General features: G+C 35.8%; 1 protein-coding gene and 1 pseudogene across 1 annotated transcript; one reads left to right on the forward strand and one right to left on the reverse strand.

Moving 5' to 3' along the window:
* The first annotated feature begins 5,965 nt into the window (after positions 1-5,965).
* Positions 5,966-40,247, forward strand: LOC107429100 (non-functional NADPH-dependent codeinone reductase 2-like; annotated as a pseudogene).
* A 7,761-nt stretch (positions 40,248-48,008) lies between these two features.
* Positions 48,009-49,989, reverse strand: LOC107429761 (caffeic acid 3-O-methyltransferase). Its single transcript, XM_016040507.4, has 4 exons — positions 49,488-49,989; positions 48,865-49,175; positions 48,593-48,657; positions 48,009-48,422 (listed from the first exon to the last, which is right to left on the reverse strand). The coding sequence occupies exons 1-4, from the start codon at positions 49,946-49,948 to the stop codon at positions 48,126-48,128; spliced, it is 1,134 nt and encodes a 377-aa protein (XP_015895993.3). The 5' UTR covers positions 49,949-49,989; the 3' UTR covers positions 48,009-48,125.
* Between the last annotated feature and the right edge of the window lie 22,100 nt (positions 49,990-72,089).

A 72,089-nucleotide genomic window follows, 5' to 3' on the forward strand; every position in this document is an offset into this window, starting at 1 on the left:
TTTGGTAAATCATAAGTCAATAACGTTGACAGGTTCACTAATTTTAGTTGATTCTGTAAGCTCTACAAAGATCAAAACAATAAAATTAGTAATAAATTATATTTAAACATTTATATATATATATATATATAAGTAACAATTGGATACAATATATGTAGATATATATATGATGGGAATGTAAAAAATATATATATTATGGTGATGGTGATGGACTGGTGGTGGTCGGCAACAAAGGTAAATGTTTAGTTTAGCATTACAACTTACAATTTGATTTAGGATTGTATATATATATATTAAAACTTACAATTTGATGTAAAAGAAAAAAAAAAAATATATATATATATATATATATTAAAAATCAATATATAAAAATGGAAAAAAATTTTAAAAACTAATATATAAAAATGAAAAAAATATTCTAAAATTAATATATAAAAATGAAAAAAATAAAAAATATATAATTTTTTAGTTATATAATATATTATTTGGATTGGATTGGATTGGATTGGATTTATATTTCCAATCCATAACCAATCCAATCCATACAATTTATAATATTTTGAACCCAATCCAATCCAATTGATATAAAAATCCAATCCAAACCGTTAAAAATGGATTGGATTGGGCGGATTGAACGGGTTGGATTGGATTTTGCCCACCCCTACTCATGCATGGTTGTAAAGTGTTCGTCGATACGAGTCCGTAGACTAGCGGCACGTCCGATTTGGACATGTGGTTTGATAGTTATGGACCTGTAGAATTTTTCAAACATCGTATTATTTTAATATTATTTTTAAACGCGTAACGATGTGCCACGTGTGACTTAATGAAGGTGACCATGTGTCACCATGTTGAAAAGCCACATGTCAACCATGTGTAATATCATATTATTTTATTATTATTTTAAATAATAATATGTATTATTAATATTATTTAATTAATTTTAAATTATTTCCTTTTATTTCTTTTATTTCTTTTATTTCTTTTTCTTTTCTTTTTTTTCTTTTTTTCTTTTCTTTTCCCCCACGTGGGAAAAAAGGCCAAGGGGGCCCGATCCTTCTCCTTCTTCTTCTTCTTCTTCTTCTTTCTTTCTTTCTTTCTTCCTTCCCACCGCTCGTCTCTCTCTCTCTCCCTGCTGCACATTTTCCGGCCACCGGAACCACTCACGTGCCGGCCGACGTGAAAGCCCGCAGCTGGGCGATACCGGCGGCCAAATCTCCTGCTGAATGGCTAGCGGACGCGCCGGGATCGGCCTCCAATGCCGGCGGCCGGTGTGTCGCTAGTTTGCCCATTTTCCGGCGGCCACCGGTCGTGCAACCGGTCCTTTCCCACTAATTTGGACCCTCTGATTCCGATTCTGAGCTCCAATTAACTCAACTCCCGTCGATTTGCAAGATACGAAGGGATTAAAATCGGCCGAATCTTTCCGGCCACCGCCGGTCGAATTGAACTCAATGGAGGTCGGTAATGTGATCCTCATCTCACAAGCTTTTCATAGACATATAATTTGTCAATTTTGAATAACGTTTGTGTTTGACCCGCCGGGTACTTGGTATTATTTACCCGAATAAGATATTAATTTATTTGACTGTGTGTGAATTGTGTTTTAGGAGCACGGGTGAGTCATGGAATTGATCCCATGGTGGATCTTAGGTTAATTGCGTGCTCCAGGTGAGTGACCCACCTTCAAATTAATTTCGGGAATTAAATTTGTGATTATTATGTGTGGTTTGAATATTTGGAATTTAATTTCTATGTGCCAAATATTTAATTGATTTATTGTGGAATTATTGGTGAATTTATTTTGATTAAAGAAAATATGCATTATATAAATTTATGCAAATGTGAAATTATTTTATGGTATTGAGGATTTTGAAATTCTTGTGGTTTTAACATTAAATCGGAAATGATTTGATTTTCAAATATTTCAAGGAAAATATTTATTTATGTTGGTGACTTCAATTTTTATAAAGTATGCCCATGGAATATTGTGAGATTTAATTATTATATTTCGAGAAATTATTTATGCTATTGGGAAAATGTGAACATTTGAATTGGTGGATTTGGGATTTGGTGGATTTGAAAATCATGGAATTTATGGTGTTGATTATAAAGAAACTGTGGAGAATTTCCGGGTTCAAGCGGATGGAATAAACCCGCTATGTTTATGCAAAATGTGAAATTTGATATATAAATTAAATATGTGGATTTTATGATTTTTAGATGCACCGTGCACATACTGGTGTTCTGTTTATATGTGACATGGATATTGTGCACACGGATGTTATTAATGCGCGGGAGGGTGTGAGTAGCGCGCAGGTGATATTATGAGGTTGTCCTGTGGTTGCCATCGGATGAGGGTAGGCCACCCCTCCATGGCTGGGACACCAGTTAGCAGCGGCGCAGTGGGACGCCACGCGACTGTATGCCGGTTTCTTTCTATAACCTCCTGTCTGGCGGTACTTTGGGATGCTGTGTACTGTTGGCGCCACTGGTATATAGTGGGTGCATCAATTGATTTTTAGAACTGTGATTTTAAAAATAAATATTTTGAAATTGTATTGGAATTAAAAATATAATTATTATCGTTTCTGGTATTTATTTGATGTCTTGGTTTTCGGGGAATACGAACAAAGGGTTTTGTGAAAAGGTTTTAAAAGGGAAATTTTTCCAACTGAGAGAATTGTAAGGGTTTTGAGAGAAATTATTATTTCCAATTAATTATTATCTATCTACTGTATTATTGTGGTATTATATTGTATAGTAGATAGGGTCACTCACTGAGATGATTAGCATATCATATTTTCAAATTCCGTTCCTCTAGGTACCAGGTTGTCGGTGTTCATTCGGAGTGGACTTGATCTTCATCGCTGTGTTAGTTCATGAAGTACCCTGTTCTTCTTTTATTGCAGTTGTAATACTTCTTTCACTCTTGTTGTATTCTATACTTAGTAGTACTTCATGAAGCTCTGTATACAGTATGGGACACTTATGTATTTATTATGCACTGGATTACTGTTATTATTTTTGAAGTGCTGAAATTTGTGGAATCAACTTGTAGTATTGTGGGAATAATAAGGGGGACATTATAGAAGTATGTTTTCAGTGCAGGAATTTGTGGTAAGTCCATCCCTTAGGGGAGGTTCTGCCGGATTTTCCATAGGAGGGTCCGGTAGGGTTTCCCTAGGATCAAGGCTTGTCTAGGGTTCCGGTGAGGAATTTTGGACGGGTCCTGACATTGGCCACTGGACGCGCCGCCGCCGGCGACGGTTGCCGGTGACTGCGGCGGGAAATCACTATTTCGGCGAGTACCCAGTTGCACCGCTGGTCCTTCCCCACTAATTCCGACCCCCTGAATCCAAATCCGGTGTCCTTTTCCTCCAATTCGCGATGGTTTGGGAGGATCGAAGAGTTGAATCCAGAAAGCTTTCCGGCAAGATTCCGGCCACCTCGGATCCGATCTCCAGGAGTAAGACCGGATTCGTAATCCTCGTCACTCAAGCTTCGATTCGGTATATTACTCGTCAATTTTGGTTAACGTTTGTGTTTAACCCTCGGGTACCGGGTATTATTTATCCGAATAAAATATTAATTTATTTGAGATGTGTAATGTTGTTGTTCTAGGAGCACGGGTGAGTCGTGGAATTAATCCCATGGAGGATCTTGGATTAATTGCGTGCTCCAGGTGAGTGACCCACCTTTAAAAATATTTTGGGATAATTAATTATATTTAATTGATGTTTAATTGATATTTGGAATTATGCTCATGTGGTGCAATTTAATTATAATTGTGGAAAATTATTATTTTATAAGTACGTATATGTTTGTTGGTGTTAAACGGAAATTTTGGGTTATTCAAAAACCCCGATTTTTATTATTGTGATTTAATTTTATTTATTACGCATTAGTAAGGTATTTTCAGTAATAAATTGTATGTGATTTTAATATTATTTTTGGGCATAATTGGTTTAAATATTTTAAGGAAAATATTTGTTTAATTGGTGGTTTAAATTTTATAAATTATGCCCGTGGAATATTATTTGTTGGACCTCGTGTTATGAGAAAAATTATTTTTATATTGTTATCGATGGTTTCGTACTGGGTATGTTAGAGGAAAATATGTGGGATGGTGAAATTGAAAACTAGTATATTTTCCACAGTGATTTTTGGAAAATCGATACGGTAAAAATTAATTTAATAATTATTTTAGATGCACTCATATAGTATTGGTGTTCCGGTGTATATGTGGTTAGCGCGCAAGTTATTATGTCTCCCGTGAGTTGCCATTGGACCGAGGGCAGACAAGTTTTATAGTGCACATAGCTGCCCCCCTCGTTGGCCGGGATGATGGTTTTAGCAGCGGTACTGTCGGGATGCCGAAGTGCCGTATGCAAGTTTTTCTCTTTAATCTCCTCGCCAGTCGGTGCTCGAGACCCTGGGTATCGGAGGGCATCACTGACATATGGTGTGATGCGTCAAGTATAAATTTTCAGATGGAAATTTCAAACCCCAAAGTGTTCAAAAATTATTTATTATATTTTATTACATTTTATTTATATTTGGGGTATTTATCTATTGTTTATTAAATTAATTGATCCCTTGGTTTTCGAGAAATACGAATAACGGGTTTTGTAAAAATGTTTTAAAAGGGGAACATTTCCAACGGAGTGAATAGTGAGGGTTTTGAGAGAAAATATTACTTCAGTTGTTATTATTATTTATTTATTTAATTGTTTGGTATTGATTAATTAAATCCCTTTATTTGTTATATTATCGATATTAAAAGTGTACAGTAAATAGGGTCACTCACTGAAATGATTAGCATCTCACGTTTTTAAATTCCATTCCCTTAGGTGCAAGGGGTGGTAGACGTTCTTCCGGAGCGAACCAATTCTTTGCCGCTATCGTAGTTCGAGAAGTTACTTTTGTCTTCATTTATTTCAATTGTATTATTTCTTTCATCCCTGTTGTATTCTATGCTTAATAGTACTTCATGAAGCTCTGTATACTGTCCTGGACACTTATGTATTAATTATGCACTGGATTACTGTTATTCATTTGAAGTGCTGTAAATTTGTGGAATCAATTTGTAGTATTGTGGGAGGAATAAGAGGATGAATATAGAAGTGTGTTTTCAGTGCAGGAAATTTGTGGTAAGTCCAACCCTTAGGGGAGGTTCTGTCGGATTTTCCATTGGAGGGTCCGGTAGGGTTTCCCTAGGATCAGGGCTTGTCTAGGGTTCCGGTAAGGAATTTTGGACGGGTCCTGACAGATGGAGTCTTTTTTCTAATATTTTACTGAAGTTCTAGAATAGTTTATACTAAAATTAAAAATACAGTATTTGGTTACATTTTATTATATTTTGCATATAAATTTAATTTTTGATAATTTATTTAATACAATAATAGAAATATATATATATATATATATAAATATATATATGTATATAAATTACAAGTTTATTATACAATTCTATACTAAGTGCCGTATAGTGATAATACATACAAGCCAATACAATTCACTTACGCAATACAACTAATACAATGCTGGCTAATACAATATAGCATACCAATGTACCCATATAGTTATGATATAATAATAATGCAATTCGTAAACCTCTCATGTACATACTAGCCCTTCAAAATTTTATAGTTAGTGAGGAACTTCTTCTATGAGACATAGAAATATTGTGCACCCATATTTTTAAAAGTAAAGAAGTCTTTACTTTAAAACTTTTAGATCGTACTTCCATGTTAGAATTTTGATCATTTGCACTGCATTTTGACTGGTTAATTTGCACTGCATCTTGATGTTGTAAAGCCAATGTTATTAGTATTGTATATATCTATGCACACATAAAATGTTATAGTTGGTTTTACATGCCTTGTTATATCTTATTATTGATAATAGAGCTTGTACGTCCACAATAGCTTGGACTTTCAAGTCAATGTGTGTGTGATTAATAATGTATTTGATTTGTGTACTTAGGTACTTTTGCAGGAACCTGGGATTGGAATATCTTGATCTGTATCTAATCCATTTTCGTGCAAGTTTAAAGCGGGAAGCAAATGAGGTACCATTTGGCAAAGAAGATATTATGGCTATGGACATGGAGTCTGTTTGGAAGGCCATGGAAAAGTATCAGAAGCTTGGTCTTACCAAGTCTATAGGAGTAAGTAACTTCACATGTAAGAAGCTTGAGGAATTGCTTGCCACTGCCTGAATCCCTCCTGCAGTCAACCAAGTATGTTTTATTTGCTTCATTAATTTATAATTTCTCAACCAAAAAAAAAAAAAAAAAGAAAGGAAAAAAAAGTAAGAAATCTTTATAACTAATTAGAAATAATTTTCATTATTTATTTTTATGATAATGGTTACTGTGAATTTTAACACTTTATAATAAATACACATTTTTTGGGATATATTATTATTATTATTATTATTATTATTATTATTATTATTATAGGTGGAAATGAATCCATATTGGCATCGGAGAAAGATAAGGGAGTACTGTGCAAAAAAGGGGATACATATTACTGCTTTCTCTCCTTTGGGAGGTAGAGGAACTCCCTGGCGAAGTAATCGAGTTTTGGAATGTAAAACATTGCAAGAGATTGCTGAAGCTTAGGGAAAGACAGTTGCCCAGGTAATTTAAATTAAATTACAGTTTAACAAATTTAATTATCAGTAATCACGAAATAAGTGTTTGTAATAAATTAGCTAGCACTTAACTAACAGTTATACACACACATTTTTTTTAAATTTTTTTATTAATGGGTAACATACATACACGCTAATACAATTTATTTCAACGGTAACTCCATAAAAAGCAAATGTGTATAGTTATATAATATAATTTTCTTGAATAAATTTATATGTTACCTGAATATTTATACAAGTTATTCTTAAAAGAGTACTAATCATAAGCTTCTATATTCTTCACACTCTCACACAGGTTTCAATTGCCCTCTGTTTTAAAGCGTTGAGCAAAGATGAAAGAGTTCCAGTGCTTCAGCAAGATCAGTCCCCTATTTACTCCCTACTTGTAAACCTATAAACATGTGTCACATCATCTTTAAATAGCTTTCCAACTAATAACCATTATAAAGCCAATGAATTTGTGCCACAACATCAACATTATCTTTTTTCCCTGCTGGTTTTGTGAAAAATAGAATATATGGAGAAAATTTGGTTGAATAGCTTTTCTATATTTTTCCAATGAATAATGTACATCATATATATTTATATATATATATAGGCATATGCGATAATCAATCAATCCTATTTCTAAGGTTAAGAAAACGTAATCCACCGATAATGAGACGTGATCAACACTAAATAGAGAAAGTCAGCTAAGGTCATTGATTACATATATTACAAGAATATTTCTTAATGAGAGTGAAAATCGTGAAGTCCCAACTTGCCATGTAGTGTCACAAATTGATCCTTTCCTAATTCTTTTTGTGAATGCATCTACTAGTTGGAAGCATGTAGGAATGTAGGAAGGATTAATCATACCAGCTTGCAATTTTTCTCTAACTATGTGACAATCTATTTCAATATGTTTCGTGATTAGTTGCAATATACAAAGCTGCTTGATTGTCACAGTTCAGCAGTATTGGAGCTATTTGTGGAACCTTTAAATCTTGTAAAATACAGTGCAACCAAGTTAGTTCCAAGTACGTGTTAGCCATAGCTTGATATTTGACCTTTGCTGAGGATTGATAAACATTAGTCTCTTTCTTGGATTTCCATGAAATGAGTGAATTCCCAAGGAAGATACAATATCCTATAACCGATCCTTTTGTGGCACGATAACCAACCCACTCTTAGTCACAAAAAGCTTTTAATGTTAGGTTGTTGTTTAAAGATAGCAATAGGCCTTGTCTAGGAGTGCCTTTTATACATTTCAGAATTCGTAAAGATACATCCCAATGAGGCTTTCGAGGTTCTTACATGAATTGATTCAATACTCAAAGTGAGTAGACTATATCCCGTCTTGTGATAGTGAGATAAATTAGTTTTCCAACCAATCTTCTATACTTAGTTGGATCATTCATTAATGCACCATTTGTGGGAGTGAATTTCAAGTTTTTTTCCATTGGGAATTTTTCTGGACGTGCACTTGTAAGTTTGGAATCTTACAAAACATCCAAAGCATACTTTCGCTGTGATATGAAGATACCTTTCTTGGAATGAGAAAATTCAATTCCCAAAAAATACTTCAAGTTTCCAAGATCCTTGATGTGAATGCTCTTGAGAAGAAATTCTTTAAGTCGCTTAATTTCTTGAATGTCATGCTTGTCAGAAGAATGTCATCAATATGAATGAGAACGACAGTTAATGAAGTACCTCTAGCTTTTGTAAAGAAAGAATGATCTACTTTTGATTGTTGATAGCCGACCTTCTGAATGGTGTCTGAAAAGGTAGAAAACCAATTTCTTGAGACCTGCTTGAGTCCATAAAGGGACTTCTTGAGATGACATACAACATTCTCCCTCTGTTGTCGAAGACCTGGTGGAGGCTCCATATATACTACTTCATGTAAGTTGCCATGAAGAAAAGCATTTTGAACATCTAATTGGTGTGTGAACCAAGTTTGACCAGCAGCAATAGTGAGAAGGCAACAGAGTGTAGTGAGTTTGGTTGTAGGAGAGAATGTTTCATGATAATCGATGCCCTCAACTTGATTATATCCTTTAGCAATGAGACGCGCTTTGTAGCATTTGATGGTCCCATCAGACTTGTATTTGATTTTGTAAACCCATATGTATCAAATTGTTTTGTGTCCCATAGGAAAAGAAACAAGACTCCATGTGTTATTTTGCTGCAATGCTTTCAATTCTCTATTCATGGCTTCTTGCCAATGTGGATCAAGATAGCTTGGGCATAAGAATTAGGCTCTATATGTCCTTTAATGTTAGCTAGAAAGGCACGATGGGTTGAAAAAATACGAGAATATGAAAGAAAGTGAGATAAAGAGGATACCAAGTACAAGATGTAGGATTTCATTTTGAAGCAGAATGATTGACTTAAGATGGTAGCACTAGTCTTTATGCCATGCTAGAGGTTTCTTAGGTCGGGTCGAATGTCTCACGGGAGGAATGGGAGTTGTGTGAAGATCTGAAGTTGTTGTAGTTGGTTCAGTTTGAGGTAAATGTAGAGTGGATTTAGCTGGGGTCGGTACTGATTCAGGTGTGCCAGGAGTTTGTTTTGGTGGTTCAATCTCAGTATGGGTTAACTCATTTTCTTGAATTTGGGAAGATTGGACTTTTTTTAAAGGCATATGGTTTGGACTATCAAAGTAAAGATTGGGTAACACAGTGTCTGGGTGAGATGGAGTTTAAATATTAGAGAAAGGAAATATGGTCTCACAAAACTTAAGGAAAGATGGTCTCATAAAACTTGACATCACGACTTACAAAGAACTGCTTAGTTTCCATGTCATAAAGTTTGTACCCTTTTTGGCCAGCAGGGAATCTAACAAATATGCAACGCTTGGCACGAGGGTATAAACAACCAAAAACCTTTAAATGATCAAATAATGGTGGATGATGGTACAACAACTCAAAAGGAGATTTATTTGATAATAACAGTGATGGCAATCGGTTGATTAATTAAACAGCAGTTAAAATGCATTCACCCCAAAAAGTAAGTGAATTGAGATTGAAAAAGCAATGCATGTGCAATAGTAAGAATATGGTAGTTTCACAACTCTATTTTGTTGCGGGGCGTAAACACAAGTGTGTTGGTACCCAATCCTATGGTATTGAAAGAAATTTCTCATGGATATAAATTCAAACCCATTGTCAACTTGAACAGCTTTAACATAAGCACAAAATTGTATATAGGCAAAATCAATGAAGGACTTGAGAATGCTTTGTGCTTCATAATTGTTTGGCATAAGAAATGTCCATGTGCATCATGTAAAATCATCAACAATACTAAGAAAAAGAGTGCCTCTGAGTGTGTGGGGACTTTATGTGGACCCCAAATATCACAATGCAACAAGTCAAATGGAGCATGAGTTGATATTGAACTTAAAGGAAATGGTAGTCTTGTTTTTTTAGCCATAGGACTAACAGTACAATTATTATCATAAGAAATATTATTGAAAGGCAATAAAGAAGAAACCAATTTGAGGCGGGATGATGATGGATACCCAAGATGCATGTGCCATAGATTTAAAGTATGAGAAACTTGGTTAGAGGGTGGTGTCCTTTGCAATGGGGACATGTAATAAAGACCTCCGCGCTGCTTACCCGAGCTAATAATTTTTCTCGTAGCCAAGTTTTGTAAGACACAGAAAGTTGGAAACAAGATCACACAACAATTCAAAGCAATGGTGAGTTTGCTTATAGACATGAGGTTTGACTGAAATGAGGGGACACATAAAAAATTGTCTAAGAATATGTTAGAATTAAAAGGCACTGTGCCTATTGAAGTGATTGGTGCTGAAGACTCAGTGGGTAAATTAACAGTAGGTATTAATGAGGGTTTTGTTTGAGTACAAAGTGTGGAATTAGAAATGATATGATTAATAGCTCCACTATCTAGAATCCAAGGTTTTGTGAATACAGAATTGATTGAAGCATTGGAAAAATTGAGCAGAGTGATGCGAATCCGTCCGAACCTGCTCAATCGACAACCCACTGGGGTGCCGACCTGATACGGATGAAGATCAGACCGATCACTAGTGCTCAAGCTAAGAAGTTTAAGGAAAATCTTTCTGCCTTTATCCAAGGATTAATTCATATTCAAAAGGGCTTGTCCATACCCGAAGATCCAAGACTTATCTTGAGCATGCAAGTGGTGGAGGCCGGTACGGACCCAGGTAGCGATTTTGGTGCAATTATAGAGGTCGGGAAGCATGAAATGGTTCCAATGTTTCATGGATTCAATACATATGTCTAATAGAACATGGAATCAATTCAAACCAGCTTCAAAGTTGTCCAAAAAGGGGTTGTACGGACAGTTAGTAAATTTGGCCTGTTTTCGCTGTATTTTGTGCTAGCTTTACTGTATTATGCTGAGTTGGCTTTTTCTCTTTTTTCCAAGCAAGGGTAATGTGTGGAACTTCATGATCAGCTTATTTGGATCATAAAAGCATATTGAAGCTGATTTGGAGCTCAAATTGGTTAAAGAATGGTCAAAGTCAACTTAGTCAAAAAGCTAGTATTTTAGTTTCCTAATTTGATTCTACTTTTTGTTTTAGGAAATTATCATTACTTTTTGGTTTTTATTTATTTATTTTCTGGAAAAATAAGTTTAGGAATGTTATTATTTTATTATTTTCATTGTAAATTAGTCAATTCCTAATTCAAAATAAAGGAATTGATTAATCCAAATTAGATTAGGAAAGGAGTGAAAATTTCGGCCACCATAGGAAACCACTTTGTATGGCCGGTTTTCCCTTTGTTTTTAGGGGTTTATTTCATGAATTTTTAGCCTATGTAAAGGATTATTTTTTAATAAGAAAAAGCTTGAATTTTATACAGAAAATTATTTATGAGATTGAATTCTCTTTGTTCTTTTGAACACCTAAAACACCATTAGTGAATAAGTGTTTTAGTTTGACTTATCAATAGGCCTTCCATTACCTATTGTGGCATCTTCATTATATACCAAGGTTTCTAATCACAGGTTGGTTAGGGGTCAAGGTGACCATTAGAACTTTAACATAATTAGATCCCGGCTAATATAATATGGGTTTACGAGCAGATCGTCCTAGGTTCGTATCATTTGGCATTAGAGTCGAATTTTGTTCAGGTTTGATCTATCTTTATTTGCTTTATTTGTTTTTGTGTTATTCTGCAATTTTAGCATTAGGTTAAGGTTGCTTCTATCATCATACATGTTCTGCATCTTAAAAAAAAAAAACAAAACAAAAATTCATTCCTAGTTAAATTAGGTTTTCCTTGACCTACCGTATTTTTGTTTCCTAGTTTGTTGGTTGTCTTTTATCATTGTTCTTGTTAATTTGGTTTTTGTTGATTTTTCTTTGCTGTTTTAGTCTTCAATATTTGCATTCATATATTCAAAAAAAAAAAGAAAAGAAAAAAAGAAAATTCGAACAGATATTTAAAAAAAAAAAACTGCACTTTTGTTTTTGTTGGAGGCCACGGGTTTGGTGGATTTTTGGTGTGGAATTGCAATTTTTGGTGTTGATCTTTGCTACTGCATTTGTTTTATGTTCTGTGAGTGAAAAACAAAAAAAAAAAAAAAAAAAAAAAGAAGAAGGAAAAGCCGAATTAAAAAAAAAATTTCGGTTTGTTGAATTTGGTGTTTGCTGGAAATTTCTTTGAACTGTTGAATTGTTGACTATTTGTTACATATGTGGAGTTGCTGGAGAATTATGTTTGCTGCTGGATATTTGAAATTTTGGGTGCTTAAATTATTGGATTAAAATTAGTTAAAGGATTTGATACAAAACCTTGAATTACAAGAACAACAACCAGCACTATTCTATATTTTTGTTCGATTTAATTCTTGTTTGAGTTTGAAATTCTTTTTCCTAAATTTTATTCTTGAATCCTTAATCTCTTACCATCTGGTCCAGTTCTTAAAAATTCCAAAATTTTCTCACTGTTTTGCCTTATTTTGCCTAGAAAAGCCGAAAACTAGGATTTGTTAATTCCTTCGGTATTGCTTACTTTTTGTTGATAAGTTTAATTAAAACATACTTGTGATCTAATTGCTGTTTGTGGGTGTTTTAATTAGAACTTTGAGATAATTCATTGAGTGAAAAAAGGCAAGGGTGTGTGAGCTTAAAAGTGGGTAAAAATCGAAATTAGTGTGAAAACATGAGTGTCGAGACCTTGATTGAGTGAAACATGTGAGGGAGTGACTTTTGGTGAGAATTTATTTTATTTTACATTATTTATAATAACATGGCAGATTCAAGGGTGAGGAGAGGAGATCCACCTTTAAGAATTAATGAAGAAGAGTCCTTAGGATTCCATGGCGGTTCCCGAGCTTCGGGGAGTGGTGAGCAAACGGACATGAGGGTTGTCTTGGAGCAACTACAGCGGATGAATACTCAATTTGACCATTTAAATCAAAGGATAGATAGGTTAGAAACATCCCAAGGAGGGCTGAAATATAAGGTTAGATGCTCATGGAGGTCGAGGTCGAGGAGGCCGAGGGTGACCAAGAGAGGAATTCAGGAGAAGTAACTATGGAGATGACTTGGATGAGGGGTTTTATGAAATTTTTGAACCTCAAGAAAGGCTAATCCATGGGAGACCAGCAAGGAATGAAGATGATGATCTAGGAAGTATGAAGGTAAACATTCCACCTTTCATGGGAAAAAGTGATCCGGAAGCATATTTGGAATGGGAGGAGAGAATGGAGATGATTTTTGATTGTCATAATTATTCAGAGGCCAAGAAGGTGAAGTTGGTAGCAATGGAGTTTTGTCATTATGCACTCCAATGGTGGATCAATGAGCAAAACACCCGACGGAGAGTTGATGATGACTTGATCACTACATGGCGACAAATGAAAAGTGCCATGAGGAAGCGGTTCGTACCATCACATTATCATAGGTTGCTGCATCAAAGGCTTCAATCCCTATCTCAAGGAAGTAGGTCCGTGGAGGATTATTACAAGGAGATGGAGATGCTCATGATGAGGTTGAGCGTGAATCAAGATAGTGAGGCAACCATGGCAAGATTCCTTGGTGGTTTGATTCGTGAGATAGCCAACCAACTAGAATTGCAACAATATGTGGAATTGGAAGAGATGTTGCATGTGGCTATTAAATTGAAGCATCAATTCAAGAGGAGGGGTGTAGGCTCACAGTTTGGAGGAGTTTCCAACAGTGGAAGATCAATTCCAAGTGGCTGGAGAAACAATCCAACCTATGAAAGCAAGCCAAAGCTGAAGGTGGGAGAAGAAAGCACCAATCGGCCAAGAAAGGAGCTTAAGGCCAAATCTGTCCAAGCACATAAAAATGAGGGTAAAATTTGATCCTAAACCTTCAAGAACAAGATAATTTATTTGTTTTAAGTGCCAAGGATGAGGACACATCGCAAGCCAATGCCCGAATAGAAGAATCATGGTGTTAAAAGGCAATGGTGAGCTAGAGTCGGAAAGTGAGGAAAGTGAGTGTGAAACCGAGCAAGAGGAGGAGGAAGAGCTTGAAGGTGAGGCCGAAACTTTGAATGCTTCCCATGCTGAATTAAGCTTGGTTTCTAGGAAAGTGCTGGCTGCATACAAAGATGAGGACGAAATTCAAAGAGAGAATATCTTCCACACCGGATGTGAAATTCAAGGTAAGATTTGTAGCATGATTATTGATAGTGAAAGTTGTACTAATATAATTAGTAACATTGTGGTTGATAAATTAGGCTTAAAAACTATTAAAAATCCAAAACCATATAGATTACAATGGCTAAATGATAGTGGCGAGATGAAAGTAAATAAATAAGGCAAAGTAAAATTTAGCATTGATAAATATGTGGATGTGGTTTTGTGTGATGTTGTGCCTATGCATGCGGGACATATTTTGCTTGGTAGGCCTTGGCAATTTGATAGAGATGCTATTCATTATGGTAGAGAGAATAGTATTGTTTTTAGATTTAAAGGTAAAAAGGTCAAGCTAGAAGAATTAACTTCTAAAGAGGTGTACAAAGATCAAATTCAAATACAACAAAGGAGGATGGACAATTCAAGGAAAGGACTAGTATGGCCCCCACGGCAACAACACCCATCCAAGGAGTCCAAGCTGTGCAAGACCAACCAGGTAAGTGTTCTAAAATCCAACTTGAGTGGAAAAACCAAGAGAAGGCTGAAATTGGAGTGGAAAAAAATGAGAAACCCGAGAGCTATAGCAAGAAACCCTGTGGGTGAGGAAAAGCGTGTTGTGGTCGAGAGAGAGAGAGGGAAAGAAAGGAAAGAAAAAAAGAATAAAAATATTTATTTGAGTTTTGGAGATGTAAATAAAGCTATCTTGAGTAAGAAACCATTGCTAGTCATGAATTTTAAAGATACTTATTTAAAGATGTTTTTGATGCATAGAACTTTATCTGCATTGTTGAAAGCTTTACTTAGCGGAAATTTGAAAATTTGTAAAAGATAATTTGCTAATATTAAGAAGTTTGATGAACTTATAATTTTAGTATTTGTTGTGATAGTGTTTGACCTAGGATATTGGTTTTCGTTTCAACCAAGAAAGGAGAGGATTCCCGAACAAAGAAAGTCCAAGCTTATGCCGCGAGGAGATGGAAATTTTCAAGTTTTGGAAAGGATTAATGAAAACGCCTACAAGCTTGATTTACCGGGTGAGTATAATATGAGTGCTACATTTAATGTTGCTGATTTGTCTCATTTTTCTGCAGGTGATGACTCTGATTTGAAGCCAAATCCTTTTCAAGATGAGGGGAATGATGCGAATTCGCCCGAACTCGCTCAACCAACAACCCGCTGGGGTGCCGACCTAATACGGATGAAGACCGGGCCGATCACTAGTGCTCAAGCTAAGAAGTTTAAGGATAATCTTGCTGCCTTTATCCAGAGAGTAATTCATATTCAAAAGGGCTTGTCCATACCCGAAGATCCAAGACCTATCTTGAGCATACAAGTGGTGGAAGCTAGTACAGACCCGGGTAAAGGTTTTGGTGCAATTATGGAGGCCGGGAAGCATGAAATGGTTCCAATGTTTCATGGATTCAATACATATGTCTAAGAGGACATGGAATCAAGTCAAACCAGCTTCAAAGTTGTCCAAAAAGGGGCTGTACGGACAGTTAGTCAATTTGGCCTGTTTTCACTGTATTTTGTGCTGACTTTACTGTATTACGCTGAGTTGGCTTTTTCTCTTTCTTCCAAGCAAGGAAAATGTGTGGGACTTCATGACCAGCTTATTTGGAATCATACAAAGCATAATTGAAGCTAATTTGGAGCTCAAATTGGTTAAAGAATGGTCAAAGTCAACTTAGTCAAAAAGCTAGTATTTTAGTTTCCTAATTGGTTCTACTTTTTGTTTTAGAAAATTATCATTACTTTTTTTTTTCTGGAAAAATAATTTTAGGAAAGTTATTATTTTATTATTTTCATTGTAAATTAATCAATTCCTAATTCAAAATAAAAAAATTAATTAATCCAAATTAGATTAGGAAAGGAGTGAGAATTTCGGCCACCATAGGAAACCACTTTGTATGGCTGGTTTTCCCTTTGTTTTTAAGGGTTTATTTTGTGACTTTGTAGCCTATTTAAAGGCTTATTTTTGAATAAGAAAAAGCTTGAATTTCATGCAGAAAATTATTTGTGAGATTGAATTCTCTTTATTCTTTTGAACACCTAAACACCATTAGTGAATGAGTGTTTTAGTTTGACTTATCAATAGGCCTTCCATCACCTATTGTGGCATCTTCATTATACACCATAGTTCCTAATTACAGGTTGGTTAGGGGTCAAGGTTACCATTAGAACTTGAACATAATTAGATCCGGACTAATATAATACGGGTTTAGGAGCAGGTTGTCCTAGGTTCATATCATTTGGCATCAGAGCTGAATTTTGTTCAGGTTTGATCTATCTTTATTTGCTTTATTTGTTTTTATGTTATTCCGAGAGCTTTCCGACGAGATTCCAGCCACCACGGATCCGACCTCCGGGAAGTAAGATCATATTCGTAATTCTCATTTCTCAAGCTTTTATTTGGTATATCATTAATAAATTTTGGTTGTCGTTTGTGTTCGCTCCCTGGATATCCATTTGGGAGTTACCCGATTAAAATATTAATATAATTAGTTTTGTGTATTGTGGATATTTTAGGTGCATGTGTGGGTAGTGGAGTTGATCCTGCAGAGGATCTCGATTGATACATGTGCTTGAGGTGAGTGACCCACCTTCAAAATTATTTTGGGATGTTAAAATATATATATTTTGTGTTAATTGGTTATTTGAAGAATACGTTTTATGTGTTGAATATTTAGTAAGTTTACATTTGGAATTTTGATGCCAAAATTGAATGAATTATAATTATTTGTGTGTTAAGAAGTATTTTGATTTCAAGAATTTTATGGATATGGGATTTTTTTAATAATTGTTAAATTTTATTGTTGGAATATTGTGTAATTAGAAATGTTTTCATGTGAATTTTAATATATGTTTAATATTTGAAGGAATTTCCATTTAATTTTACAATGCCAATTTATGATGGTTTTAATATATGTGTTGTTGCCAGAAATATATTTGAGATTTTAAAGGAATTATGGTTTAAGGTTTTTAATAAATTATTGTTGAGTTTGATGTTGATTTTATGACACATGATAAATGCATTTACATGATTTTAAGGATATATGAATATCATATGGTTTTATTGATTCAAGAAAAATATTGGTTTAAATTATGGTGCCTTCAAAATATATATTTATGAACTTGAAATATTATTTGATGGATTTTATGATATAGGAAAATTATACATATTATTGATGGATTTATGCTGGTGATATTAAAGAAAAATGTGGGATTGTGAATTTGAAAAGCGGTATAATTCCCACGGTGAATTTTGGAAAAATTTGGGTATTTTGATAATAAATTTGGTTATTTGTTTTAGACGCACTCATACCGTACTAGTGTTCTGTACTGTATATGTGGATGAGCACGCAAGTTGTAATGTCTCCAGTGAGTTGCCATTGAACCGAGGGCAGGCAAGTTTTTATATAGTGCACATAAGCAGCCCCCCTCCATGGCCGGGATGACGGTTTAAGCAGCGGCGCTGTTGGGACACCGAAGCAACCGTATACAAGTTTCTCTCTTTAACCTCCCGAAGGACGATGCTCGAGACGCTGGGTATCGTAGGGCATCACTGGTATATAGTCTGGTGCGTCAAGTATTATTTTTCAAATATAAATTTCAAATCCTAAAGTTTTAAAGTCGTATTTAAATTAAATTTATTTAATTTATTTTATCACCTATTTCCAATTAGTATTTTCTAAAATGTATTTATTCATATTTTATGTCAATTAATTTAAATCAATGTTTTTAAAATGCACCTTGCCATATTTTTATTATATAGATTGATTGAATATTTCAAAAATAATTTTATAATATTTTTACCATTTATTTTACATGGTTTGTCTGTAATTATTTAAATTCTGTTATTGACTCTGTTTATATTGAATTATTAAATCAAATTTTATGAATTATATATTGAATTTCACTTTTATGTTACATTTCTCTAATGCAAGTATTTTAAATTTATTTTATTGTATTTTATTCGTATTTGGATTATTTAATTATTTATTTATTTAATTATTCCTTGATTTTGGGGGCATAAAATTTTGGGTTTTGTGAAAATTTTTTGAAAGGGGAACCTTTCCAACGGAGTGAATGGTGAGAGTTTTGAGGAAAAATATTATTTTCAATTAATTATTATCTATTTATTTATTTATTCTTAATTAATCAAGTGTACTATGATTATTATTCCTATTATAATAGATAGGATCACTCATTGAGATGATTAGCATCTCATATGTTTAAATCTGTTTCCCTAGGTACAAGGATTTGTAGATATTCATCCTGAATGAGTTTGACCTTCGCTGCTGTCGTGTTTCGAGGAGTTCCCTTTCTTTTCATTTATTTCTATTTGTAATATTTCTTTCCATCCTTTGGTGTATAACTTTTATACTTAATTGTATCATGGTAAAACTCTATATACTGTCTTGGATGTTTATTATTAATTATACACTAATTTCGTGGTATTCATTTGAAGTGTTGCAGATTTGTGGAATTAAATTGTAGCAAGGTAGGAGGAACAAGGTGGTGTATATAGAAGTGTGTTTTTAGTGCAGGGAATTTGTGGTAAGTCCAACCCTTAGGGGAGGTTTTGCCAGATTTTCTATTGGAGGGTCTGGTAGGATTTCCTTGGGATCAGGGCTTGTCTAGGATTCCGATGAGGGATATTGGATGGGTTCTGACATAAAGTATGAGCAGGTTGTTGGAGTTGTTCTACGGAAAAACCATGTAATGACAGGATCCGACCTGGGAACCCTCCCAGGATCTCCCGGGTGGTCCCGTCTAGTGAAATGCCATCGAAAAATCTCTAGAGAATATCCAATGGAACCTCACCTTAAAACGTGGACAACCGAACTCAAGTATTAACAATAATACCACGTTATATAAATATAATCCACAACCGGCCTATTATACTATAGGTCCTAATTACACATGTACATAATAGGATCTCTACTGAGTCCAATATATAAATCAGAGCATTCTAAGAGTAGTTGCAAAGTTTAGAAGTACAAGTAAATAACAAATAAGTTTAGAAGGATAATGATAAATAAGGAAAGGATAAATATTGCTGCTGCCGTGGAAGGAACAAAGTGACAAGCTATGCTTGAGGTAGACTGCTACTAGCTACCTGGGCCAAGGGGAACGAATTTAAAACAAATAAAACATGAGATAAAGACATCTCAGCGAGTGGCATAGTATAATAGAAAAATAATGATTTATTTCTGAAAAATATTTCTCTCCGGACCTCTCGTTCCTCTCATTTGAAAAATTCTCCATTTAAAAATCATTTAACAAAACCCGAACTTATATCCCAATTTAATATCATAAAATCGATGCTCAAAAGTACAAAGTGAACAATCATTGTAATATTATAAAATGAAATGTCTTAATCAAAATATAAATATTGAGCATAAAATATTATAAACGTAGTTCCACAAAATAAATATCAAAGTGCAATAATAACCACAATATTTGAAAATCAACAATGTACTCAAAACATATATAATGTACCATTCGGTGTATCAAACTGTAAACCATGAGATATACCTACCTCACGAACCTCAATATATGAAAGGCATCGTGGAAATAAATAACCGTTGGGAAGTACCCAACCTCACGGTCCGTGGAAATGATAAACCGTTGGGTGAAACCAACCTCACGGCACTCTGGCACTAATAAACCATCGGATAAACTTGACCTCACGGTCCGTGGCAATAATAAACCGTTGGATAAAACCAACCTCACAGTACCATGGCAATAATAAACTGTCGGATAATCACAACCTCATAGTACGTGGCAATAATAAACTGTTGGGTGAAACCAATCTTACGGCACCTTGGCAATACTAAACTGTCGGTTAAACCTGACCTTATAGTCTGTGGCAATAATAAACCGTTGGGTGAAACCAACCTCATGGTACCATGGCAAATCCAGTGTGTTGTAATATAATACTAAATCGAAACTCTGGTACTGTCAGGACCCGTCCAGAATTCCTTCCCCGGAACCCTAGACAAGCCCTGATCCCAGGGAAATACCACCGAACCTTCCAACGGAAAATCCGGCAGCACCTCCCCTAAGGGTAGGACTAACCAAAAATTTACCTGCACTGAAAACACACTTCTAAAAACATCCCCTTATTCCTCCCACAATACTACAAATTGATTCCACAAATTTCAGCACTTCAAATAACAACAGCAGCAACCCAGTGCATAAATAAAACTACACGTCCAATACAGTATTCAAAACATTATACAGATAATGTGGAATTTATACAAGGACAGATAAAGAAATAATACAAGACAGACAGAAAAAAAGGGAAGAAAAACTTCTTGAACCTTCGGCAACGAACTGAGACGTTGGGCTCGCCCCGGACAATCAACGTCTCCAACCTGGACCTAGGGGAACGGAATTTAAGAGTGTGAGATGCTAATCATCTCAGTGAGTGACCCTATCTACTGTACACCTTTAATATTAATAATATAAAAATAAAGGAATTTAATTAATCAATACCGAACAATTACATAAATAAATAAATAAACAATTGAAATAATACTTTCTCTCAAAACCCTCACTATTCACTCCGTTGGAAATGTTCCCCTTTTAAAACATTTTCACAAAACCCGATATTCGTACTTCCCGAAAACCAAGGGACCAAATAATTTAACAACAACAAATAAATAAATATATAAATAAATACCCCAAATATAAATAAACTGCAATAAATTATAATAAATAATTTTAGAACACCTTTGGGGTTTAAAACATTATTTGCAATTTACACCTGATGCACCACACCATATACCGGTGATGCCTTCCGATACCCAGCGTCCTGAGCACCGACTGGCGGGGGGTTAAAGAGAAAAACCTACAACGGCACTTTGGCGTCCCGACAGTACCGCTGCTAAAACCATCTCCCGGCCAAGGAGGGGGGCGGCTGTGGCCAATAACAAACTTGCCTGCCCACGGTCCAATGGCAACAACGGGAGAAATAATAACCGCGCGCTAAACCACATAATACCTACGGCTACCACGTGTCCATACACCAGAACACCAATACTGTATGAGTGCGTCTAAAAATAAACATTATTAACCAACCGTACCGTTTTCCAAAATTACCGTGGGAAATACATTAAATTCTCACACTTACCATCCCACATATTTTTATTTAATAAACCGGTACGAAACATTGATAACCAACAAACCACAATTTTCTCAAAGTACGAGATGCAACTATAAAAATACCGCGGGCATAATTTATAAAATTTAAACAAATATTTTCGCAAAATATTTAACCCAATTATGCTCAGAAAATCAAATTTAAAACCACGTACAAATACTACCGAAATATACTTTGCTCATGCATAATAAATTAAACCACAATATAATTCATAATTAAATCACGCCACATGAGCATAATTTAAATACCAATTTAAATACCAATTAAACATAATTAATTGCCCAAAAATGATATAAAATCCAGACACAATCAATTACTGAAAATACTTGCTCATGTGTAATAAATATCATTTAATTACAATAAAATAATAATCGGGAATTTCTAATGACCTCAAAATTTCATTTAGCACCAATGGGTAAATATATATATAAAATAATATTTTTCCCGATTATATTTAAAATACGCCACATGAACACAATTTACAGATATCAATTTAACACAACATAAATATAATTAATTACCCCAAAAATATTTTTAAAGGTGGATCACTCACCTGGAGCACGCAATTAAACCATGATCCACCATGGGATCAATTTCACGACTCACCAGTGCTCCTAGAACAAAATTCACACACAGTCAAATAAATTAATATTTTAATCGGGTAAATAATACCCGGTACCCGGGGGGTCAAACACAAACGTTAACCAAAATAGGCGAATAATATACCGAATCGAAGCTCGTGGAACGAGGAGCGCATTACCGGTCTCCATCGACCCCAATTTTGCCGGAGGTGGCCGGAATTTGGCCGGAAAGCTTCGGTCGGTTTTAAATTCCTCGTATCTCGCAAACCGCTTCGAATTTTTGAGATTGGAGGCCATTTCTGGACTCAGAGGACCCAATATAGGGGGAGAGGAGGCTTAATTCGGACTGGGCTGGCCGGAAAACTCAAGAAATGAGGAGAGAGAAATTTTGCCGGCCGGCGGCTTCTTCGGCCCGATCGGCGCACGTCCGGCAGCCGATGACCGTGAAAATTGACGGCTGAGCTTGCCTCCTCCCTCCGCTCGTCACTGGCCGGCGCGTGAGGACTATGGGTGGCCGGAATTCAAAAAGACGGTGAGGCCAAGAGGGAGAAAGGAAGGGAAAGGAAGAAGAAGGAGGAAGAAGAAGAAGAAAGGGAAGGCTTCGGGGTGGCTGGGCAGGTGTTTTTCCACGTGGGGAAAAAGAAAAGAAAAAGAAAAAGAAAAAGAAAATAAAATAAAATAAAAAATATAAAAATAATTAAATAATTAAATAATAATGTTATTATTTAAAATGATAATAAAAATAATTTGATTTTAAACATGGTTGACATGTGGCATTTCACCATGGTGACACATGGTCACCTTCATTAAGTCACACGTGGCACATCGTTACGCGTTTTAAAAATAATATTAAAATAATACAGTATTTGAAAAACTCTACAGGTCCATAACTTTCAAACCACATGTCCAAATCGGACGTGCCGCTAGTCTACGGACTCGTATCGACGAATACTTTACAACCATGCATGAGTCAAAGCTCAACCTTGCATGAATAAAAAGTCAACTCCGGCACCCCTTGGACAGTTTGGATCTCAACTTGTTTTGCTCATAACTTTCAAACCGTAGCTCCATTTTCAACGTGCTACCAGTCTACGAACTCGTGCCAATGTGTACTTCGTAACGGTACCTCAGTCAACCTAGAATTCCAACCGGGTCAAAAAGTCAACTTTTGACCCCTTCGGTCAACGGTCAACAGTCAATCTCGGTCAACGTGCAAAAATTTCCGACATGATTCGGGATGGGGTGTTACAGGTACTATATGGTATACCAATTAAAAATAACCGATATAGTATCCTTAAAACAATATTGTAATATCTAAAATACTTTTCCAAACAATACTGTATCATAATTCATAATTTAATATTTAAATTCCACCACTTATTCAAATATTTCAAAAAATTTCATATCATAATTTTCTACTAAAATCGAAAATATCCCAATGAAATATATTCACCATAAACCAATTTTAAGTATATAAAATTTTAAAATACTTGAACATGTTTAAAATCATAAAGTTTACATTCTGCTTTCTCAAATCAATCATTTTCCAAAATGATTTAAAATCTCAATTCCAATATCAAAATATGTAATTAACATAATTCACAAGTTCACTATGAATTCATCAAAGTTAGAAACCATTAAAAGTCTTATTAAAATCCTCATAAAATGATAACACATATAAGTGAAAGTAGATAATATATATGCATAAAGCAACCATTTCAATCAATTTGTATATACGTAAAATATCCAAACCACATATATATTATTCTATATACCAAAAATATTTTTAAAAATTATAACCACTTATAGTACTGCAGATGCTCACTCCTGCTCTCCTGCAGGACTGCCTGCAGACTCAACACGAGTATCTGTAATATAATAAAATATTTTTTCAGGCTCCAATAATTAAACCAAAGACACTTCTATGATCCAAATGTCTCAAATTGATTCATACTACTATTAAATTATATAAATTGAACACCGAGAGGTCTAATTATACCATGTGCCCTTGGGACCCGGTATCTCAAATTGGGGATTTTCACCCGAAGCCTAATCTTTTGAAATTGAACCTCCTAATGGGTCCTAATAATATCCAATTTCACTAATCCAACTTCAATTTCAACCAATATGACCAATTTTGTCCAAACACAGTCCCAACTTATCTGAAAATTAACTAATTGACCCAAAAGTAGAAAAATTATCAAACGACCTCCAAAATTCACAAACTTTATATTGACAGAAAGCCCAAGGGACAAGGAACCCACCAGTATGCTCACCTTCATCCAAAGTTTCCTCCTATGGCCAAAAGACTCGGTTGAAGCTTCGGTCGAACTTCAAGTCGTCGTATCTACCAAACGGTGAGGAATCTGGAAAAAAGAACCACAAGAATGAGTTTAGAGGGGTTGAAAGTAGTGGAAAAGGTGTATGGGTTAGCCTGAAATGGCCAAAAATAGAGAAAATTCGACAACCCACCTCGCCGACCTAATTTGGGTGTTTCCGATCACCTATCGCAGTGAAATTTCACGGCTGAGCTCGCCTTCAAGTGACCTTTTTACTTGGATGGCGCGTGTAAGTGATAGTTGGCCAAAAATGGGCAAAACAGCAATGATCCGGTTCGATGGTAAACGGATTGAAACGACTCAGTTCGAACCCACGAGTCTAGGGGAAGAAAATCTCGGGTTTAGGAGATGAAATGGGTATTTTGGGCTTTGCTTCTTTTTTGGCACACTTATTGTCAGGACCCGTCTAAAATTCTCATTGGAACCCTAGACAAGTCCTGATCCCAGAGAAACACCACCGAACCTTCCAACGGAAAATTCGGTAGCATCTCCCCTAAGGGTAGGACTTACCATAAAATTTCCTGTACATAAAACACACTCCAATAAACACTACCTTATTCCTCCCACCTTACTACAATTTGTTTCCACAAATTTATAGCACTCCAAAATAATAACAGGGAATCAGTAAGCAATTAAACAAATATCTATCCAATCCGTATACAGAGCATCATACAAATAATTATGAAATTAATATAATGACAGATAATGAAGCAATACAAGATGGAGAGGAAAAAGGGAAGAAATGCTTCTTGGACTTTCGGCACTAATTGAGACGTCGGGCTCGCCCTGGACGATCAACATCTACTAACCTGAACCTAGGGGAATAGAATTTATAAACATGAGATGCTAATTATCCCAGTGAGTAACCCAATCTAATATACAATTATAATAGTAACAATAATAATAGTATACTTGATTAGTTAAGAATAAATAAGTAAATAAATAATAATTAATTGAAAATAATATTTTCCCTCAAAACCCTCATCATTCACTCCATTGGAAAGGTTCCCCTTTTAAAACATTTTCACAAAATCCAATCTTTTATGCCTCAAAAATCAAGGAATAATTAATTTGAAAAAAAAATTAAATAATCCAAATACGAATAAAATATAATGAAATATAATATAATAAAATAAATTTAGAATACTTGCATTAAAGAAAAATAACATAAAAGTGAAATTCAATATATAATTTGATTTAATAAATTAAAATAAACAGTGTCAAAAATATAATTTAAATAATTACAAACAGTCCTATAAAATAAATAGTAAAAATATTATAAAAATTCATCTTAAAATATTTAACCAATCTATATAATAAAAATACGGCAAGATGCATTTTAAAAACATTGATTAAAATAAATAACATAAAATATGAATAATTATATTTTAGAAAACACTAATTGAAAATAGATGATAAAACGAATTAAATACATTTAATTTAAATATGATTTTAAAACTTTAGGATTTGAAATTTATATCTGAAAAATAATACTTGACGCACCACACTATATATCAATGATGCCCTATGATATCCAGCGTCCCGAGCACCATCTGGCGGGAGGTTAAAGAGAGAAACTTGCATACGGTCGCTTCGGCGTCCCGACAACGTTGCTGCTTAAACTGTCAACCCGGCCATGGAGGGGGACGGCTTATGGCCAATATTAAACTTGCTTGCCCACGGTCCAATGGCAACTCACCGGAGACATTATAACTTGCGCGCTCATCCACATACGCAGTACAGAACACCAGTACTGTATGAGTGCGTCTAAAACAAATAACAATTTTTAAAACTCACCGTGGGAATCATACCATTTTTCAAATTCACTTTTCCATATTTTTCTTTAATATCACCAGCATAAATCCATCGATATAAATTCCTTCAATTGCAAATCTATCAATGAAATCAACAATAATTTAAAATAAATATTCCTTCAATTTCTCAAATTTCAAAATATAATTAAATCACATGATAAACATAACAGTTATAAAAAGAAATTGAAATCACAATTTCTTTTAATTCCTAAATATATTTTTGGCACCTAAACATATATTAAAACAACATACATTGGCAATATAATTTAGATGGAAATTCTCTTAATATCAAATACATAAAATATATTTTTCAAATATCTAATTATAAAATATTCCAATAACAAAATCAAATAATTATTAAATTAAACCTCAAATTCAAGAAAATTCTTAAAACCCAAAATATTTATAATACACAAATAATTTAATTTCCTTCAATTTTGGTGTAAAATTTCAATTAGAAATTTACTAAACAATTAACACATGAAATAAAATTTCCAAATATATAATCAACACAAAATATATACAATTTACCAACCCAAAATAATTTTGAAGGTGGGTCACTCACCTCGAGCATGCAATTAACCCAAGATCCTCCATGGGATCAATTCCACATCACACACATGCTCCTATAACAACAATATTACACAACTCAAATAAATTAATATTTTATTCGGGTAAATCATATCCGGTATCCGGAGGGTTTAACACAAACGTTAACCAAAATTTGTGAGTAATATACCGAAACGAGCCTTATGGAACGAGGATTACGAATCTGGTCTTACTTTCCGGAGATCGGACCCGTGGTGGCCGGAATCTCGCTGGAAAGTTCTTGGATTTTAGGCCTTCGATTCTCACAATCCGTTAAGAATTGAGGAAAGTGGACATCGGATTTGTGTTCAGAGGCTTGGAATTAATGGGAAAGGATGGGCGGTGCAATTGGAAACTCGTCGGAAAGTCGATTTCCCGATGAGCCACCATGGTCATCGGAATCCGCCACTGCCGGCGGCGCGTCCGATGGCCATTGGTTGTGATTTTTGGTGGGAAGGTAGATCGAGGAATGGGTGACTCAATGGAACCGGTGGTGAGGCAAACGGAGGTCGGAATGGAGAAAAATTTGGGTTTGACGCAATCGGCGCCGCTGGTGGAAAAAGTCTCGATCCGGGTGCATCGGCGGTCGGTTGGTCGTGATTTTTGGCTGGCCAGTCAGTTTTCAAGTGGGCTTCAAGCTAGGGTGGTGAATGTACTGTTTTGGTGGCCGAAAATGGGTGAACGGCAGTTGGCCGGTTGGGTTTTTCCCTCTAGCTCTCTCTCCTCCCTCCCCTTCTCAACCAGTGAAAACGCCCGTGGGTGCCACTGTGCACTCACGGGTGGGTCGACTTTTTTGACACGTGGCACCACTGTTCACACACATACAGATTCATGAATAGTAAATGCTGTCTCGGAAAAACTTCATAGGTCTGCAACTTTCAAACATGTCTAAATCGGACGTGCTACTAGTCTATAAAATTGTATCAATGAGTACTTTACAACCATGCATGAGTCAAAGTTCAACTTTGCATGAACAAAAAGTCAACTTGGCACTCCTTAGACAGTTTGCACCTCAACTTGTTTTGCTCGTAACATTCAAACGGTAGCTTCGTTTTTTATGTGCTACTAGTCTATGAACTCGTGCCAATGTGTACTTTTTAATGGTACCTCGGTCAATGTGAAATTCCATCAGGAGCAAAAAGTCAACATTTGACCCCTTCTTGGTTAACAATGGTCAAACCTGGTCAACTTTGGTCAAATTTTAGAAATTTTTGGTGTACTTTGGGACGGAGTGTTACACTTATCGAGGCTTGTATAGAGCTTAAGGTTACTAATAGACAAAAACTGGGGATTGGTTTGGGCACTGATATAAAACTTATGTTTAAAACTTCTCAGAACCATAACTTTTTATCTCTAACTCGGAATTTGACGTGCCACCAGTCTATGAACTCGTATTGACGAGATCCATAAAATGGTACCTCAATCAAACAAAAAATATTGGCTATCAAAAAAGTCAACTTGGACCCATATATTATTCACTTGGTCAATCTTAGTTAACTTGGTCAAACTTATTTAATCATGTGTATTTTTGGTACGGGGTGTTACAACCTACCCCCCTTAAAGAAATTTCATCCATGAAATTCATATCTTAGTTTTGGAAGAGGTGTGGATACTGACTTCGCATTTGATCCTCTCGCTCCCAAATGTCCTCCTTGACAAGGTGATTTCTCAAAAGAACCTTCACTAAAGGTATAGTCTTGTTGCGAAGCCTTTTCTCTTCCCTTTCTAAAATCAGGATTGGCTGCTCCTCATAAGACAAGTCATCCCTTAACTCAATCTTCGATGTCTCCCACACATGTGATGGGTCTGAGATATACTTGCAGAGCATGGAGATGTGAAAAACATCATGGACTCGAGAAAGCTCGTCCGGCAAATCGATATCGTATGCCACTGGACCTATCCTCTCTACTATCTCATATGGTCCAACGTAGCGAAGACTTAGCTTCCCTCGTTTTCCAAAATGTACTACACTTTTTCAATGAGAGAGCTTCAAGAATACTCGATCGCTAACCTTGAACTCAAGATCCTTCCTACGCACATCTGCATAACTCTTTTGCATATCCTGTGCTGCTTTCAACTTGGCCCGATTAATATTGACCTTATCTACTGTCGCCTGTACAATTTCAGGGCCTAGTAGTTTCCTTTCACCCATCTCATTCCAACGTAATGGAGTCCGGCATTGTCTCCCATACAATGCCTCATAAGGTGACATCTCAATGCTCGAGTGATAACTATTGTTGTAGGTAAACTCCACTTCCTATTCCCCTTGAACTGTAGTACACATGACCTCAACATGTCCTCCAAGGTCTGAATAGTCCTCTTAGATTGTCCATTGGTCTGAGGGTCAAAAGCGGTACTCAAATTCAACTTGACACCAAGTTCATTCATTAACCTCTGCCAAAACCTCGAAGTGAACCATGGATCTCTATCAGATATAATCGATACTGGCACCCCATGCAAGCTCACTATATGATTCATATGCCTGAGGAGAAAAACTCTCAAGAATAGGTAGGAAATGTGTGAACTTGGTGAGTTGATCCACAATCACCCAAATACCATCATGTCTCTGAACTGTGGGGGGAAACTTGAATAAAAAATCCATCATGATGCGCTCCCATTTCCATTCTGGGATGGGTAAGGGCTATAGAAGTCCATAAGACTTTTATCTTTCTGCCTTCACTTGTTGGCAAATGAAGTACTTGCATACATATTCAGCAACTTCTCTTTTCATTCCTGCCCATCAATAATACTCCTTTAGGGTACGATACATCTTGGTGCTATCGGGGTGCATGGCATAAGTAGAACTATGCACTTCATCTAATATTTGCCTTTTCAGCTCTTCATTTGTGGGAACATAGAGCCTAGAACCAAACACCAAGGCTCCATCACCTCTAATAGCGAAGTCTGATTGTCCCCCTTCTTCAACTTTCTTTCTCATGCTCATCAAGTAAAGGTCTTCAAATTGGAACTCAAAAATACAAACCATAAGTATCGATCATAGTTAAAAACTAGCAAAAAGTGCTCCAGAATTGCGCATCTGCAAATCGACACCTAACTCTCAACTCAACCATCAAAGGGAGTTGTATTGTTTGCATATAAGCTAATGAGCCAGTAGACTTCCGACTTAATGCATCGGCTACTACAGTTGCCTTGCCCGGATGGTAGTCAATAATACAATCATAATCTTTGAGGAACTCCATCCATCTCTTTTGCCTTAAGTTTAACTCCTTCTAAGTAAATAGATACTTAAGACTCTTATGGTCGGTAAAAATCTGACAAGTAGTATTTCCAAGTCTTCAATATAAAGATTGCTGCAGCAAGTCCTAAATCATGAGTCAGATAATTCAACTCATGCTTCTTCAATTGCCTAGAAGAATAAGTAACAACTCATAACTTTCTCAAAAATCCACCCAACAATCAAAAAGAAAGTTTGGGACTTAAATCTAATTTCCTCAAACCAATACTAGTGCCACAAAGTTAAAACTGAGATTGTTCTTTTTGCCTCCAATACACTCCTAATACTTGTAATTATAAAATTCATGCTGCAAGTTGATTATCCAATTTTCTCAACCTCGACAAACATCTTTCATTTACCAAATTCATCAAAGTCATAAAAAAAATATTTTCATACTTATTCTAATGGAAGGCTTTAAATTGCTTATAGAGCTTAAAGTAATCCTCAAGATTGTCAACATCAAAAAATATGAAACCAAAAGATCAAGTTCAAGTCCTCTCATCATCTCAAATATCATTCTTAAAGAAACCTCAATTTCTTCCAATTCCAAGCAAACTCCAAAAATACATACCTCGATCAATAAAGAAATTTAAATCTTAATTCTAATATTATAACCAAGTACTAAGAACTAGTTACTAGATCCTCAAACCATAAGGAAACATTCATCATTTTCTTATATGCTAGCTATGCCCCAAAAAATCATAATCCTTATGAGGTCAAGTTATCATCAAGAATATCAACCACCTTAGGTCCATAAAACATTCTCAACATAAAACCCTTAATCTCCACGAAAAGAAAATATCAAAGCCAAGATGTAAAACTATCATCCAAAATAAAATGCCACTAAACCAACTTATGAAATTTACAGCTTAGTTCTCAACAAGTTATCTTGCATCGGATCACCAAAATGCATCAACCAAACTTTCTTTGTACCAGATTTTAATATTAAGATCTTAATTTCCATGAAACAAAAACAACTACCCTCGAACAACTGACTAGATCAAAAGAATCCTCATGCGGTTGGAACTTTTCAAGTAACACCCAAAAAGAACTGGAGTCATCCTGACTCGTGCAACAAATTCACATAAAAAAAAAGGTCATGTGGTCCTTGAGCTAATAAAATATGTCCATAACTATCAAACATACATAAAGTATTTGTCACAATGTGGGGGTGGTCTGTGCCTCTTAACTGATTATAGTATATACCTTGCCTCTAGTAAGTGGTCGTCTTCTTTGATCTCCACATCTAACTATGGATAAAGATCGTTATCTAGTGTTGGTAGAACCTCTTGAAGTCTAGCCTATCTATGTATCGTACTTTGTATTCACCAATTTTCTAAAATTGTGTACCTGATCTTAAAGTTCTAGCATGACCATGTTCTTGATAGGGACAAACATTTTTAAAGTATTCCAACTGCCTGTAATGAGAGTATGATTCAATCTACTAGCATGGTCCATTATGAAACTTGCCACATAGGCTACATGCAGAGTGAAAACTACCTCAGCCTACAGATCTCTATAAATGACCACTACCATTGCTCACTGTCCAAGGTCCTAAACTTGAATGTGTCATTTCTCTTAAATCTACTATCCCTGAGGCTATATCTGCCTCCTTTAAATCCTTCACTTTCCAATGATCTTGAGTTAAAGCTGTTCCTTTTAGACAATCGCTAGCTATGTGTCTCCAAAAACATGCCATTATCTGATCGATGCTTAGACATGTGCATCGTGGTCTGTCTGTTTACCTCCAAGATAATATCTCTCATAAATTGATACTTGAGGTGAATGACAACTAAGATACTCAACATTATAGGCTAGCTCAATTCATCAAGAAATTTTTTTTTCCTTATTAACCTCATCGACAATCCCATTGGGACAGAACTCTGATAGCTTCCTGAATCTCCGCTCGTACTTAGAAACTATCATGCTACCCTGAGTGAGCGTCTCAAACTTTAGTCCCTCAGTCTTAACAAAAACTCGTGTGAAATGCATTCTCGAACTATGTCTAAATGTGACGTCTCCAAGTTCCTTCAAATGTCCACCACTTCTTTGTGTTTCCCTCTAGCATAAAGCTAGCTAATGTGATGTCATCCTCATCCCGACATTGCGTAGGATTCGTGCAGCCATCAAAACTTACTACTCCAGGTCTTCGAGCTTAATTAATAGATTACTTAGTAAACTCACTCCTCTCGAGTGATCGAGCTAGGCACTCGACAAGATGCTCCTTATTAATGGACACATTTATATTTACAGCTAAGCTTATTGGAAACTACGTCTACCTCCTCACGACATCAAGAAAAAGTTCAATATGAAAGAATCAGCCAAAATATAATTAAAATCAACAAAAGGGTATGTATGGAAGACAAAACTCAGGATGAGTCGTACAACAACGTACAACCCCAAGGAACTTAGAACCTAAAGCTCTGATACCAAACTGACAAGACCCGACCCGGAAACTCTCCCAGAAAATGTCCTGGGCGGTCCCATCTAGTGAAGTTCCACCGGAAAATCTCTAGAGAATATCCAATGGAACCTCACCTTAAAATATGGACAACCGAACTCAAGTGTTAACAATAATACCTCGTTATATAAATATAAACCACAACAGCTTAAAAATCCACAACCGGCCTATTGTACTACAGGTCATAACTACACATGTATATAATAGGATCTCTACTGAGTCTAATATATAAATCAGAGCATTCTAAGAGTAGTTGCAAAGTTTAGAAGTACAAGTAAATAACAAATAAGTTTGAAAGGATAATGATAAATAAGGAAAGGATAAACACTGCTGCTGTCGTGGAAGGAACAAAGTGATAAACTGTGCGCGAAGTAGACTGCTACTAGCTACCTGGGCCTAGGGGAACGAATTTAAAACAAATAAAACGTGGATAAAGAAATCTCAGTGAGTGACACAGTATAATAGAAAAATAATGATTTATTTCTGAAAAATCTTTCTCTCAAGACCTCTCGTTCCACTCGTTTGAAAAGTTCTCTGTTTAAAAATCATTTCACTAAACCTAAACTTGTACCCTAATTTAATATCGTAAAACCAATTGTGAAATCCCACATGGCTTATAAGTGTATGGATATCTTTCCCTTGTAGACGCGTTTTAAACCCGTGAGGGCTGGGTTGTAAAAGGATTCCCCAGGCCCAAAGCGGATAATATCTACATGCGGGTGGTCTGGGCTGGGCTGTTATAGATGGTATCAGAGCCAGTATCCGGATCAGTGTGCCAGCGAGTGGAGGATTGTGAGATCCCACATCGGTTGGAAAGGGGAACGAAGCATGGCTTATAAGCGTGTGGATACCTTTCCCTTGTAGACGAGTTTTAAACCCGTGAGGGCTGGGTTGTAAGAGGACTCCCCAGGTCCAAAGCGGATAATATCTACATGCGGGTGGTCTGGGCTTGGCTATTACACGATGCTTAAAAGTACAAAGTGAACAATCATTGTAATATTATAAAATGAAATATGCTAATCAAAATATAAATATCCAGCACAAAATATTATAAACGCAGTTCCACAAAATAAATATGAAAGCGCAGTAATAACCACAATATTTGAAAATTAGCAATGTACTTAAAACATATACAATGTACCATTCGGTGTACCAAACTGTAAACCGTGGGATATACCCATCTCAAGACCCTCAATATACGAAAGGCATCGTGGAAATAATTAACCGTCGAGACGTACCCAACCTCACGGTCCATGACAATAATAAACCATTGGATGAAACCAACCTCATGACACTATGGCAGTAATAAACCATCAGATAAACCAGACCTCATGGTCCATGGCAATAATAAACCGTTGGATGAAACCAACCTCACAGTACCGTGGTAATAATAAACCGTTGGAGAACTCCGATCTCACGGTCTGTGGCAATAATAAACCATTGGGTGAAACCAACCTTACGGCACCGTGGCAATACTAAACCGCCGGTTAAAACTGACCTCACAGTCCATGGCAATAATAAACTGTTGGACGAAATCAACCTCACGGTACCGTGACAAACCCATTGCACTGTAATATAATACTGAAAAGAAACTCTGGTACTATATGGTACATCAATTAAAAATAACCGATACAGTATCCTTAAAACAATCTTGTAACATCTCAAATACTTTTCCGAACAATACTGTATCGTCATCCTGAGGACTTTACCAAAAATAGAGGCGAACTCTTCCCATAAGGCCCTTGCAATGCAGTCTATCAATGGCCCATATGATTGTAACATCTCAAATACTTTTCCGAACAATACTGTATCATAAGTCATAATTTAATATTTAAATTCCAGCGCTTATTCAAATATTTCAAAAAATTTCATATCATCATTTTCTACTAAAATGGAAAATACCCCAGTGAAATATATTCACCATGAACCAATTTTAAGCATATAAAATTTTGAAATACTTGAACATGCTTAAAATTATAAAGTTTGCACTCTGCTTTCTCAAATCAATCATTTTCCAAAATGATTTAAAATCTCAATTCAAATACCAAAATATATAATTAATATAATTAACAAGTTCACTATGAATTCATAAAAGTTAGAAACCATTAAAAAGCAGATAATATATATGCATAAAGCAACCATTTCAATCAATTTATATATACGTAAAATATCCAAACCACATATATATATTATTCTATATACCCAAAACATTTTTAAAAATTATAACCACTCATAGTACTGCAGATGTTCACTCCTGCTCCCCTACAGGACTGCCTCCAAACTCAATACGAGTATCTGTAATATAATAAAATATTTTTCATGCTCCAATAATTAAACCAAAGAACTTGTATGACCCAAATGGCTCAAGCTGATTTATACTACTATTAAATTGTATAAATTGAACACCGGGAGGTCCAATTATACCGTGTGCCCTTACGACCCAATACCCAAAATTGGAGATTTTCACCCGAAACCTAATCTTTCGAAATTGAACCTCCTAATGGGTCCTAATAATATCCAATTTCAACCAATTTGACCAATTTTGTCCAAAAATAGTCTCAACTTATCCGAAAATTAACTAGTTGATCCAAAAATGGAAAAATTATCAAACGACCTCCAAAATTCACAAACTTTATATTGATGAAAAGCCCAAGAGACAAGGAACCTACCAGTATGCTCACCTTGGTCCAAAGTTTCCTTCGGTTGTAACACCCCATCCCAAATCGCACCGGAATCCTGCACGTTGACCGAGGTTGCCCGTTGACTAAGCGGGTCAAAAGTTGACTTTTTGTTCTAGTTGGCATTTCGAGTTGACCAGGGTACCGTGGCGAAGTGCACGATGCCCCGAGTTCGTAGACTAGTAGCACGTCGAAAATGGAGTTACGGTTTGAAAGTTATGGGCAAAACAAGTTGAGGTCCAAACTGTCCAAGGGGTGCCAGAGTTGAATTTTTATTTATGAGGAAATGAGCTTTGACTCGTGCGTGGTTGTGAAGTGCTCGTCGATACGAGTTCACAGACTAGCGGCACGCTTAAAATGGACATCCGATTAAAAAGTTATGGACGCGTGAAGTTTGCCGGATACAGTATTATTTTAATGTTTTGAGTCGATGAACAGTGAAATGCCACGTGTCAGCTTTTGATTGGTCCACGTGGCATGAACAGTGTCACACAGTGGCATTTATTTGATAAAATTCTCGGGGAAGAGAGAGAAAGAGAGGGAGGAGAGAGAAAGAAAGAGAGAGAGTCCGACCGGCGCCGAAATTTTTCAAATTTTTCGGCTAAATTACTGTACACTCACCGGCCAGCAAGGTTCCCCTCCCCATTTCCGGCAAAACCTCATCACGTGAGCTTCGATTCGTTATATAACTCGTAACTTTTAGATATCGTTTGGTGTTCGCTCCCCGGGTACCCATTTGGGAATTACCCGAATAAAATATTAATATTTTTGGTTGGTCCACTGTGGTTGTTTAGGTGCGCGTACGAGTGGCGGAGTTGATCCCGAGGAGGATCTTAGTTGATTTAAGCGCTCAAGGTGAGTGACCCACCTTCAAAAATTATTTTGGCAATTAATTATGTTTAATTGGTATTTAAATTATGCTCATGTGGTATGATTTAATTATGGTTTTATTTTGGTTTAATTTATTGTTATGCATGAGCAAAGTGTATTTTGGTAGTATTTGTACGTGGTTTTAAATTTGATTTTCCGGGCATAATTGGGTTAAATATTTTACGAAAATATTTGTTTAAATTTTATAAATTATGCCCGCGGTATTTTTATGGTTGCATCTCGTACTTCGAGAAAATTGTGGTTTGTTGGTTATCAATGTTTCGTACCGGTTTATTAAATAAAAATATGTGGGATGGTAAGTGTGAGAATTTAATGTATTTCCCACGGTAATTTTGGAAAATGGTACGGTTGGTTAATGATGTTTATTTTTAGACGCACTCATACGGTATTGGTGTTTTGGTGTATGGTGTTCTGGTGTATGGTGTATGGACACGTGGTAGCGCTCAGGTATTATGTGGTTTAGCGCGCGGTTATTACTTCACCCGTGAGTTGCCATTGGACCGTGGGCAGGCAAGTTTGTTGTTGCGCATAGCCGCCCCCCTCCTTGGCCGGGTTGATGGTTTCAGCAGCGGTACTGTCGGGACGCCGAAGTGCCGTTGCAGGTTTCTCTCTTTAACCCCCCGCCAGTCGGTGCTCGGGACGCTGGGTATCGGAGGGCATCACCGGTATATGGTGTGGTGCGTCGGTGTAAATTGCAAATAATGTTTTAAACCCCAAAGGTGTTCAAAGTTATTTACTATAATTTATTACATTTTAATTATATATTGGGTATGTATTTATTTAATTATTGTTTATCAAATGGTTTAATCCCTTGGTTTTCGAGAGGTATGTACACTGGGTTTTGCGAAAAGGTTTTAAAAAGGGAACATTTCAAACGGAGCGATTGGTAAGAGTTTTGAGGGAAATTATTAGTTTTCAACAGTTATTATTATTTATTTATTAATTGTTGGTATTTGTTCTATTCCTTATTTGCTATTAATATTATTTTATTATCACTAAAGGTGTTCAGTAGTTAGGGTCACTCACTGAGATGATTAGCATCTCACACTCTTAAATTCCGTTCCCTTAGGTGCAAGTGGTGGTAGACGTTCTTCCAGAGCGAACCAAGTTTTCCGCTGCTGTTGTGTTTCGAAAAGTACTTCCGTACTCTTTCATTTCAGTGTATTATTTCTTTCAGCCTTGTTGTATTTCTGTTGAATAACACTTCTTAAAGCTCTGTATACTATTGTGATACTTATGTTTTATTTATGCACTGGACCGTTGTTGTTGTTGAGAAGTGCTGAAATTTGTGGAATAATTTATAGTTTGCAGGAGGAATAAGGGGATGAGTATAGAAGTGTGTTTTCAGTGCAGGTAATTTGTGGTAAGTCCATCCCTTAGGGGAGGCTCTTTCGGATATTCCGTTGGAGGGTCCGGTAGGGTTTCCCTGGGATCAGGGTTTGTCTATGGTTATGGGGAAGGAATTCTGGACGGATCCTGACACGGTGGCTGAAAGACTCAGTTGAAGCTTCGGTCGAACTTCAAGTCGTCGTATCTCCCAAATGGTGAGGAATCTGGAAAAAATAACCACGGGAATGAGTTCAAAGGGGTCAAAATTAGTGGAAAAGGTGTATGGGTTGGCCTGAAACGGCCAAAAATCGAGAAACTCCAGCGACCCACCTCGTTGGCTGCCGCGGACTTCGCCGGCCCGATCGAGGCACGTCCGACCGCATATCGCAGTGAAATTTCATAGATGAGCTCACCTTCAAGTGACCTTTCTTGTTGGAAGGCGCGTGTAAGTGATAGTTGGCCAGAAATGGGCAAAATGTCGATGACCCAGTTTGATGGTAAACCGGTCAAAACGACCCAGTTTGAACCCACGGGTCTAGGGGAAGAATATCTCGGGTTTAGGAGATGAAATGGGTATTTTGGGTTTTCTTCTTGTTTGGCATGCTTACCGAGGCTTGTATAGAGCTTAAGGTTACTAACAGACAAAAATTGGAGACTGGTTTGGACACTGATATAAAACTTATGCTTAAAACTTCTCAGAACCATAACTTTTTATCAGTAACTCAGAATTTGACGTGCCACCAGTGTATGAACTCGTATCGATGAGATCCACACATGGTACCTCAGTCAAATAAAAAATATTGGCTATCAAAAAAGTCAACTTGGACTCACATATTATTCACTTGGTCAAACTTAGTCAAACTTGTTTAATCATGTGTATTTTTGAACGGGGTGTTACATGTAATGATTTGGAGTTAGAGTTATAATCATTGTGATTTGTCTACAGGTTGTGTGAAGAATTCATTAGATTGGAGGAATGAGCAGGTGCATTCGTGTCTTGCAGAGCTCCCTCATGTGTAGATTGTGAAGAATCTATTGCATTGGCAGCATGAAAGATGTTTCGTCCGTTTCCCTAAGAACTACACTGTTGTTGGGCTTGATTCTGTCGAATGTTTTAAGTTCTTAGGTTGTTGAGAACCCATATCCCATTTTTGTATTTGCACATTTCCTTAGTATGGCCTTTCTTATCACAATACTTGCAATGAAATTTTAGAGTTCGACAATTTTCAATTGTATGACCTACTCTACTTCAATGATCACAATGCTTATCTTTGGAGATACTTGAGTAGTTGTTTGATCGGCCATGTACTGCAGCAGCAATTGAAAAGCTTTCACTTGTTTCCGATGTCATTTGTCATTCTGTTTCTTTGATTGACAAACGAGTATGCCTGATGGATATTCGAGGAGAATATTAGTGTAGACGATCTTGTAGGTGTCATTGAGGCCCATGAGAAACTGCATCAGTCGATCTTCTTCTTTTTTATCGTAGTGTGCCTTCATCTGATTGCCGGTGAGGATCGACCGATACATCTCTAATTCATCCCAGAGTCCCTTGATTTTTGTGAAATATGATGACATTTTCATTGTTCCTTGTGAAAGAGATGCTAAGGATTTCTGAATTTGATAGATTGCTGGTGCATTTCTTTGTGAAAACTGATCTTTGAAGTCATCCCAAACTTGTTGAGCAGTCTTTGCGTGAACCACCCCTTTGGTGAGATTCGGCTCGACCAAATGAGTGAGCCATAATAAAATCATGCTATTGCATTGATTCCAAAGAGCATATTTTGTTGGTTGCTCTTTTTCACCTGGTGGTTGGATTGATCCATTGGTAAATCCAATTTTGTTTCGCTGTGAGAGCGTGAATCATAGCTGTGCTCCGTGAAGGATAATTGGCTCCATTCAATTTTGTTGCAATGAGCGTATCCCAGACTCATCTGAATGATAGACAAAATATGGGTTTGAGGGGTCCATAACTTTATTGGTGTAAGGGTATTCGGGGTTTGATGTCATTTGTGGTGTTCGTTTGTATATGCTATGGTGTTTGTGGGTGTTCTTGGGCTTAGAAAAGTTAAGTGATCAGTCACCAGGACAATGCTCTAATACCATGTGAAAAATAGAATATATGGAGAAAATTTGGTTGAATAGCTTTTCTATATTTTTCGAATGAATAATGTAGAGCATATATATAGGCATGTACAATAATCAATCAATCCTATTTCTAAGGTTAAGAAAACGTGGTCCACCGATAGTGGGATCTGATCAACACTAAATAGAGAAAGTCAACTAAGGTCATTTATTACATATATTACAAAAATATATCTTAATAAATTTCCAAAAATTGATTAAAAAAAAGTGATTAAGGATGAAATGATAGCATTATGATTTGGTACTGATTTGGAGAGAACCACAATTTTTTGGTGAATTTAAAATTGTAAATTTTGTTTGCACTATTAAGCTGTAAATGGAGTTAAAAAATCAATAATTGCTATAGTCACCGGAACAAAAGTGAGACTCATTTGGCTTGTCGTTATTTTGTCCTATCACTGGATTTTATGATTTTTTTTATTTATTGCATTTTCATATTATTGGTGGAAGAAATAGTTCATATAAATAATATACATATTTGTATATTTTCATAAGAGCTGGTTAATTTTTCCCCATATATATATGTATCATGTGTGAAAGGTTTGCTTAAAATGGGTTTATGAGCAAGGAGTGAGCCTTGTAGTGAAGAGTTTCAGAGAAGAAAGAATTGCAGAAAACCTTGAAATATTACATTAGAAACATACTGAAGAGGAATTGAAGAAGATAAGTCAGATTCCACTAAAGAGAGGGTCTCTAGCTGAGCATTTCATCTATTATAATGGTCCTTACAAGTCTGTCATGAAGATTTGGGATGGCAAGGTCTAATTATTTATTAAGTATCATTTGGTTTGTAATGTAAAAGATTCAATAAATTAAATTAGTTCCAAATTATGATCAGTTTCTCAAGATTTACTACGCATGCTCTTGAAGAATTTCTAGTATGAGTATATGATGCAATGCAGTCGGCAAAATTCACTGTTTTCTAGGAAAATAAGTCAGATTCCACATAAGAGAGGGCTTTTGGCGGAGCCGAGAAATACATTTCAGAAAATGGTCCTTACAAGTCTACCTCGCGATTCGGGACAAAGAGAGTCTAGTTACTTGTTAGCTCCTGTTTAATTGGCTTGTAATAAAATGTTTTTAATGAAATTGGTTTGTAATCAATTTTTGAAAAAAGCTATTTGTCATCCTCGTGAACAATCACAATGAATTAAATCTACGTATCAAATAGCAAATTAAATTGTTAATATTAAAAAATTCAATTTTAGTATAAAACATAATAAAATTAAATATATTAATTAAAATTTATCATATAAATGATGATCATTATTAATGATGACAAATAACAAAATTTTTAATTTTTTTATATTCAAAATTGCTCCTATGTATTGGAAAAAAAAAAAGATATTGATAATTTCATATGTACTGTTGGAGTGAAATGTGCATAATAGAACTTGTATTATATATTTTAAAACTATGGGTTAGATTCTTCCTCTCTCTATAAGTTAAATTCTACCAAATTAATTTAATTTATAAAATTTAAGCAATTGTTACAGAGCTAGGGTTATTTATCCTATCATATCTAGTGAAACCGAGACAAAGTGATAATTATTAAATGGTTTTATAATTACTATTTTTTGTTCTAGTGGAAGACAGAACCGCAATAATATTGGTTTGTTTGGCTAGCTGTTTTAAGAAAATATTTTTTTTAAAATACTTATATTATTGATAAAAATATTTGTCCATTGTTTTTAGAAAATAATTTTCTAAAACAAGAAAAAAACAAAAATTTTAACACATTTTTTCTTATTTTGAAAATAATTTTAACATATTACAAGTCATCCAAACCATCAATTTAGTATCCAACTAAGGCTTCAAATCATTGAAATGGGATTGAGACCTGTGACTGCTTGAATAGCGTCGTGATGCATGAACACCTAAATTGACCCAATCTTCAGGAACTGCCTGAGTGTAAGAGTCATACACTCCTTCGCATTTTGATTGTAAATACCAAGCCAAGTTCATCCAGGGTCATGAGTCAAGCCCATGGTCACTTGCTTGGATCTCTAGCTTTTGTTATTCGAAATAGTGCCATTATGATTTCTCGCATATTTTGATATGTATTCCTGTCGGAATGAAAATGGCCCGATAAGCTCTTTGGAGGGGGGTGGCTAGTCGGCGAGTTGTTGGGCTAGACCACTAGCATAGGTGAGAACTTGTAATAGCGTGCTTGTAAACCTCTCTGCTGTTCTCTCCATCGAGACCGAATAAAACGAACGCATTTCCAGTTCATCGTATTGTTGCCTTGTTTACTGACCCCATTTTCTAACGATTGTGTGATTACATGCTTTATTTTATTGCTTGCTTGGTGCATGCACAATACTAATATCGTGTGGGTTATTTGCTTGCGAGGGACATTAACGGTTGGCTTACTACCCGCGAGGGGCGAGTAAGCACCGCACGGCCCCGTTGTACGCTTAGAGCGGTGGGACCGTGACAGTTGGTATCAGAGCAAGGTTGGGAGTCACTCGCACAAGATGCCGAAGCTGACAAACGAAATGCGGTTCGATAACATCGACCAGCAGCTCGGGGAGCTTGCTGGCGTTGTAAATGCACATATTAGAGGCCACAATTGGCAGGAGGCCTTCGAAAAGATGGAGACACTCGATGACATAGCCAGTCGAGTGAGCGCACTCGAGAGGAATCAAACCACATGGGGCAATGCCGGCCCTTCGAGCTCCACTGCGGGCGAGCGAGATGGAGCAATGGAAGAGGCCATAGAGAGATTGATGTCTACGGTCAACGAACTGACGGAGGACTTTCGAGCCACCGTGGAAGCCCTAAAGATTGAAATGGGACAAATAAATACCAAGCTCGCCATCACCATGCGAGCGGTAGAAAATCGACCTGCTGTCCCAGTGGGCGGGGACTATGGACGGATGAAAGTGCCTGAGCCCCGAGCGTATGGAGGGGCACGAGACGCGAAGGAGCTCGAAAACTTTTTGTTTGATATGGAACAATATTTTCGAGCAATAAAACCGGATTCGGAGGAAACAAAAGTGACGATGGCTACAATGTACCTAACCAATGATGCAAAATTGTGGTGGCGATCCAAATTCGAAGATATCAAGAACAATAGGTGCATCATTGACACATGGGACCAGCTACAGAAGGAACTCAAGAACCAATTCCTTCCCGAGAATGTGGACTACATTGCCCGACGACATTTGAGAGAATTGAGACAGACGGGTAATGTAAGGGACTACGTGAAAGCTTTCTCGGCCCTCATGCTCGATATACGCGACATGTCTGAGAAGGATAAGCTCTTCTACTTCCTGGAAGGGCTAAAACCTTGGGCCAGGACAGAACTTCAACGACAGAGAGTACAAGACCTAGCCTCAGCACTAGGGGCAGCGGAGCGCCTAATGGACTACTCAACAGAGAGCCCCATCAATAGAAGGCCCCAACCGTCTCCTTCGAATGCCAATAGCAGTAGACCCTTCAGGCCTGCCAATCTCCCAAGACCTGGGGGAAGCGACAGTAGGAAACCTCCGAACACGAGAGAGCCTCCACCGCGGAACCCCAATGCATTCGGATTTAGACCCCGGCCTCTTACATGTTTCCTATGTAATGGTCCCCACAGAGTGGGCGAATGCCCCCATAAGACCGCTCTTAGTGCTCTACAAGCATCTATTCGCTCCCAAGAGCACGAGGGAGGGCGAGAGGAGGTAGTAGAAGAAGGAGAAGACGGCGCACAAGTGGGAGCGCTGAGATTCTTGAATGCCCTTAATGGACAGGTCGTTCAGGCCAGGAAGACCAATGAGAAAGGTCTTATGTTCGTGGATGCGGCGATAAATGGAAAGGCCGCAAAGAGTGTGATGGTGGACACAGGTGCCACCCACAACTTTTGTTCAGAGATTGAAGCTCGAAGGTTGGGCCTACGCTTACAAAAGGATGCGGGGCAAATGAAAGCAGTAAATTCCAAAGCCTTACCTACGGTGGGCCTGGCGAAACAAGTGCCTCTCAAGTTGGGAACTTGGGAGGACCGGGTGGATTTGATTGTAGTACCAATGGATGATTTTGATGTAATCTTGGGAATGGACTTTCTAGTGAAGAAGAAGGCAATCCCTATTCCCGCCGCTAACAGCCTGTTGATGATGGGGGAACAAACAGGAGTAGTTCCCGTACAGAGGAAGCAACTGAACAACCCCAAACTTCTATCGGCCCTCCAATTTAAGAAGGGAGTAAGACGCAAAGAACCCTCTTACATAGCATTAGTGGTAGCGAGGGAGGGTGAAGATGATGAAACTACCCCTCCTATGGTGCTGGATGCCTTAAAATCATTCAATGATGTGATGCCGGACAACTTACCAAGGAACCTACCTCCTCGACGAGATATTGACCACAACATCGAATTGATACCAGGAGCAAAACCTCCAGCAAAGGCACCTTATCGGATGGCCCCTCCTGAGCTGGCAGAGCTACGGAAGCAACTCGGGGAACTTTTGGAAGCAGGGTTTCTGAGACCCTCGAAGGCACCTTACGGCGCTCCCGTATTATTCCAAAAGAAGAAAGATGGAACTTTGCGCCTGTGTGTAGATTATCGAGCCCTGAACAAGGTCACGGTGCGAAACAAGTACCCGATCCCTTTGATAGCTGACTTGTTCGACCAGCTAAGCGGAGCCAAATTTTTCACTAAATTGGATTTGAGATCAGGATACTACCAAGTGAGAATTGCTGAAGGGGACGAAGAGAAAACCACCTGCGTCACACGATACGGAGCCTTCGAATTCCTGGTGATGCCTTTTGGGTTGACGAATGCACCAGCAACATTTTGCACCCTCATGAACCAGGTATTTCGAGACTTCCTTGACAAATTTGTGGTGGTGTATCTTGACGACATTGTAATCTTCAGCCCTACCTTGGAAGAACATGTCGAACACATTCGAATGGTACTCCAGAGACTCCGAGAAAATCAATTATTTGTGAAGAAGGAAAAATGTGCTTTTGGCAGAAGACAAATCAAATTTCTGGGACACATCATCGAGGAGGGGAAGATCCGTATGGACGTGGAGAAGGTTAAAGCCATCCAAGAGTGGAAAACTCCCGCTAATGTGAAAGAACTTAGATCATTTTTGGGATTGGCAAATTACTACCGCCGCTTCGTAAAAGGATACTCGAAGAAAGCAACTTCCCTAACGGAATTGCTAAAGAAGGAGGTGCCTTGGGAGTGGAGCAAGGAATGTGAGGGCGCATTCCAGGATCTAAAGGAAGCTATGATGAAAGACCCAGTGTTGGCCCTGTCGGACATCACCAGACCCTTCGAAGTCCAAACCGATGCATCTGACTTCGCTTTAGGTGGAGTCCTACTCCAAGATGGTCATCCTGTCGCCTACGAAAGCAGGAAGCTATCAGCGGCAGAAAGAAACTATACGGCTCAAGAAAAGGAGATGCTTGCCGTAATTCATTGCTTAAGAACCTGGAGGCACTACTTATTGGGGTCAAGCTTTGTAGTAAAGACTGACAACTCAGCCGTTAGTCACTTCCTTACACAACCTAAACTGACCCCAAAACAAGCTCGTTGGCAGGAATTCATTGCGGAGTTTGACCTTCAATTTGAGCACAAAGCGGGGACCAAGAACCAGGCGGCGGATGCCCTAAGTCGCAAGACGGAGCTTGCGGCACTAAGGGTGGTGGCTAACATGGCTGCGAGTACTATCGCGAATTCAATGCGAGAGCTGATAAAGCAGCATTTAGGGGGAGATCAGTGTGCTCAGAATATCCTCAAGTTGTGCAAGGAGGGAAAAACTCGTCAATTTTGGGAGGAAGATGACCTGCTGTGGACAAAAGGAAATAGGTTATTTGTCTCGAAGGATGGAGACCTAAGAAAGATGTTAATGAGAGAATGCCACGACACTTTGTGGGCTAGACATCCGGGGTGGCAAAGGACGTATGCATTAATCAAACAGGGTTATTATTGGCCACAGATGCGTGACGATATTATGGACTACATCCGAACCTGTCTTGTGTGCCAACAGGACAAAGTTGAGAGGCAGAAAACACCAGGGCTGTTGGAACCTCTATTCGTCCCGTCATGCCCATGGGAGAGTGTGTCAATCGATTTCATCACCAACCTTCCAAAGATCGGGGATCTTTCAAGTATTTTGGTTATTGTGGATCGATTCTCGAAGTATGCAACATTCATCCCTGCCTCAAAGTTCTGTACGGCCGAGGAAACTGCCCGCTTATTCTTCAAGTATGTGGTGAAATATTGGGGTGTGCCGCGCCACATTGTAAGCGATAGAGATGCCAAGTTCATGGGATCTTTCTGGACAGAACTATTCAAGCTTCTTGGGTCCCAGCTCAATATTTCCTCCAGTTATCACCCACAAACGGACGGGCAGACAGAAAGATTCAATGGCATGTTGGAGGAGTACCTACGTCACTTTGTGAGTGCCAACCAGAAGAATTGGGCGCAACTACTTGATGTAGCTCAATTTTGCTTCAACGCACAGAAGGGATCTCCCACAAGTAAGTGCCCCTTTGAAATAGTTAACGGCCAGAAGCCCTTACTTCCACACACAGTCGATGAGTACCAAGGAAAGAATCCAAGGGCTTTCAATTTCACCAAAGAGTGGAAGAACAACATGGAAATAGCCAGGGCCTACTTGGAGAAGGCAGCAAATCGGATGAAGAAATGGGCAGACAAAGACCGACGACCCCTAGAGTTCAATGCGGGGGATATGGTGATGGTGAAGCTAACTCGAGAGCAATTTCGCTGGCTAAGGGACAGAGACCCCAGGTTGATGAGAAAATATGAGGGACCAATGCCGATCATTGCCAAAGTAGGGAGGGCATCGTATAAGGTGGTTACCCCAGGATGGATGAGAGTGCACCCGGTATTCCACGTCAGCAACCTCAAGCCATACTACGCCGACGAGGAGGATCCAGCGCGCAACACTCCAGCAAGAGCCGAAGTCAAGACCAAGCTGCCGAAGACAACCAAGGAAGTGGAGGAGATCCTTGCAGAACGAACCAGAAGCGTGCATCGTCAGCCAGTACGAGAATACCTCATCAAGTGGAAGGGACTAGGAGAAGAAGAAACCAGCTGGGAGAAGGAAGGCAACTTGGCAGCCTACAAGCAGCAGATCGAGGAGTTCAAGGCAGCGGAGTCGTCGAGGGCGTCGATGGAATGAGTGGGGGAGGATGTAAGAGTCATACACTCCTTCGCATTTTGATTGTAAATACCAAGCCAAGTTCATCCAGGGTCATGAGTCAAGCCCATGGTCACTTGCTTGGATCTCTAGCTTTTGTTATTCGAAATAGTGCCATTATGATTCCTCGCATATTTTGATATGTATTCCTGTCGGAATGAAAATGGCCCGATAAGCTCTTTGGAAGGGGGTGGCTAGTCGGCGAGTTGTTGGGCTAGACCACTAGCATAGGTGAGAACTTGTAATAGCGTGCTTGTAAACCTCTCTGCTGTTCTCTCCATCGAGACCGAATAAAACGAACGCATTTCCAGTTCATCGTATTGTTGCCTTGTTTACTGACCCCATTTTCTAACGATTGTGTGATTATATGCTTTATTTTATTGCTTGCTTGGTGCATGCACAATACTAATATCGTGTGGGTTATTTGCTTGCGAGGGACATTAACGGTTGGCTTACTACCCGCGAGGGGCGAGTAAGCACCGCACGGCCCCGTTGTACGCTTAGAGCGGTGGGACCGTGACACTGAGCATATCTGAGACCATAACCACTTGAACAGACCTAATACATAGGAAGCTCAAATGGATTGCATATCTGAGCTATTCATAAAAATGGCATTTATAAGAAAATACAGTAAAACCTCTTTATATTTATAGAGTTGGGACCTAATAATTTTATAACTATAAGAAAATTTAAATTTTAATAGATATGTAGTTTAAAATTCTAGTGTCTAATACAACAGATACAATTTTCAATTTATAAAGTGTTACATTTTCTATATTAGAAAAGAATCTGCAAATAATATAATTTGGTATTTAAATATTTTGACTTCAATAAGAAGGTACCGGCCATATTCATAGATGATGTAACAACTTTAAAAATTAATTTTCAAACAACTTTACGTAACTATTTTATGTCATCTTAAATTTTTAATATACCATATGTATTTTGCAATACATATAATTATCATTTTATGGAAGCAAAATGCCTTAAAATAAGAAGTAAAAAAATTATAATATTTTATATTGTAAAGTTTATTCTTATTTATAACTTGACTAAATTAAAACCAAAATTTTATATGACTAAAGAAAAATTATTCCAATATAGGGTTATAACAGCAAAACTTGTTTTGTCTTCACAAAAATGGTATCCCCTCTCGCTAGGATTAGGATCACCCATATGTTATATATGTGTCTCCTCCTACATGATCCACACTTGCAACATGTATAAATATTATAGCTATGTCAAGTAATATATGTACACAATTCACTGCATTGTATCTGTTTCATCTTTCTGAAATGCCTCTGGTAGTAACATATTTTATTATATTGCACATGGTTGTTGAAAATTCAGGGAAGCATTTGAAAAAAAAAAAGAAAAAGAAAAAAAAAGCACACATATTGCAGAAAATGAAAGACAAATTTTAAGTGTTTCAGTTTCACACGACCTCCCTATTGATCTGCATATATGGCACCAAGTAGCACAGCCACATCTACTTGATGAATTCCATAACCCAGAAATTATAGACAAAACATTCAAATCTAATGCCACTAAATCCAGCAGCGGTTGCTAGAGCTAGGAATTCTTGTCGGCTCCTTTCTTTTCCTTGAGGGGTTTGAACCATCATAAGAACATCCATTTGAGAGGTGCTCTTCCCAGCAGTGCTAGTCTCTGGCATAACTGGAAGAAGCTCCTCCACAACAATCAGCTTTCCTTTGCCCGGAATGGCCTCATAGCAATTCTTCAACAGCTTTATGCACTTCTCATCATTCCAATTATGAAGTACCCCCTACAAAATTGTATACATCCTAGACCATTAGTTTTGTCACACTACCCAAACAAAAAAAAAAAAGTAAAAAATCTCTATTTCATTCAAAGGCTTATCCACTAGTAGCATTTTCAATAAAAAAAGAATTAAGACAGATTAAACCGAACTCAAATGTTTCAGAACATATATACCTTCATAAAAATGGCATCTCCACTGGGGATACCCACAAACATATCTCCTCCTACATGTTCTACACCTACAACATATTTACACATATAGTCATACAATATATAATAAACAACAAACTAGCAAAGGGCACTCTATGATAAAGAATAAGAAATTCTAATCTGCGTTTTAACAAATTCAAAAGAAACAAGATCCATGTCAGCAAAAAATAAAGAAATAAAATAAATAAATAAATAAATACAAGATCCAAGATTGAGCTAATTAACATCATATATACCTGGATAAGAAGCAGCATGTTTTATAACATGAGGCAAGTCAAAGTTGATACCATTGATGTGTGGGTATCTGGAAGTGATTAATTTAAGGTTCACTCCCAAACCACCACCAACATCAACCAGTTGCTTAAGAGGTTCAAAACCCTTGTACAACTCAAGTATCTTTTCCATAATGATAGTGCTATGGTTGTACATAGCAGCCTTAAAAACCTTGCTAAACTTGGTGTCCAAGTCTAGGTATTCATATATGTGCGTTCCGTGAGCCCTAGTAAAAGGATCTCCTCCTTCGAGAATGGCCTCTTTTAGTTTTGACCTACAAGGTTAAATTAATTTGTAGTTACTGTCCGTGCATATATATAGAAAGAGAGTTGCTCTGTTGGAGACATGTTAATAATACAAGATGAATATCATCAGATGATATGTGAAAAATTAAGGGTGTTATCTTAATTATTAAATTAATATTAAAATTCTAGTTTGACAAATAGCAACCTAAAACACTTTGATATTTTGTCAAAATATTTAACATAAGATGCAAACTATATTTCTAACAAATCAAAACTTCATGTTAATATTTTAATTCATATATATATATAGGAGTAAAAGAAACTAGAAAGCAGAAAGAGACCAGCTAGTTAAGGTGACATTGTCTTGTGGGAGTACTATACAAGGGCCTAAGGAAACACCATCTTTGTCAGTGACAAAGAATTTGGAGACAGGAGCAAGACCGTAAAGCCTGTGGAAATTCGATCCACTCGCATTAGTAGGGTCACGATGAGCAACCAAAGAGCAGGTGAGAACAGAGTGGGAGGCCAAGAGCCTAAGAAGGCGGTCCAGCATGGCGGGTGCATCAGGGTTGGTGGTGGGCATGTGGGCTGCAATCACTGAAGGAGAGAGCTTTGCCTCATGACCTGCTTTGGCTATGATATCGAATATGCCAAGCTCGATGGCACATTGCAAGGAGATTGACAATGCAGAGGACATAGCCAGTTGCATTGCATAGGAGAAACTCAAACTTTCTCCTCCTCCTCCTTCTTCTTCCCTCCTTTCCTCTGCACCATGGAATTCTCTGTACTGAGGGCATGCCATTTATTTGAACTCACTTTGAGAGACTTCTTTCACTCTCTGTGCTGGAACCTTTATATACAAAATATGATAAATATAGAACTCAAAAACTTTTTTTTTTTTTTTTTCTTATATTGAACATGCTGAAAACGATATTTTTTTAAACGGCCCCCCACCCACTGTAGACTACGTCACATATAGATAATTAAGTAAAACTTTGCTTTACAAAGAATCAAATCAATTTAATAATAATAGTCAAATCCATTATTATTTTTATTATTATTTTCTGAAGATGGAATTCTACTTATTGTTGAGGTTACAACAGTGTCAATATCCGTTAATATTTCAATTCAGCTAACAATGATATATTTAATTGGGTTTTTTCATATTATTTGATATATAAATTTGTAATACCCCTAAATATTTTGATTCACTCAGCAATAGTATATTTAATTGGATTTTGCCATATTATTTGATATATAAATTTGTAAACAATTTAGCATTTATATCAAAAATATTATTTAAATGCGTTGTTAATGATAGGATTTGAAAATTCCATCTTATACATACATACTGAATATTCATAATAATTTTCCCCTCATTTCAATGTTTTAAATTCATAATGTTCTTCCTCTCATTTCAATGTTTTAAATTCATAATGTTCTTCCTCTCATTTCAATGTTTTAAATTCATAATCTTTTAATCATAGACTCGAGTGATTTATGAATATAGCCAATCTTATTTGATAATTCTATCTTATATTTAAACTTGAAATTTAAGATGGACAATAGATAAGAAAAAAAAAAAAAAAAGATACCTACAAAAAAGACACGTACAACATATCATCATAGGCAACTAGAGGAAACCAAAATGTAATGCTACTTAGATTGAAAAAATTGACTATTGTTCTCATTAAACAACTAATCAATTTTTTTCTTCTTTTTTTTTCTTTTTTTTTTTGTAAAATCAGAAAATTATTCCATTGTCTTACTTGCTCCCTACATTTTAACTCTTTATCTACTTGAAATAGGTATAAAAACATAAAATTATAAATAAAAAAAAAAGAAAAAAAAAAGTGAGAGGAAGAGGAAGGAACAAAATTAGGTATGGAAACTGGAATGAACATTCCATTTTAGCGTTACTTTCACCCTCCTTTTTTTTTTTTCTTTTTTTATATATATATATATAGTGTAACTTTCACCAATGAAACATCTTAACCTAACCTATTAGAAAAATCACTTAAATATATTTTATTAAATGATATCAACCTCAAAAGCACGTGAGCAAATAAGCTCAGCTAATAAATATATCAATCTTTTTTTTTATTATTATTAAATTAATTTTTTATCATTTATAATAATTTTTTCTTTTTTAAGTCTCAAATTCATATTCTTTATAAATAATTTATTAACGAAATCAATCTTATTTTGACAATTACAGCTAATTATTGATCAATATCCTAAAGTTTGAAGGATATACAAATCAAATCCTGAAATTTAAAATTGTTTAAATTAAAATCTAAAATTTAATATTTATTACAAATCGATCCAATTGACCAACAATATTAATTTACCCGTTCGATGACATCAACATACTGAAATCATGCTAATGTCATAGTTCATTTTTAAAAATAAAAAAATTGTAAAAAATAAATTTTTTATTTTTCATTTTATATTTATGATTTTTATTTAAAAAATTGTATCCACTCCTATTTTAGTTAAATTAAAACCCCAAAAAAAATATTTTTGAAGATAAAATTAGATCAAAAATAAAAATTTAAAATAAAATTGAAATGTTGATCAATTTTTTCAATTAATTAATAAGAAAAATAATCAATTTTTTCAATCTGAATAACATTACATTCTGGTTTCCTCTAGTTGCTTCCGATGATATGTTGTATGTGTCTTTTTTGTAGGTGGCTTTTTTCTTCTTTTTTGTTTTTCTTATCTTGCCCATCTTAAATTTCAAGTCCAAATATATAAAGATAAAATTGTCAAATAAAATTGGCTAGGTTTATAAATCACTCAAACCTATGATTAGAAGATTATCAGTTTAAAACCTTGAAATAAGAAAAACTTTATTAACAATGTTCAATATGCATATACGATGGAATTTTCAAATCTTATCATTAACAACGCATTTTAATAATATTTTTGACATAAGTACTAAATTGTTATACAAGTTTATATATCAAACAATATGGCAAAACCAATTAAATATACTACTACTAACAGAATCAAAATATTTGGAGGTATTACAAATTTATATATAAAATAATATGATAAAACCGAATCAAATATATTATTATTAGCTGAGTAGAAATATTAACAAATTTCGGCATTGCTGTAACCTCAGCTATACAGATATTTATATTCTACATTTTAAACTTTTTTTTTTTTTTTTTTTTGATATTTTGCATCCTGAACTTATCAAGTTTTTGCGCCGTACATCATTTTTGCAACTTCCATTAAATTATTAAACGGAACGTACATATGCTGCGCATGTGACTTCCACCAGGGGCATTTGTTGTCTTTTTCAATTAAAAATGTTAAGCGGATGTGAGAACGAGTTTTTTTTTATATATATTTATTTATTTTTGTGTTTCAATGGGCGCTGCAACGGCGTCATCTTCTAATGTAAAGCGTCAACCAGTAATTTGTTTGATTTTTCAAGACGGCCTTCACAAATAAGTAAAATTCCAATATATCTCACTTAAATCTTTGTCCCAAAAAATAAAAATAAAAAAGGGAAAGAAACAACAAGTAGAATTCCATCTTCAGAAAAAAATAATAATAATAATATTGTATTTGCCAAAAATAAGTTGTGGAAATTTATATTTCATAAAGTTTTATGAATATCTCAAAGGATATATAAAAGCCTAAAAAATACAATAGTATTAAACACAAATAAAAAAGATAGTGTTTTGTGAAGTATTTTTTTATAATAATCGTAAACATTTAAGTCTTTGCTTGCACTCTCATTACCCCCCAAAAAAAAAAAAAAAAAGTCTTCGCTTACACTCCCAGATCCACCACTGAAATTCAATGGCAATATTACCTTTTTCTTAGGAACCCAAACAGGAATTAAAGAAACAAGACCCAAAAAAGAAAAAAAAAAAAAAACAAAAGATAAATAAGCATAACAAAAAATTGCGTCAGTGGAGGAATAAAGCGCCAACGGTGATCTTGGCTTCTACCTCCGAAACCATCAATGCCATCGATTGCTTTGCTCCTAATTTCATAGCGGTTTCTGATGGAGATTTTCTTTTCTTTTTTTTATTTTTTTAAAAAGAAAAAAAAAATTCATATTCCTGATTGCCTCTGGTATAGATCTAAGGTTTTAATTGGGGGTTATCTTGGAATTTACATGCATGGGAGCATGTAGGAATCGCTTCCATGGGAGTGATGATGATGAAGGCCATGCCTGATCGAGCCCTGTATGAGTGAAGGGCAAAAAGGCAACGAATACCCTTGTGTCAAGCTCACATGGGTGCCATGTGTAAGTGCCATTTAATATTTTAACATAGTTTGCTAGAACAAACAAATAACAATGGTGCCGGTAATTGGTGAGTTTGGGTTATAAGACGCCAGAAAAGATCATTTCGGAAGCAAAATTCAAATATTGATATAATTTGGGTCACAACAATATCAATATCTCAAAATTTTATAATGTATTTTTGGTTTTTTTTATTTATTGTTTTCTATTAAATTGTATATAATTTGTTTAGTTCAAATATTTGTTGGTATTAGTTAATAATAATTAGACTTAATTTATTAATCATTTCAATCAACTATGAAATTAAAGTAGAAAAAAATCAAATTGAACATAATTTCAATTTATGTTGGTTTTATTTATTTATTTATTTATTTTAGTTTATAGTTATTTGACATATATAATAAACTCTAAGTTAATTTCTAAATAGCACTAACCATATTTAAGGTAAATTAATTACACAATTAAACAAAAAATAAAAACAAAAGAATTATTAAATTACACCTTAATTACCAAATGATGTGACAAATTATATGAATATAAATTAGCTGTTGAAAAATCCATAAAATTTATATATGTATAAGTGAACGCTTCAAAGCATTCATGAAATTCAATAATAATCTGGTTAGAAATAATTATATTATTTGCATGTCATTTAAAGAATAAAATTGATAACTCAATTTAGTAGCTTTAGTTCCTCTTGGACAATCCTGCTGTCTTTATTATTATTTTTAAGGAGAATGATCCAACTTTAAGTTCCGTATTCTTGAATATCCAAAAAAATAAAGAAATAAAATATCTCTAATATTAAAATTAAATATTATCACATCATTTAATAAATAAATTTGAAATTTCTAACAATACTACTAAAAAAAAAAAACAAAACTCATGAAAGAAGCATATATTAATTTTTTTTAAAACAAATTAAATCAGAGACGTAATTTATGCTCATTCCCGTAGTTAAGAAATTAAGACAGCTATATAATGATAAATAAAAATTTTGATTAAATTTTTATCACCAAAATAATTATATATCGTATACAATTTCTTTACTCTACAGCCAATAAGACAAATATAAATTTTCTTTTCTTTTCTTTTCTTTTTTCTAATAAATAATAATTTTTCTTTCGAAAAACACTAACATATTTTAAAAAAATTTCCATGCCTCAATATTAGTAGCTTCTATAATGTGGTTGATGTCCAATCCAATAATTAAAGGGCAGGGTAGTAGTTTAGTACGTAAAGAAACCAACTCAATTTTCATACCTTCGTATCCAAAAATTGAAGATTTGAATTTTGACAAGCTCCATTGATGAACTCATTTTTTATACTTTCATATTGAAAAGTAAAGATTTTAATTTTAACAAGTTCTATTATTGCCTTTATATAATTCCTGCATTGGCGTAATACTTCGGCTTGATACCTATGACATTAATAAGAGACATATCTTTTATTCAAAAAACAAAAACATTTTTCTTTGGGTGGGTTTACACAAAGAAACAAGGTTATGTGGCTGAAATTTGATTACCATATTGTTGGTTAGCTACTAGCTACTAGCTAGATAGAGTAGCAACAATGAAATGTGTATTATTAATACTGACTTTCAATTATCAGCGTGTATTATTAATAGTTTCAATTATCAGCGACAAGGAAATGTGTATTATTGGTATTGAATTTCAACAAATCAAATTTGCATTTTGATTAAAAGATGCAAAAAAAATTAAATTCTTCCCCGATACTATTTTTATTATGTTGATGTGTGATAATAAGCCATGAAGCAACTGGTGCATGTTGTGCTGTAAAGAAGAAAGATGAGCATAGAAAGACAAATGCTGCCAACTATGAGGAGTAATAAAAAGACTAAAAATTTTAAAGTTAGTGAACAGAACATTATTGGGGTGACACAGACTTTATGGTAAATATAGGCTAGGCAGTAAGCCAAATCATCCAATCATTTAAATTTTTTTTGTTCTTTTTTATTTTAAATAAAACCTAAAAATGGAAGTAATAACCTAGTCAGATTTGCATGAGACCACTTAAAATTGTTAGAAAAGTTTAATTAGATTTTTAAAATTTTGATTAATAATTTAGTTTTCATATGTGACTGTCAATATAAGTGATACGGTTTATCATATAAAGTGTTCTTATCATAAGATTCTCATGGTGTCTTACTATATAAAAATTCTAATAACAACAATTTTAGAATTACTAAAATAATCACTAAATTTTTCTATTAAATAATATGATGAATAATATAACAATATTTATTGTCCAAACAAAAAATGATGTTTAGTTAGTTTATATTTTTTATTTACTTATCTAATTAAAAATTCATTTGTCTATATATTTAAATTAGAATTTATTACACTATCAATTTTAAAACTCGCTAAATTGAGCTTTAAATTTTTTTTTTTTTCGCACATTGATCCAATTGTACCTAATAGTTAACAGAAAATTAACTTTCTGTCAGCTCTCACATGCACTTCATTGTTCAACCGCGTTGAGTAGTGGCCTACTTTTTTGCAATCAGACCTAGCACTAGTAATTGAATTTTTGTATGCCAAGAATGTGTAGACAAGACAAATTTCATTTTCCAACGTTAATCTCCAAATAACTAATCTTCTAATTTATGCTTGGCAGGAGTAAACCAAGCGAATGGAGATAAAAAGGTAAATTATTCCTATTTTTCTCTTGCTACACTTTTGTCTGGCTGACCTTTGGCCGCCTTCCCAAAACTGGGAAAAAACCAATCTTTTTAAAAAATATAATTTAACCTCAAGAGGATGTGGTATGCTCCAAATTAGTCCACCCGTAATTTGCTACTTGTTTCCATAAAATACATATAAAAAAAGTAATTTGTTACCATTCAATTGACGTCATTCAGCTGATAGAGATTTCACCCAAAAAAAAAAATGAAAAAGAAAAAGAAAAGAGAATGAGGTTGCTTTTATTTCCTTTGTCTTCGGTTTTTCAAAGACATCCCCTATGTAATGAAGTTAAAAAAGAACCATTCTATTATTGATATCCATGTTAATTTGAGGAATATTGATTGGTTATTTAATATATATTTTAAAATTTTTAGAACTAATTAAGAATTTAATATCAAAAATTAAATCCTAAATGGTATTTTATTAAATTGCACTTTCAATATGTAAGATTGGTGATGGGTCATTAATGATAGAAAATGATATTTTTTGAAAATGTCAGGACCCGTCTAAAATTTCTTACCGGAACCCTAGACAAGCCCTGATCCCAGGGAAACCTTACCGGATCCGCCAATGGAAAATCTGGCAGAACCTTCCCTAAGGATTGGATTTACCACAATTTTCCCGCACTGAAAACACATTTCTATATGCACCACCTTATTCCTCCCACATTACTACAATTTGTTTCCACAATTTACAGCACTCCAAAAGAATAACAGGAAATCAGTACATAATTAATAAATAAATATTCAAGACAGTATACAGAGCATTACACAAATAAATATAACTTTAATACAATGTCAGATAAAGAAGCAATACAAGATGAAGAGGAAAAAGGAAGAAAATGCTTCTTGGACTTTCGGCAATGAACTGAGACATCGGGCTCACCCCAGACGATCAACGTCTCCTAAACCTTGTACCTAGGGGAATGAAATTTAGAAATATGAGATGCTAATCATCTCAGTGAGTGACCCTATCTACGGTACAATTATAATAGTAACGAAAATTATAGTACACTTGGTTAATTAAGAATAAATAAGTAATAAATAATAATTAATTGAAAATAATATTTTCTCTCAAAACCCTCACCATTCACTCCATTGAAAAGGTTCCCCTTTTAAAACAATTTTGCAAAACCCAATGTTTGTATTCTCCGAAAACCAAAAAAACAATTAGTCAACTAAATATCAAATAAAATATAATAAATCAAGCATCCAAGATTTATAATGAAATAAATTGAAATAAAATAACTTATAGCAATTACTAAATAATTAATCCATGTCATAATAATTAATACCAAAATATTAATAAAACTCACATTAAAACAATTCATGAAATAATTAAATAATTAAAATAAATCAATTTATTGAAGAATTAAGCAAAGGAAGAAAATTTAATCAAATTAAAACCTCCATTTGAAATAAATAATAAAAATAACATTAAATATATATTCTTAATTTAAATACAATTCCAAAATATTTATTTTGAAATCCATGTTCCGAAAATAATACTTGACGCACCACACCATATACCAGTGATGCCCTATGATACCCAACGTCCCGAACACCATCTGGCAGGAGGTTAAAGAGAGAAACTTGCATACGGTCGCTTCAGTATCCTGACAGTGCCACTGCTTAAACCGTCATCTTGGCCATGGAGGGGGACGGCTTATGGCCAATATCAAACTTACCTGCCCTCGGTCCGATGGCAACTCATGGGAGACATTATAACTTGCGTGCTCATCCATATGTACAGTACAGAACATCAATACTATATGAGTGCGTCTAAAACAAATAACCAAATTTATTATTGAAATACGCCATTTTTTCCAAAATTCACCGTGGAAATTATACCATTTTTCAAATTCACATTCCCACATTTTTCCTTTAATCTTCATCATAAATCCATCACTTTAAAATCCATCAAGTTCAAATCCATCAATTTGAATATACCAATTTTTCAATGGCATAAGGTCAAGCAATTAATATTTCAATGCATAAATATTTTTAAAACATAATATTTAAATCGATATTTTTCTCAAATTCTCAAAAAATCAATTTAAAACAATAATATGAAAACCATATAAATTCCATATATAATTAATTCATATAATTGTGCACAATAATTGAATAATAACCATAGCAATAATTAAAATAAATCAAAACTACAATTTCTTTAAATTCCCAAATATATTCTTTTGGCACCAAAACATACATTAAAAACATTATAAATTGGCAATACAATTCTAGATAGAAATTCTCATAATATTGAACACATAAACATATTTTTGAAATATTCCATTATGAAATACTCCAACAATGAAATTTGATAATAATTACCAAAATCTCAAATTCCTTAAAACCAAAATATTTTATAATGCACAAATATTTAATTCCATTCAATTTTGGCATCAAAATTCCAAATATAAATTTACTAAATATTTAACACATAAAACATATTCTTCAAATAACCAATTAACACAAAATATATATATTTTAACATCCCAAAATAAATTTGAAGGTAGGTCACTCACCTCGAGCACGCAATTAACCTAAGATCCTCCATGGGATCAATTCCACAGCGCACACGTGCTCCTAGAACAACAATATTACACAGCTCAAATAAATTAATATTTTATTCGGATAAATAATACCCGGTACCTGGGGGGTTTAACACAAATGTTAACAAAAATTGACGAGTAATATACCGAATCGAAGCTTGTGGAGTGAGGATTGCATTACCGACCTCCATTGACCCCAATTTCTCCTGTGGTAGTCGAAATTTGCCTGGGAAGTACCGGCCGAAATTCACCTCCTCATAACTCGTGAACCACTTCGAATTTAAACAATTGGAGACCATATTTGAACTCAGAGGACCCAAAACAGGGGGAAAAGGGTGGAAGACCAGACTGGGTTGGCCGGAAACGGCGAGAATCGCCGGAAAAATGAAATGAGCGGCCGCCAACTTCAACCGCTGATCTGGGCGCATCGCCAATCGGCCAGCCGCCAAACTTGGCGCCTGAGCTCGCCGACGACTGTGCTTCACCGGTGGCCGGCGCGTGTGGATGTCCAGTGGCCGGAATTTAAGAAACAGCAAGGGCCCGAGAGGAAGAAAAGGAAAGGAAAGGAAGAAGGAGGAGGAAGAAGAAGAAGAACGACTTCGGGGGGAGCTGGGTCTTTTTCCCACGTGGGGGAAGGAAAAAAAAAGAAAATAAAAAGAAAAGAAAATAAAATAATAATAAAATAATATGGTATTTAACCATAGTTGACATATGGCATCTCACCGTTATGACACATGGCACCTTTTATTAAGTCACACGTGACACACTGTTCACATATTTAAAAATAATATTAAAATAATATTATATTTGAAAAACTCTACAGGTCCATAACTTTTAACCAGATGTCTAATTTAAGCGTGCCGCTAGTCTATGAACTTGTATCGACGAGTAATTCACAACCATGCATGAGTCAAAACTCAACTTTGCATGAACAAAAAGTCAATTCCGGCACCTCTTGGACAGTTTGGACCTCGACTTGTTTTTCTCATAACTTTCAAACCGTAGCTCCGTTTTCAACGTGTTACTAGTCTATGAACTCGTGACAACGTGTACTTTCTAACGGTACCTTGGTCAATGAGATATTCTATCAGGACCCGTCTAAAATTGCTCACCGGAACCCTAGACAAGCCTTGATTCCAAGAAAAACCTACCGACCTTCCCATAAGGGTTGGACTTACCATAAATTTTCTACACTGAAAATACACTTCTATATACATCCCCTTATTCCTCCCACATTACTACAATTTAATTCCAAATATTTGCAGCACTCCAAAATAATAATAAGAAATCAGTGCATAATTAATACATAAATATCCAAAACAGTATACAGAGCTTCATAAAGTACTATTAAGTATAGGAATTATACAACGAGGATGAAAGAAATATTACAATTGAAATAAATGAAGACAAAGATAACTTCTCGAATTACGACAGCGATGAAGATTAAGTTCGCTCTGGATAAACGTCGACAAATCTTTGTACCTAGGGGAACGGAATTTAGAAATATGAGATGCTAATCATCTCAGTGAATGACCCTATCTACTGTACAATTATAAAGCAACAATAATTATGGCACATTTCATTAATTAGGAATAAAAATAAGTAAATAAATAATAATTACTTGAAAATAATATTTCTCTCAAAACCCTCACTATTCACTCCGTTGGAAAGGTTCCCCTTTTAAAACATTTTCGCAAAACCCAATCATTTATGCCCCAAAAAAAATCAAGAAATAATTAATTTAATAAATAATAATTAAATAATCCAAATATAAATAAAATGTAATGAAATATAATAAATAAATTTAGAACACTTGCATAAAAGAAATATAACATAAGGGAAAAACTTTCAATATATCTAATTCATAAAATTTGATTTAATCAATCAAAATAAACAATGTCAAAAAATGTAATTTAAATAATTATAATTAGATGGTAACAAGAATAAAATACATTTAATTTAAATACGATTTTAAAACCTTTAGGATTAGAAATTTCTATCTGAAAATTTATACTTGACGCACCACACTATATACCAGTGATGCCCTATGATACCTAGCGTCCCGAGCACCATCCGGCGGGAGGTTAAAGAGAGAAACTTGCATATGGTCACTTCGGCGTCCCGATAGTGCCGCTGCTTAAACTGTCATCCCGGCCATGGAGGAGGACAGCTTATGTGCACTACATAAAACTTGCCTACCCTCGGTCCAATGGCAACTCACGGGAGACATTAATACTTGCGCGCTCATCCACATATACAGTACAGAACACTAGTACTGTATGAGTGCGTCTAAAATAAATAACCAAATTTTATTACAAAAAAAATACGTAATTTTTTCAAAATTCACCGTGGGAATTATACCATTTTTCGAACTCAACCTCCCACATTTTTCTTTAACATTTTCAGCATAAATCTACCGATAATAATATACAAATGATTTTTCCTCAAAATCATAAAATCAATCAAATAATGTTCCATGGGCAAAATTATATAAATTGAAACCACCAAACTTAAACCAATATTTTCCTTGAAATATTTAAAATCAAATCATGCCCAAAATAATATTAAAATCCAAATATAATTAATTAAATGAAACCACCTTGCTCATGCGTGATAATTACAATTAAATCATAACAATAATAACCAAAAATTCATTAATAAACCAAATTTTCATTTAGCATCAGTAAACATATATGTACATATAAAATAATATATATATTTTTTTCCACAATTATATTTAAATTCCACCACATGAGCATAATTCTAGATATCAAATTAACACAGAATAAATATAACTAATTATCCCAAAATAGTTTTAAAGGTGGGTGTATCAATCAAGATCCTCCACAGGATCAACTCCACTACCCACATGTGCATCTAAAATATCCACAATACACAAAACTAATTATTTTAATATTTTAATCGGGTAACTCCCAAATGAGTACCCGGGGAGCGAACACAAACGACAACCAAAATTGACGAGTAATATACCAAATCGAAGCTTGGGTGACGAGGATTACGAATCCGGTCTTACTTCCCGGAGATCGGACCCAAGGTGGCCAGAATCTCGCCGGAAAGCTTTCGGAATTCAACTCCTCAATTCTCTCAATCCGTTGAGATTTGAGGAAAGGAGACACTGAATTTGGGTTCAGAGGGTCAGAGTTAGTGGGAAAGGAGAGGCGGTGCAGCCGAAAACTCACCAGAAAGTCAATTTTCCCGGTGACACGCCATGGTCACCGGAACCCGTCACCGCCGGCAGCGCATCCGGTGGCCACTGGCCGTGATTTTTGGTGGGAAGGTAGATCTGGTGATGGGTAACTCAATGGAACTGGCGGTAAGGCAAATGGTGGCCGGAATAGGGAGTTTGAAGGAATCGGTGCCGCCGCCGGAAAAAGCCTCGATCCAGGCGCGTCGGCTGTCGGTTGGCCGTGGTTTTTAGCTGGCCAGCTAGTTTTTAGGTGGTCTTCAAGGTGGGGCGGCACATGTAAGGAAAGGGTGGCCGGAAAACTGCTAAGTGGTGGTGGCCGGTCAGTTTCTCTCTCTAGCTCTCTTTCTCTCTCTCTCCTCCCCTCTTTCTCTCTCCTTCCGTTGGCTCGTGCTTTTTTGCCTGAATAAAAGCTACCCGTGGGTGACACTGTTCACTCACGGGATTGGCTGAAATTGTGACATGTAGCACACACTGTTCACTCAAGCCAAATATATTAAAATATTACGGTATTCGAAAAACTTCACATGTCCATAACTTTTTAACCAGATGTCTAATTTAAGCGTACCGCTAGTCTATGAACTCATTTGAATGAGTATTTTACAACCATACAAAAGTCAAAACAAAATTCTACAACCATAAAAAGTCAACTCCAGCACCTTTTGCACAGTTTGAATTTCGACTTGTTTTGCCCATAACTTTCAAACCGTAGCTCCGTTTTCGATGTGCTACTAGTCTACGAATTCGGGGCATCATGTACTTCACTACGGTACCACGGTAAACTAGAAATTTCAACCGGAACAAAAAGTCAACTTTTGACCCACTCGGTCAACGGTCAACCTCGGTCAACATGCAAGAATTCCGATATAGTTTGGGACCGGGTGTTACAACCTTCTCCCCTTATAAGAATTTCGTCCTCAAAATTTCTCACGTCACTGGAACAGATAGGGATATTGATCATGCATCGGCACCTCGGGCTCCTACGTTGCTTCCTCGATTAAATGATTCCGCCATAAAACCTTAACTAAAGGAATAGTCTTGTTACGTAGCACCCGCTCCTCGTGATCCAAAATCTGCACTGCTTGCTCTACATACAAAAGATCTTCCCTCAACTCGATGTTAGGAGTTTCGAGTACGTGTGATGGGTCTACAATATATTTCCGTAGCATCGAAACATGAAATATGTTGTGCACTCGGGCTACCTCTTCCGGTAATGCTAATCTATAAGCCACGGGACCAATCCTCTCCGTAGTCTCGTAAGGCCCAATATAACGAGGACTCAACTTACCTGTCGACCAAAGCGTACTACTCCTTTCCATGGAGATAACTTTAAGAATACCCAATCTCCTACTTCAAATTCCAAATCCTTCCTACGCACATCGGCGTAACTCTTCTGTCGATCTTGGGGAATCTTCAAATGATCCCAGATGATCTTCACCTTGTCCAAGGTCATCCGTAAATACTCAGATCCAACCGCATTATTCGTTGCAAGGAGTCTCTCTTCTCCTACTTCACTCCAGCACAAAGGTGTCCGACATTGCCTCCCATATAAGGCTTCATACGGGGACATCCCAATACTCGCCTGATAACTATTATTATAAACAAATTCTATCAATGGCAATTGTTCATCCCAGCTACCGCGAAATTGCATAACACAAGACCTTAGCATATATTCTAATGTCTGAATTGTGCGCTCAGCTTGTCCATCAGATTGCGGGTGAAAGGAGGTGCTGTAGTTAAGTCTTGCTCCTAATGCATCAGCTAACTTCTGCCATAGTCGTGAAGTAAAACACGGATCTCGGTCGGATACGATGGCGAGCGGTACTCCATGAAGACTCATAATACGTTGTATAAACAACTGGGCTAATTTCTCGGGTGAAAAACGCTCTCGTACCGGTAAGAAGTGTGCCGATTTGGTAAGACGATCAATGATCACCCAAATACCATAGTATCTTCTAGGTGTAGGGGAAAGCTTGAACACAAAATCCATATTGAGTTCTTCCCACTTCCATACGGGAATAGGTAAGGATTGGAGTAGCCCTGAAGGCTTCTGTCTTTCTGCCTTTACTTGTTGACAAATTAGGCATTTTGATACAAAATCTACCACTTCCCTCTTCATGCCAATCCACCAATAATACTTAACAAGCGTTCGGTACGTTTTGGTACTTCCAGGATGCATCGCATATATTGAGCTATGCGCCTCCTCTAAGATCTCCTTCTTGAGTTCTGGAATATCAGGAATGCAAAGTCGTCCTTTATACACGAGGACCCCATCCCTCCTTATGGAAAACTCCAGATCAAGACCTTCTTGCACCTTGCTCTTAATTGTTCTCAATTTAGGGTATTCCATTTGAGTTTCCAATATACAATCCACTAACACCGGTCGCACCTGAAAACTAGCCATAAGGACTCCAGAAGGATGCATATGCATTAACACCCCATTTTCTTTAACTCCACAATAAGAGGTAGTTGGATGGCTTGAATGTGAGCAAGAGATCCGATAGCCTTCCTACTCAAAGCATCTGCTACTACATTCGCCTTGCCCGGGTGATAATCAATCACACAGTCATAGTCCTTCAATAATTCCATCCATCTCCTTTGCCTCATATTTAATTCCTTTTGAGTGAAAATGTACTTGAGGCTTTTGTGGTCGGTATAAATTTGGCATGTGGTCCCATACAAGTAGTGTCTCCACTTTTTTAGAGCAAAGACTACCGCCGCCAATTCTAAGTCATGCATAAGGTAGTTTTACTCGTGCTGCTTCAATTGTCATAAGGCATACGCTACCACCCCTTTGATTCTACATTAGCACGCAACCCAACCCTTTATGGGATGCATCACAATAGACTTTAAAACCCTCATTCCCATTAGGTAAAGTTAAGACAGGTGCGGATGTCAACCTCTGCTTCAATTCCTGAAAACTCTGCTCACACCTGTCCATCCAGCTAAATTCAACATTCTTTCGGGTTAAGTTATGAGGTGGTCCAGCAATTCTCGAAAACCCTTCTATAAAACGACGATAGTATCCCGCTAATCCAAGAAAACTTCGTACTTCCCTCACAGTAGTAGGGCGCTGCCAATTCAACACTGCCTTCACCTTATCAGGGTCTATATAGATACCTTCAGCTGACACAATGTGTCCGAGAAAACCCACTTGATTTAACCAAAACTCGTACTTGTCGAATTTAGCATAAAGCTGATGCTATCTTAGAGTTTGGAGCACTCTCTTCAAATGCCTCACGTGCTCCTCTTGGCTCCTAGAATAGATCAGGATGTCATCTATAAATACAATGACGAAACGATCCAAGTATGGATGAAACACCCAGTTCATCAAATCCATAAAAGCTGCTGGGGCATTAGTAAGTCCGAATGACATCACTAGGAACTCATAATGTCCGTACCTCATCCTAAAGGCAGTCTTGGGAATATCCGACTCTCGAATCTTTAGCTGATGATATCCAGATCTTAAGTCGATCTTAGAAAACATTTTGGCACCTTGGAGTTGATCAAATAGGTCATTTATCCTTGGCAACGGATAACGATTAGGAATGGTCACCTTGTTAAGTTGTCGGTAGTCGATGCACAATCTTAGACTACCATCCTTCTTCTTCACAAACAATACTGGAGCTCTTCATGGTGATATGCTTGGTCTAATAAATCCCTTATCCACTAAATCTTGCAATTGGATCTTTAGCTCCCTTAACTCCGCTGGAGCCATTCGATACGATGGTAGAGAAATGGGCACGGTACCCAGAATCAATTCAATGGAAAAGTCGACTTCCCTTTCCGGAGGCAATCCCGGTAACTCCTCAGGAAACACGTTCGAAAAGTCCCTCACAACGGGCACATCTTCCAATCTGACCCCACTTACTCGGGTATCTATCACATGAGCTAAATACCCTTGGCAACCCTTATTCAGTAGCTTCTTGGAACTGAGGGTAGATATTAATCTTGGCAAAGGCCTCCCAACTTCCCTACGAAATACCACTTCAGGCAAACCTGGCCTCCTAAATGTAACTTCTTTGTTATAACAATGTATGGAAGCATGGTTCCTTGCTAACCAATCCATGCCCAAGATTACGTCAAGTCCGGATAGATCCAACAGGATCAAATCTGCCTCCATCACTTGATCTTCGATACAGAAGAAACACCCCTTGACTAACTGGCTAGACCACAAGGATTCTCCTGCAGAGTGGCTATTTCTAATAGACATCCTAAAGGAGTAGGGGTCATACTGACCCAAGTGACAAATTCCTTTGAAATGAATGAATGTGCTGCTCCCGGGTCTATAAGCATAAGTGAATCATTACCAAAAATATTCAATGTACCTGTAACAACATCAGGTGTAGCCAGGGCTTCCTGCTGCATCATAGCGAACACTCAACCTTAACCTGTCTGTTGGGGCTTCCTTCCTCTACCTCGACTCAATCCTGCGGACGGTTGGGCCGATCCCAATGAACCTCCTGCTGCTTGACTCTCCTGAGAACTCTGACCCTAAAATCCACTAGTATGCTATGCTCGCCGAACTGCCCCTAGTACACTGCCACTACCATAAGGGCAATCCCTCCTTATGTGGCCTGGATGCCCACACTGAAAACATATACCATCCATCTGGCACTGCCTGAGATGCTTCTTCTTACAAATTGGACAAGTACGCATAGCACCAAGGTGTGACTGCTGATACGAGTTTGTATCCCCACTGATCGAATGGCGAGCTGTCTGGGGCATACGATAACTACCTCTCCGCTGAAATTTGCCCTGTGGGCTCAGTCCACCACTACTCGATGAGTCTGAACTATGGCTCTTCTTGGATGCTCCCTGACTAGGTGCCCCACTATATGAACCTTCAAATGATCTACGCCTTGAGGGCTTACGCATTTCCACCTGCCTCTCTAACTCCAGCGCTGCATCCCTAGCGGACTGATAAGTAGGATGCACTGATCCAGCAAGGGTGAGAGCTATGTTCTCGTTCAAGCCATCTATAAACCTCACCTTCTTCGTATGGTCATCGGGAATCATATGCATACAGAATTCGGATAGCTCCCGAAACTTTCTCTTGTACTTAGAAACAGTCATGTTCCCCTGCTGCAGCTCCTCAAACTCTCTCCTTCTGGCCTCATGGTAGGCAAGAAGGCAATATTCGGTGGTGAAGGCAACCTTAAACTGATCCCATGTATGCCTCCTATGAGTCTTTTCCACTTTCCACCACTTCTTGGCATCTCCTTCTAATATAAAATCGGAGATCCTAACTATATCTTCGTCGGGGCACTGCATCCCCTCTTCTAGGATTTTCTCCATGTTAGATAGCCTATTCATAGCTGCAGCTGGACCTTGGCTCCCATTAGAATTCACGGCTCTCAATCGTCGAGCCTAGTCCATGGAATGATTACTAGAGCTTGAACTCCCTAAGGCTCGAGTTAGTTGAGAGACAAGATTTCTAAGGCTCGATCTACTCTCGGAACTCTCAACCGAGCCTTCTTGAGTACTACATGCGTCCCGCCTACGCATCGTAGCAAATTTTAAAGAAACAAACAAGAGTTTAGAGATAAAAACACTGAAGCACGATTACAAAAAGGAGAAATTTACGGATGGGCTGTACAGCAACGCACAGTCCCTTAGGATTATAAGAACCTATGCTATGATACCAACTGTCAGGACCCATCCTAAATTCCTCACTGGAATCCTAGACAAGCTCTGATCCCAGAGAAACCCTACCGGACCTTCTAATGGAAAATCCGACAGAACCTCCCCTAAGGGTTGGATTTACGAAAGCGATGAAGATCAAGTTCGCTCCGGATGAACGTCAATAAATCTTTGTACCTAGGGGAATGGAATTTAGAAATATGAGATGTTAATCATCTCAGTGAGTGACCCTATCTACTGTACAATTATAAAGCAACAATAATTATGACACATTTCATTAATTAGGAATAAAAATAAGTAAATAAATAATAATTACTTGAAAATAATATTTCTCTCAAAATCCTTACTATTCACTCCATTGGAAAGGTTCCCCTTTTAAAACATTTTCGTAAAACCCAATTTTTATGCCCCAAAAAAATCAAGAAATAATTAATTTAATAAATAATAATTAAATAATCCAAATATAAATAAAATGTAATGAAATATAATAAATAAATTTAGAACACTTGCATTAAAGAAATATAACATAAGGGAAAAACTTTCAATATATCTAATTCATAAAATTTGCTTTAATCAATCAAAATAAACAATGTCAAAAAATGTAATTTAAATAATTATAATTAGATGGTAATACAAATAAAATATATTTGATTTAAATACGATTTTAAAACCTTTAGGATTAGAAATTTCTATCTGAAAATTTATACTTGACACACCACACTATATACCAGTGATGCCCTACGATACCCAGCGTCCCGAGCACCGTCCGGCGGGAGGTTAAAGAGAGAAACTTGCATACGGTCGCTTCGGTGTCCCAACAGCGCCGCTGCTTAAACCGCCATTCCGGCCATGGAAGGGGGCGGCTTATGTGCACTATATAAAACTTGCCTACCCTCGGTCCAATGGCAACTCACGGGAGACATTAATACTTGAGCACTCATCCACATATACAGTACAGAACACTAGTACTGTATGAGTGCGTCTAAATAAATAACCAAATTTTATTATAAAAAAATACGTAATTTTTCCAAAATTCACCGTGGGAATTATACCATTTTTCAAACTCAACCTCCCACATTTTTCTTTAACATTTCCAGCATAAATCCACCGATAATAATATACAAATGATTTTTCCTCAAAATCATAAAATCAATCAAATAATGTTCCATGGGCAAAATCATATAAATTAAAACCACCAAACTTAAACCAATATTTTCCTTGAAATATTTAAAATCAAATCATGCCCAAAATAATCAATTTTTTCAATTAATTAATAAGAAAAATAATCAATTTTTTCAATCTGAATAACATTACATTATGGTTTCCTCTAGTTGCTTCCGATGATATGTTGTATGTGTCTTTTTTGTAGGTGGCTTTTTTCTTCTTTTTTGTTTTTCTTATCTTGCCCATCTTAAATTTCAAGTCCAAATATATAAAGATAAAATTGTCAAATAAAATTGGCTAGGTTTATAAATCACTCAAACCTATGATTAGAAGATTATTTAAAACATTGAAATAAGAAAAACTTTATTAACAATGTTCAATATGCATATACGATGGAATTTTCAAATCTTATCATTAACAACGCATTTTAATAATATTTTTGACATAAGTACTAAATTGTTATACAAGTTTATATATCAAACAATATGGCAAAACCAATTAAATATACTACTACTAACAGAATCAAAATATTTGGAGGTATTACAAATTTATATATAAAATAATATGATAAAACCGAATCAAATATATTATTATTAGCTGAGTAGAAATATTAACAAATTTCGGCATTGCTGTAACCTCAGCTATACAGATATTTATATTCTACATTTTATACTTTTTTTTTTTTTTTTTTTGATATTTTGCATCCTGAACTTATCAAGTTTTTGCGCCGTACATCATTTTTGCAACTTCCATTAAATTATTAAACGGAACGTACATATGCTGCGCATGTGACTTCCACCAGGGGCATTTGTTGTCTTTTTCAATTAAAAATGTTAAGCGGATGTGAGAACGAGTTTTTTTTTATATATATTTATTTATTTTTGTGTTTCAATGGGCGCTGCAACGGCGTCATCTTCTAATGTAAAGCGTCAACCAGTAATTTGTTTGATTTTTCAAGACGGCCTTCACAAATAAGTAAAATTCCAATATATCTCACTTAAATCTTTGTCCCAAAAAATAAAAATAAAAAAGGGAAAGAAACAACAAGTAGAATTCCATCTTCAGAAAAAAATAATAATAATAATATTGTATTTGCCAAAAATAAGTTGTGGAAATTTATATTTCATAAAGTTTTATGAATATCTCAAAGGATATATAAAAGCCTAAAAAATACAATAGTATTAAACACAAATAAAAAAGATAGTGTTTTGTGAAGTATTTTTTTATAATAATCGTAAACATTTAAGTCTTTGCTTGCACTCTCATTACCCCCCAAAAAAAAAAAAAAAAAGTCTTCGCTTACACTCCCAGATCCACCACTGAAATTCAATGGCAATATTACCTTTTTCTTAGGAACCCAAACAGGAATTAAAGAAACAAGACCCAAAAAAGAAAAAAAAAACAAAAACAAAAGATAAATAAGCATAACAAAAAATTGCGTCAGTGGAGGAATAAAGCGCCAACGGTGATCTTGGCTTCTACCTCCGAAACCATCAATGCCATCGATTGCTTTGCTCCTAATTTCATAGCGGTTTCTGATGGAGATTTTCTTTTCTTTTTTTTATTTTTTTAAAAAGAAAAAAAAAATTCATATTCCTGATTGCCTCTGGTATAGATCTAAGGTTTTAATTGGGGGTTATCTTGGAATTTACATGCATGGGAGCATGTAGGAATCGCTTCCATGGGAGTGATGATGATGAAGGCCATGCCTGATCGAGCCCTGTATGAGTGAAGGGCAAAAAGGCAACGAATACCCTTGTGTCAAGCTCACATGGGTGCCATGTGTAAGTGCCATTTAATATTTTAACATAGTTTGCTAGAACAAACAAATAACAATGGTGCCGGTAATTGGTGAGTTTGGGTTATAAGACGCCAGAAAAGATCATTTCGGAAGCAAAATTCAAATATTGATATAATTTGGGTCACAACAATATCAATATCTCAAAATTTTATAATGTATTTTTGGTTTTTTTTATTTATTGTTTTCTATTAAATTGTATATAATTTGTTTAGTTCAAATATTTGTTGGTATTAGTTAATAATAATTAGACTTAATTTATTAATCATTTCAATCAACTATGAAATTAAAGTAGAAAAAAATCAAATTGAACATAATTTCAATTTATGTTGGTTTTATTTATTTTAGTTTATAGTTATTTGACATATATAATAAACTCTAAGTTAATTTCTAAATAGCACTAACAATATTTAAGGTAAATTAATTACACAATTAAACAAAAAATAAAAACAAAAGAATTATTAAATTACACCTTAATTACCAAATGATGTGACAAATTATATGAATATAAATTAGCTATTGAAAAATCCATAAAATTTATATATGTATAAGTGAACGCTTCAAAGCATTCATGAAATTCAATAATAATCTGGTTAGAAATAATTATATTATTTGCATGTCATTTAAAGAATAAAATTGATAACTCAATTTAGTAGCTTTAGTTCCTCTTGGACAATCCTGCTGTCTTTATTATTATTTTTAAGGAGAATGATCCAACTTTAAGTTCGGTATTCTTGAATATCCAAAAAAATAAAGAAATAAAATATCTCTAATATTAAAATTAAATATTATCACATCATTTAATAAATAAATTTGAAATTTCTAACAATACTACTAAAAAAAAAAAAACAAAACTCATGAAAGAAGCATATATTAATTTTTTTTAAAACAAATTAAATCAGAGACGTAATTTATGCTCATTCCCGTAGTTAAGAAATTAAGACAGCTATATAATGATAAATAAAAATTTTGATTAAATTTTTATCACCAAAATAATTATATATCGTATACAATTTCTTTACTCTACAGCCAATAAGACAAATATAAATTTTCTTTTCTTTTCTTTTCTTTTTTCTAATAAATAATAATTTTTCTTTCGAAAAACACTAACATATTTTAAAAAAATTTCCATGCCTCAATATTAGTAGCTTCTATAATGTGGTTGATGTCCAATCCAATAATTAAAGGGCAGGGTAGTAGTTTAGTACGTAAAGAAACCAACTTGAATTTACAAGCTCCACTGATTAACTCATTTTTTATACTTTCATATTGAAAAGTAAAGATTTTAATTTTAACAAGTTCTATTATTGCCTTTATATAATTCCTGCATGGCGTAATACTTCGGCTTGATACCTATGACATTAATAAGAGACATATCTTTTATTCAAAAAACAAAAACATTTTTCTTTGGGTGGGTTTACACAAAGAAACAAGGTTATGTGGCTGAAATTTGATTACCATATTGTTGGTTAGCTACTAGCTACTAGCTAGATAGAGTAGCAACAATGAAATGTGTATTATTAATACTGACTTTCAATTATCAGCGTGTATTATTAATAGTTTCAATTATCAGCGACAAGGAAATGTGTATTATTGGT

This window comes from Ziziphus jujuba, chromosome 12 (genome assembly GCF_031755915.1).
Source record: "Ziziphus jujuba cultivar Dongzao chromosome 12, ASM3175591v1".
Lineage (NCBI taxonomy): Eukaryota > Viridiplantae > Streptophyta > Magnoliopsida > Rosales > Rhamnaceae > Ziziphus > Ziziphus jujuba.

What these genes read in the sequence shown, in the direction of transcription:
- LOC107429761 (XM_016040507.4), bottom strand. Translation starts at nt 49,948, where the DNA reads ATGGCATGCCCTCAGTACAGAGAATTCCATGGTGCAGAGGAAAGGAGG. An exon ending in ACATGCTGCTTCTTATCCAG is followed by an intron (nt 48,658 to 48,864) that starts GTATATATGATG and finishes AATATGTTGTAG; the next exon opens with GTGTAGAACATGTAGGAGGA. An exon ending in GAGATGCCATTTTTATGAAG is followed by an intron (nt 48,423 to 48,592) that starts GTATATATGTTC and finishes ACAATTTTGTAG; the next exon opens with GGGGTACTTCATAATTGGAA.